Source organism: Mesoplodon mirus (assembly GCF_964341445.2).
Source record: "Mesoplodon mirus genome assembly, chromosome: X".
NCBI lineage: Eukaryota > Metazoa > Chordata > Mammalia > Artiodactyla > Ziphiidae > Mesoplodon > Mesoplodon mirus.
The window spans coordinates 1,850,348-1,922,436 of NC_138981.1; the positions used below are offsets into that span (position 1 = coordinate 1,850,348).

Sequence of the window (72,089 nt, forward strand, 5' to 3'; positions counted from 1 at the left end):
GTTATAAACATTCACCATGTGAGTTAGGAGGACAGAGAGGTTCATCCTGATTTGGGGGAATTAGCAGACATTTCAAGGAAGAGCTTGCACTAACTAAACCTCTACGGTTGGGTTTTAAATTTTCAATAACATGAGAAGGCTGGAGATTCTTCAACCTGGGACTAGAGAGGGGAGATGCAGAGGCCAGCGTGGTGGATTTGAGACCAAGCAGAGATGGAGCTGACGTGAGAAACTGGGGCTGGTTTGCAGGACATGAAAGGTCTGCTCAGATCGGGGATGCCTCTCTTTAAGGACAGGGGGTTACTGGGTGAGATGAGGGCTTTGGGTCATTTCTCTGCTGTGGAGGCTGCAGCTGATATAGAGAAGAGACCTGACCTGGTGAGGATGTGGTCCCCTGTCCTGTTTGGTCTACGGGTCCAGGTTGAAAACTGCACGTGCGCTACTTGAAAACATTGCCTTTGACGGTCATGAAACTTGCTGTCAGTTGAGGCTCGGCTGGTCGCTCATGGACGTGGCCAGAAAACTGTCTAGGTTTTGTTTGCACGTAAATCCCTGAAGAATGTGTGGAGTCAGACTCCTGCACACGCCTCGAAAGGATAAAAGATGATCAGAACTGGACAATGGAATCCTCTCACCTCTTGCCCGCTGAGTTTCGGAACCCATTAAAAAAACAACTCAAGTTCTTTGATTTGAAATATTTTGTTCAACGACCCATAACCGATGGTGAAAAGGATTCTGGTACCAAAAGCACTAGAATCTGAGTCTTTTATACCACGTGGCTGCCCTTTGGGGGATCACCCGTTAACTGTTTTCCCCATCCGTGGCATTCTACCAGCACTCTGAGACCCTGGGCTGTGGGATTTTATCGTTTTGCTCAAGCTATCTGAGAGAGCCGGGCAGGAACCGCAGTTTCTCCCTCCCCGGAATCTCAGGGGGAAGCGAATTGCAAACTGCTCCAGAAAGGAAAGAGCAAGGCCCTGGGACACATAAAAATCTGGTTCCAAAGACAAACCGATGTTAATGGTCCTCACCAGGGAGGTTAATCCTCCATGCTCTGTCCTAGATAAAAATCAGTGAAGTCGGGCAAAAATCTCTCTTGGTCCTGTTCCTTCTTTTCCTATGAAATGTAGGGGAGCCAAAAACATCTTAAATTAGCACAATATATGTGCCTCTCTGCCTTGGTGGGGTTTCAGCAGCCTGCATTCCTACTGATGCAGTGATAAGGAATTCTCTTTCCAGGATAAGAGCAAGCAGCGTGTTTGGTGAGGTCCCACAAATGAGGCCATACCAAGCATGCTTCAAAAGCTGGAAAAAAGTGCCTTTTGATATATGACTGTATTTATATTTCTTAGTAATTTTAGGCTTTTAGCTTCTTCTTTTTTTTTTTTTTTTTTGTCCCGGGCTCCAGGCATTCCTTGACTTGTTGCCACAGAGGGATTCTAAATCTCTGCCTTCATCTTCACGTGGCTTCTCCTCTCTGTCTGTGTCTCTCCTCTTCTGTGACTTAGAAGGACCCTGTCACTGGATGTAGGGTCACCCTCATCCAGGCGGACCTCATCTCAGACCCTTCACTGCACCACCTCTGCAGAGACTCTGTTTCCTGGGGCCACAATTCAACCCACTGTACTCTGGATGCTCCCTAAGGGATGTGCATACAGGCTGTCCAGTGCTTTGACAGGCTGCGAGCTTGGGGATATGAGGGCATCTTCCCAGTCACAGCTCCACCCGTTCTACAGAACTTCGCTGTTACTGAACTCTCTCCTTTGATCTTCTTCCAAGGATGTGTTTAAATGATGCGAAGTATGATTATTCCTGCTTTCTTTCCTTTTTCTCACACTGCGGAGTCTACACTACTGCCAATTCACCGAGGAGTAGGTCACACATTGTCAGAGTCAATTATATCACCATCAGCACTGGTTTTTCACCAACGCCCTTGTACTGAAACCAAACTACAAGAGCAGCAGCACAAGAAGCGATGACATGTCAGCTTTTCTTAAATCGAGATGACGTTTCCCACTTGCCAAAGTCATCCACGTACGGTCACTGCAAGGTTAGAGTAGGAGATGGGTGTCTAAGAGTCTTTAATAAAGATCTGCACCTCGGTAGCACTAGATATTGGCCCAGAGTATAAAGTAGTTCAACTGATATAGATCTAAATTTCAGAGCTGGGAAGGCCCAAATAATTGCCCGGTTCTTATAAGGAGTCCTAGCTCTTCCTAAGGTGGCAGAAGAGGGAGATGTTTTCGCCAATCCAGATGCTGCTCAGGAGAGGAATTTCCCCCAGAAAACACAGAAGCGTTCCCACGTGCTCCTCCAGCAACGCCTCTGCCTGCGGTGGGGCTGCGTAGAGCCGCGGCATGTTCCGTGAGCCCTTGTGTTTATCCATGCGTGGTCTCTGGGTGGCTGTCCATGCTCTGTGCTTAGAAATGATTCTACCCTCTATAAATTGGTGCAGCCAGTATGGAGAACAGTATGAGGTGCCTTAAAAAAATGAAAAATAGAACTACCATATGACCCAGCAATTCCACTACTGGACATATACCCTGAGAAAACCGTAATTCAAAAAGAGTCATGCACCCCTATGGTCACTGCAGCACCATTCACAATAGCCAGGTCATGGAAGCAACCTAAGTGTCCATCGACAGAGGACTGGATAAAGAAGATGTGGTACGTATATACAATGGAATATTACTCAGCCATGAAAAAGAATGAAATAATGCCATTTGTAGCAACACGGGTGGACCTAGAGATGATCATACTAAGTGAAGTCAGTCAGACAAAGACAAATACCATATGATATCGCTTATATGTGGAATCTAAAATATGACACAAATGAACTTATCTACAAAACAGAAATAGAGCTACAGATGCAGAAAACAAACTTATTATTACCAGGGGGAAGGGGTGCGGAGGGATAAATTGGGAGATTGGGGCTGACATGTACACACAACTATATATAAAATAGATAACTGATAAGGACCTACTGTGTAGCACAGGGAGCTCTGTTCAATGCTCTGTAATGACCTCTATGGGAAAAGAATCTAAGAAAGAGTGGATATATGTATATGGATAACTGATTCACTTTGCTGTACACGTGAAACTAACACAACTTTGTAAACCAACTCCAATAAAATTTTTTTTAAAAATAGTAAAAAATTAAAATAAAAAAATATGATTCTACCCTCATCCATCCCCTGGAGGACAAAAGGTCAAGGAGCCCATGTACCTTGGATGGAGCTCAGAGTTGAGATTTAGTTGATCTGGGCATGGAACTCTTTTGTGGTGTTTATCCATGTCTCTCTGAGCTGTCCAGCATGACGCTGGTGTATCTGACATGCTCCAGGAGCTCCTATAAAATGAGTCAAACCATCAGTGAACGAATGCATTTGGCATCACATAACCCAAACCCTTCAAGGCACTGCAGACCGTTCCAAACAGGGCGTTCAGTGTTCACACACGTCAACCCAATGTGTAAACGTGTTCCTTGCCAGAAAGCAAACGTGAAATTGATCACCAGGCACTCTCTCTAAGTACATCGATAGTTCCCACCCCTGAGGACAAGTCCAGATTTTACCTTTATCCTTTCCAGACCCTTCTGGCTCATCTCCACTTTGTGTTAGCTGGGCTTCTACATTGATTGTCTTTGAAAAAAAGGATGGGATTTATGCACGCCGTCTGTCAGCCACGATTCTGAAACGCCGATGATAAGAAGTGGTCCACATGTTGTTTCTGGTATAGTTTCCACTGAAGGCAGATTTTTACATTCCAGCCCGTTCCTTTTCGCTCTAACACACTGTCATTGAATGAGTTTTTGTGGAATGAATGCCGTTTTAACTAGATTCTGGGAACACACGAGGGTAGGAATTTGGTATGGCACTGCAGTGGGATCCTCCCATGTTGCCTGCTGGAAAGGCTTGGGTTTATTTTCTTTTACTTCTCTGGGCATTTGTGTGGCTGTTCTCTCTACTCTTGGGTTGAATCATAAACATCATCTGCATATACAAATTTCAAATCATCCTGTTGTACACCGAAAACTCATACAATGTTTTATGTCAATTGTATCTCAGGTTTAAAAAGAGAAATGTCATCTGCATAATGTTTTATGTCAACATATCTCAATTAAAAAAAAAACAATAAATGTTATCTGCTCCTTTCCTATAATTTTGTGTTTCTCTGCATAGGGGGTGTAGTGGGTTGAATGACGGTCCCTAAAAGGATGTTCGTCTCCTAATCCCCGGAACTCGTGAATGTGACAAAACAGTCTTTGCAGGTGTAATTAAGCTAAAGCTCTTTAGACAAACAAATCATTCTGCATTGTCCAGGTGGCTCTAAATTCAATGACAAATGTCTTTATATGACATGCACAGAGGACAAGACAGACAGGACAAGGCCATGTGGCCATGAAGGCAGATATTGGAGTGACACGGTCACAAGTCAAAAAAAATGCCAGCAGGTCTCAGAAGCTCTAGGAGGCAAAGAAGAGAGTCTACTTCTGGGGTCCCCAGGGGACAGTGCATTCCTACCCACAGCTTGATTGAAGATGTCTGGCTTCCAGAGCTGTGAGAGGATAAATTCCTGCTGTCTTACATCACCCCGTTTGTGGTCATTTGTTACAACAGCAGCAGGAAACTAACACAGGAGGTGATTGCATTCTTTAGGTTGTGCTGACGTCATGCATTCTTCTGTCTGAAACAGATGTTTGGTGAAAGTCAATCGGAATAACGTGACTGCTTCCCTCAAGCGTCATTTGTCATGATGTCGGTGCACAAAGGACCATTCTTTTCCTGTCGTGGCTATTTCACATGATATTCAGCCATGATTTAGTACAGAAATTCCGTGCATTTTATTTCTCCGCATCCCGATTCTTCAACAAATGTGACGCCTTTTGCATGCTATTAAATGCTTCTTGTAAGACTGAATGTAGACCATTAATTTGACTGTGTCACCCAATATTTATCAAGTGCCTACAGCGGCCCAGCTTGGGCACTGGAACTGTAAGGACGTGCAGACTCCACACGTCCCATGTTGGAGGTCACCATTGAGGAGAAAGAAAAACTGGGATTTCAGGCAATTCTTGTTATTTGCAGTAGTTACAAGTCCTATAAAGCTACCACCAGTGTCCTTAAGGGAAATGCAAGATTAGGTTCCTACAGCCTCTGATTACATTTTCATCAATAATCAATATCTAACTTTTTTTTTTTTTTGTCTATGGGGCTGTGGGATCTCAGTTCCCCTACCAGGGAGTGAACCCAGGCCACGGCAGTGAAAGTGCCAAGTCCTAACCACCACTGGACCGCCAGGGAACGCCCCAATACCTAACCTTGTTTGACTTGTGTTTTTATTTAAAGACAGTGTATTGAATAGATATTAGTGATTCATCCATGTTGCTTTCATGGCCAACAGTGCTAAATAATCACTCAAGCCCGAACCAAGCTTATGCAACGTGTGGATTTTCTCCGTTGGGCACATGGCAGCTTTCTTGTGCTTAGAAAAAATAGACAGCTCTTCAACACGATGCGTGGGGCAGTCTTAAACAGCAAAATCATAAACAGAAGTCACCACACTGAGAAAAACATGGCGCTCAAGAGCCCGTGAAAAGGAGACTTGTTTACAATCTAAGAGCTGAAACAAGAAGGTCGAATGTTGCCCTCTTCAACCTCAGCTGAAAATGTGTGTATCAGGAGACTCTCTCTCTCTCTCTCTCTTTTTTTTTTTTGGCTGCTCTCTGTGTGTCGACCAAGGACAGCAAAAGCACCAGGGGTGTTGATCTGGGGATTACAAATCCACTTTAACAAGTAGGTGAATTCATGAACATGGGATCTGTGAATAATAAGGATGCGTTGGGTTTAGAAAGCAACCAGAGAATAGCCGTAAAGCTCAGGTCCGTCAACTTTTATAAATACACATCATTAACTGTTTGGGCCGTTAGTCTATTCTATGCCTTTGGAGTTTTGCTGTGTTGAGCTATTTTGTGAAAAGCGTGTTGTGTGACAGCCATGGTGTTAAGCGTTTTACATGCCATTTTTTGTTTGTTTGTTTTGATTTACTCCACACAAACTCTGAAATAGTTGCTACTGTTGTTTTTTGGTTTTTAAAGATGACACCGGAAGGAATTAGGAAACTTGGCTAACCTTGAAAGCGGTTGTTCTGGGACTCGATCCCAGGTCAGACAAACACCCAGAAGTTATTATTAGGGATGAAAGGGTCCCCGACCTCCGTCTGCTTTTCTAGGTTTCCTGCTGGTTTTCCCCCAGTCTCACTTCTGCAAGCCCTCCTGGTCCATTTGCTTTTCCCATTCCCTGCCCTTTCTCTCGGACCACAGCCTCTTCTCTCGATGACCGACTCCTACAATTGGAAGTCCCAGCTTCCAAAAATCATTTTGCCCCCGAAACCTTACCAAGTTCCTCCACCCCAAATGGAACTTGTCCTCTTTCCTTCTTCCATACTCTTCACTCGCACGTTACACGGTCCTCCCCGGTCTCCCTTGTGTCAGTTACCTGTCTGCAGGTGACTCCATTGCAGAGGCAATGATTGCATTGTGTATGCTTGGATAAGCACTTCACACATCACAATATAGGTGCAGTTCCACATACTTCTTCCCTAAGACACATCACGACCTTCTCATGCTTCATGGGCACTGGGCAGGTCTTTAGTGCTATGCTTGGGGCCCACTTTAAACAGCAAAACTCACCAACAAAAAGCACCCCAAAAATGGGAGAAACATGGCACTCCATAGGCTGCAACAGGGACACTGGTTTTCAGTAAGAGAGATGACACAAGAAGACAGTGTCACCATTTAACCTCAGCTTTGGCCACAGAAGCTTTTCACTACTCAGCATGTGGCCACAAACAGCTGTGCAATCAATAAATATGGATCTGGGCATTACAAATGGATTTCAGAGAATAAGTGAACTCACAAATATGGATTTCTTTTTTACCGTAGAGCACAGGGAACAATATTCAATAGCTTGTAATAACCTATAATGGAAAATAATCTGAATATATATATATATATATATATATATATCCGAATCACTTTGCTATACACTGGAAACTAACACAACATTGTAAATCAACTACACTTCAATGAAAACAAAAGAAGGATAGCTAGTTCTAAATAGTCAATCAGGGAAATAATTGTATATTCTTTTAAATATAAACTTTTATATTTCTCTTCTTAAAATTTGCAGATATTCCTGTGAACCTCTGTGGGACTAAATAAGGTATGTTTATTTCTTAAAAAAAATAAATAAAAGAGTCTACACCAGGAATTCCCTGGCAGTCCAGTGGTTAGGATTCTGTACTCTCACTGGGGTAGACCCGGGTTCAATCCCTGGTTGGGGAACTAAGATCCCGCAAGCTGCACGGTGTGGCAAAAAAAAAAAAAAAAAAGTCTCCCCCCCCAAAAAAAAACAAAAACAAAAAACAAATATGGAATCCATGAATAATGAGGATGGACTCTGTGTGTGTGTGTGTGTGTGTGTGTGTGAGAGAGTTTTGGAGAGAACTAATAGTGAGTTTCAACTTGGACTCTCCCTCCCAAGGACTGTCTTGCCTAGTTTGGGAGTTTCCAGAGGATGATGCAGAAGAGACAGGTAAAAGTGAAGGAAGAAGGATTGAGAACCTACTTGAATTACCTACTGATCTGTCAAGACCACATTTAAATAGTCCTCCCAGTGTCCTGTGTTTCCCAAGAGAACTCGCGTAGAGAGTGCTCTCTGCACAGTGAAAAGAATCTTGACGTTGGCAGGTGTATTCATGGGATTGGTGAAGAGATTTCTATGTCTGGGTGCAGCCCCAGAGTCCTGCAAAGGGCAGGTAGACCAGTTCTATGGGAACAAAGAACTGTCCTCACTCAAAATATCAGATTCAAAGTTAAGCTTCAGGCAAGGTTGGGAGGGTTTGGACTCATAGCTATCCCCTTTCTCTGTCCAAGTGGGTGGGCTTCGGGCGTCTTCCGGGGAATAGTGGTCTTTGCAACAGAACACTTTTCTCTTCAGGATGGAGATTCCTCCTTAGAGGTCATAGCCTCCTTCATCCAGGTGACCGAACCCACAGAGGATACCACATGATATAGTTAGGGTTAGGGTTAGGGTTAGGGTTGGGGTATTACATGGTATCCCGACTCACTAAACTGAGTTTTTTGCCCGAAAGTGAATGGATTGATTGAATAATCAATTAAGGTGCCTTATTTCTAGCATACTAAACATCTGGATAAGGTAAAAACTCAAGATTTTGTTGTTAGAATGTTACCGAAAGTCGGGTCTGGCTGCTCGCCACTCCAAAGCCAATAAAAGGCCAGGTTGCAGGAAAGGAAAGGTTGCTTTATTTTGGAGGCCAGCGATTGGGGCTGGGGGGCGGCGTGGACGCCAGTCCAGAGGCCGATTCCCCCCCCTCCTCCCCGACCATCACGGGGCAAGAGCTTTTATAGGCGGACGGAGGGGGCCCCAGGCAGAAACAGCACAGTCAGCCCTGACGGTCATCTTGAAATTGGTTCTGCGGTGGTCTGATCTGCGTCATCTTGACTGTTTTTAAGTACAGTTAATCTCCAGTTCCAGGGTTGGTTTGTTTCCACTTCTTTGAGGCCAGTTCTCGGAATTGTGGCAGGTTATATCATGGCTACAGCCTGGTCATCATGTAGTTCACGTCTTCCGCCTGGTGGTGTTTCAGTGTCTAAAAGGCAGCTCACAGGATGTGGCTCAGAAGTTGATCTATAGCCCTTGAGGAGGAACTAAAGGTCCTTGACTTTGCTTAATGACTGACTAAACTATTACCATTTTGTCCTGTTGGACTGTTTTCCTTTGTTTCTGCATTTTCTCACTTCTCTGATTAAACTTTTTCTTTGGCTAAAATTTTTTCCACAGACGGAAGGCAGGCCAAGGACATGGCGGGGCAAGGACCGCAGGGTCCCGCTCTGTTTCAATAAGTATGACAGTCATACCATCTTATTAGTAAAGAAAGTACACATAAGCTGTCCCTTTCCAAACCGATCTCAGTCTGTGCAGCGTCAACACCATACAGCTGCAAACTACCTCATTTCTTTTTTATGTGCTTAACATATTTTATTGGTCTTTCCCCTTTGGCAACCACAAGTTTGTTTTCTACATCTGCGACTCTATTTCTGTCTTGTAAATAGGTTCATTTGTACCCTTTTTTTAGATGCCACATATAAGTGATACCCTACGATATTTGCCTTTGTCAGTCAGACTTACTTCACTCAGTGTGACGATCTCTAGGTCTATCCATTTCAGACCCTCTGCAGGGACATCACGGCACAGTGGACAGAGCAGAGTGTCTGCACTTGGTGTGACCTCATTTCTGATTCAAGATCTTTAGCTCACGGCTGGGCACGTTGCTCAACAATGGACCATGTCACCGACGTGGGGAGTGGCGGAGCTTAGGTGTCCCAGCTCTGACTCCAGAGGTCCAGGTTTGACCGTTAGGAGTATCACCTGGCCTCCGAAAGCCCCAATCCCCACCCGGCAAACAGGGAAATAATATCTCTTGTACCAGGCATTCCTGAGAGTCTAGAGAAAGGGTAAGCCTGGGGTTGAGCCAGCCTTGGTCCCTCGGGACACCTGAGTTACCTTCCACTGTCTTAATCTGAGGACCCTGCTTTTCCTGTGAATTATTGTAGTCGTTTTTTTAATGACCTCTGACCAAAAGCAATACATGGTGTGGCACGATCTTCTGTTGTAAATGCCCCTTATAAATTATACAATTTACAAAGGAAGAAAAACTTTACCCCTTTGTTGTCCAAAGAATATATTGATGATTTGATTTGTGGTAAAAGGTTACAGCATTTACCTAGGTTTCAAACATTTTGTTAACGTCAGCCATGTCCATGGCCATTCAAGCATCTCATTAGTCAGCTAGGTACACGGCAATCTTAGTTTCATGAAGATAACGATTTGCAGTATTTACAGGTATGATTCTGATGAAAGTTTTTGTCTGAATGATGCCGGTCTATCCCCTAATCACAGCATTCCCTTCTGTCGCTCGGAACGCACGTCTCCTTTCACCTGGGTTACTGACGTCTCCCCGTGCTCTGCTGCACGACATGTTTCTGTATCCCTGGTGTCTGTGGCTTCTGATATTATGCATCATTTAACTCTCGTAGTAAAATAAGAAAATTGTAATGGAGGGTTTTCCAAAACGTATGGCAATACTCGTTGTTCCGCCTGACCCTGCCTTTGTGCTCCCATGGGTACAGTCCCCGAAAAATAAAATAAAAATCTGCCAGACCTGCCACTGCCCACGCACATAAGTCATCCTGTTCCCTGGTCTTCTGGTGCGTTTATTGCAGGCTTGGCTTCAGCGTGATTCATCCTATAGGCATGTGGACCGAGCTTTAGTGAGCTCTTGGTAGAAGCCCAAGCTTTCCTAGGCACCACCCTTAGGACAAACGCCATTCACCAAACCTGGACGGGCCCAGCCTGCTTTATTTATCCTGGAAAATTGGTTGGCAGTTGGCTGTTTTGTTGGCACGGAGACCATATCAAGTCACTTCAACGTTTAGCCTAATGAGAATTCCATTCATTGACCATGGATGGAATTCATGGTCCTTTGGGATTCTTAAATCTGTACCTACCGGGTCTTCTCTCTTTTGCTCGTGTCCCTGGCTTGGCAAAGTAAACTTGTGATCCGCCCCCGTCCCCGCGTGTTTTCTCTTGCTGGCTTCTGTGGCTGGGAGCAGTGGCGGCAGCGGTCAGCACATCACTGCCATGGGCTGAGAGGGAAGTCTGAGCTCCAGAGCTGTCTTTGTGCGTCTGCAATTCTTTCTTGCTGACAAGAAAAGAAAGAATGGGGAGGGGGTCTGCGTCTGGGCCTCCTGGTGGAGAGCCGGTCCCACCCGCCAGCGCCATATGCAACAAATCACCCTGGGTCCTCTACATCCAGGCACACAGCTTTGCAGGCCAGCTGGGACTGTGCTCTGAGTGGATTTTACTGGGCTTTGCAGCAACTTTGGGTAGGTTTTCTGGGTTGGGTCTTTATTGCCTCCACTTGGGCCAAGTAACAAAGGCTTTAGAGGAGGCTAAGAAAGCTTTCACCAATCTCCAACCAGCAAGCACTTGGGGTTATGACGATGCAGCTTTAAATCAAAATCAAAATCTCCACTTTACCCCCTTGTATGCATCGGCCTGATGCTCCGCATTCTTACTGTGCCAGCTAGGGTTTGATTTGTGCCCCAATACCTCTACCTTCTTTCTTTTGGTATATATATATTTTAATTGAATTATACTTGATTTACAATGCTATGTTAATTACTGCTGTATAGTAAAGTGACTCAGTTGTGCATACACACACACACACACACACACATTTTTTTATATATTCTTTTCCATTATGGTTTATCATAGGATATTGAATAGAGTTCTCTGTGCTGTGCAGTAGGTCCTTGTTGTTTATCCATTCTTCTTTTGGTATCTTTAGCTCAGATCATATCAATGAGTGTCTAACAGTCAAAAACGTTAAACTTTGAAATAATGGAATAGATACATTTTTTAAAATGTAATTATTTCTGAATCTGCTGATACTGAATAGAATCTAGTTAATTTCTAATTATTTGCCAGATAACTTCAATTCACCATCTGGAAAAAAACAGCTTCACCTCTGGACTTACCCCTTCTTGCTGAAGGAGATACATTCCTGTTAGTCACTCAGATCCAACTATTTTTAGATAGGGATATTTCCTCTTTGACATGCAAGCAATCACCACATCTTAGAGAATCTTCCTGTCATATTTCACAACCACCTTTTCTCCTTTCTCTTTTTGGTCGACCCCCTTCAATCAAGCCTTCATTAATTCTTGTCTGGATTATGACAATCACCTCCCAATGAATTTTACCAGGAGCCCCATTAATTTTTCCCAATGGGAATCATGCCAATTTATCATGTCCCCATTAACTTTCTTGAAGTTTCTTAGCAGTCAAAGAATCTACGGTATGTCGTCAAAAACAAACAAAACCCCTAGAACTATTCCATATCGACTGTTCCATTCATCCTATCATGGACAGTTCGTCATAACACAGCACAACGGGCATACTCAGCTTCCTCTTATACCCTACACTCCGTGAACCTCAGCCCTAAGCTAAATCGAACCATTCACTGTTACTCAGAGACCCAGGTATGCACATCCTTGTGTCTTCCTCAATATCATTTTCTTCCAAGGATGTTTGTCTGCCATCTGTGCTTGATCAAATCGTAGCCCTCCTTGACTGATGCTTCTTCTAAGACCCTTTTCTCATCCAGTTGTATACCCTCTTTAAAACTCTTTCAACTACCCCTGTTAATGAGCATTTAGTTGGTGGTCTGTTCTGTCCTTGGGGTCACTGGGTTATCTCATTCATTTTTCTCCACCGAATTGAGAATCAATGATCAATAGTAGGTCTTCACTAAATATGAGAAGACATAAAGCAATGTCACTGATACATATGTAAGGACATGGAATTATCATATCTCTCTAAGAAGTCCATGTAAATCTGACTGCCCGTGGACCTCTATAGCTAAGAATAAAGGTTGGATCTCAAAAGGAAACTCAATTCGTAAACAAGTTGGCACGCCATTTTATCAGCTATTTTAATAGCAAACACAATAAAAATGGCACTTCTGTCACATAAAGCTAACATAAACAGCACTTGATAGGGCAAAACCTATTGCTACCTTGTACTGCTTATAAACCCAAGACACAGAGTCAGGGGGGAAAGAAACGTTTCCAAGTTCCTAAACACAGACACATGCAGAATTGGGCAGTAAGTGAGAGAATATGAAGTATTCCAAGTTATGCTTTTATTATTTTGCTTCTTTTCAAACCATGTGGAACTCATTAGATTTCTTTTCCATGCAGCACTCTGCTACACAGAGACAATAATGTATCTGGGAACCCAAAGGACCAGAACTGGTGGTAGGTTAATGTGTGAGAATTAGACCTGGGAAGCTTTGACCTGGAGAATCTTTCAAGAAACATGGTGGGTTCTGAGGATCTCCTGTGGAGTCCACTCTAAATGCTCTATCCCGTCCTTTGATCTCAGATCTCTCCCATATGAGTGAATCTTTATTATTCAATTTTGAGGCTTGGATTGCATACTGAGGCGGGTTCTGTTTATTGTGGTAAGCTGTTTTTTAAAAAGTGGTCTCTCTGCATTTGATGTAGGGAATTCCAGTCAGAAAAGAATTGTTTATATATTTATGAAGTCCAGAGTCCTGGTGAGTAACTCGGTCAAAGCCGAGGCGTCATGTCCTCGGGGAACACTTGGGAGCTCAGGTTTGTCGAGATACCTGCTTTACAAACTCTGATCGCGTCCTGTTCTTCTTTATGAGATGTATCACGACTGTGTTTATCCATGGATTACTGTGTAGTTATTCATTAAATTTTTGCCTCCATTTTTGACATTTTTATTATGCTCTTTTCACCTTGTTTGGCACATAAGATATGCTCAAAATATGCATTTAATGAATGCATGAAGGAGATAAGCTATGTAATAAGTGGTATGTGAAGTGGACTGTCTTTCAAACACATGCACTCAGATTTGTAGAGCTTGACAATTTCCATGGTGTAAATACTCCACTAGAGTTGAGGCCAAGCTATCCATGGTTGACCAGATGGCTCTCAGAATTCCTGGATGTTTGACTTGGCTTCTTAGAGCCAAGGTGAGGCACTGCATACACAGTTCATCCACAGTGTGTGAGAAAGGTCTTTGGGGCATGGAAACACCCCTTCTCAACAAAAGAATATGGTTAGTAACTCAGGGTCAGAAGGATTCTTCTTGATTTAATTTTTTTATTGAAGTATAGTAGATTTACAATGTTGTGTTAATTTCTGCTATATAGCAAGGGGATTCAGGTATACATATATAAGCACTCTTTTTAAAAATATTCTTTTCCATTATGGTTTATCACAGGATATTGAATATAGTTCCCTGTGCTCTACAGTAGGACCTTGTTGTTTATCCATCCTATATATAATTTGCATCTGCTAACCCCAAACTCCCAATCCATCCCTCCCTCCCCCCTCCCCCTTGGCAACCACAAGTCTGTTCTCTATGTCTTTTCTTTCTTTCTTTTTTTTTTTTGCGGTATGCGGGCCTCCCACTGCTGTGGCCTCTCCCGTTGCGGAGCACAGGCTCTGGACACGCAGGCCCAGCGGCCATAGCTCACGGGCCCAGCTGCTCCGCGGCACGTGGGATCTTCCCGGACCAGGGGCACGAACCCGTGTCCCCTGCATCGGCAAGCGGACTCTCAACCACTGTGCCACCAGCGAAGCCCCTGTTCTCTATGTCTTTGAGTCTGTTTCTCTTTCGTAGATCAGTTCATTTGTGTCATATTTTAGATTCCACGTAGTTATATAATATGATATTTATCTTTCTCTTTCTGACTTACTTCACTCAATATGATAATCTCTAGTTGCATCATGTTGCTGCAAATGACATGATTTCATTCATTTTTATGACTGAGTAATATTCCATTATCTATATATATATAGATATAGATATATAGATATATAGATATCTCTCTATATATATATCTCACATGTTCTTTATCCATTTATCTGTCGATGGACATTTATGTGGTTTCCATGTCTTGGCTATTGTAAATAATCCTGCTATGAAAATAGGGGTGCATTTATCTTTTTGAATTAGTGTTTTGTCTGGATATATGCCCAGGAGTGGGATTGCTGGATTATATGGTAGTTATATTTTTAGTTTTTTGAGGACCCTTCATACTGTTCTCCACCAACTTACATTCCCACCAACAGTGTAGGAGGGTTCCATTTTATCCACATCCTCTCCAGCATTTATTATTTGTAGACTTTTTAATCATGGCCATTCTGACCGGTGTGAGGTGATACCTCATTGTGGTTTTGATTTGCATTTCTCTAGTAATTAGTGATGTTGAGCATCTTTTCATGCGCCTATTGGCCATTTGTATTTCTAGAAAGATTCTTCTTAGATAAATATTTGCTTTGTGTTGCCTGATGCAGATTTTCTTAAGTAGAAAAGCCCTTGTTTCTTTTTTAGAGCATCTGTCAGAACCAGAGTTTTGAGCTTTACCTAAGAAATGCTGCTCCAGACACATTGTCCTTCTGTTAACAATCAGAAATGTTGTCAACCGGTGGCTTTGGGATGTATAGTCAATAGAACAGAACAAGAAACATAAATAAGAGATCTAACAATTGGGGAGGAGAATAAGCTATATTTTTTCACAATGTGATCAATTAAGTAGCTCTGCTGAAAATGATGTATGTAAAAAAGACCTCCATGAGATTTAGCAAAAGTATTCAAGACTTCCATGAAAAAAAGATCACAGCTTTTCTGGTGGATATATAAAGCAGCTTATTAATAGGAACAATTCATGTCCTTGTGTGGGAAGACTCAATCCCATAAAATACAAATATTGCAAAACTACTTCATATTTTTAAAAAATTCCAATTGAAATGTCGATGACTTTTTGTTATAAAATCTTGGAACATAAAATTTATCTCAAGGCAAAATTGGGCCAGAATGCAGATGGCAATATGGGAAATACTAAGAAACTAGCCCTGTCATGTTAAAATATGATATAGAATACCCTGCAATAAGCCAGAGAACCAAAACCCACAGGGGTTTTTAATGTGAGGGAAACTTCTGATTACTGGGAAAATAACACATCAATACATGATATTAGAAAAATTGGCTTAATGAGTCAAAAAAGTTAGTTTTTTTCGTCTCATACCATAGAGCCAAGTGAGTTACAAATGTTTTGAGTTTTGATATTTAAAAATGAGAAATATTTTAACAGTATGTAGGAGAATACGTAATCTCAGAATGAAGAAGGACTTTCTAAACATACAAAAAGATTAAAAAAAAGGGGGGGCGGTTTCCCTGGTGGCGCAGTGGTTGAGAGTCTGCCTGCTGATGCAGGGGACATGGGTTCGTGCCCCAGTCCAGGAAGATCCCACATGCCACGGAGCGGCTGGGCCCGTGAGCCATGGCTGCTGAGCCTGCGCGTCCGGAGCCTGTGCTCCGCAACGGGAGAGGCCACAACAGTGAGAGGCCCGCATACCGCAAAAAAAAAAAGTATGAAAGACAGAAAATACAGAGCCACCTTTGAGTATAAAATTAGGAATTGTTAAAGTGAGAGCAGTTCTGAGGCATTAAGGGTGGAAAGATAGCATCCTTACATGCCAGTACGGTGGCCATGGGAAGTGGAAAGACTTTTTTTTTTTTTTTTTGTGGTACACGGGCCTCTCACTGCTATGGCCTCTCCCGCTGCGGAGCACAGGCTCCGGACGTGCAGGCTCAGCGGCTACGGCTCACGGGCCCAGCCGCTCCGCGGCATGTGGGATCTTCCCAGACCGGGGCACGAACCCGTGTCCCCTGCATCGGCAGGCGGGCTCTCAACCACTGCGCCACCAGGGAAGCCCGTGGAAAGCCTTTTAAGGTTTTCAACAGCACTTCCAAAACGGTTTGCAAGAGCCTTAAAAATGTTCACACCCTTCACTGTTGCAATGATATATCTCAGAATTCAGAGATTTATGGGACCGTATTTGCAGAGACAGCCAAAAATGAAAAACAATGTAGATATCCACCAAGATAGGATTAAATACTTAATGGCACATCCATTGAATGGGGTATTCGCCTGACTAATGACATGGGGAGATGCAAATCATATTGTTACGTGGAAAATAAATGGACTTAAAACCATATAGTTTGGCTTATAAATAGAATATATATATATAGAATATATATATATATATTTTTTTTTCACAAAATCTGAACATGTTCAGAGTTTATCCTTGGGTAATGGGATTGTGAATTTCTGTGTATGAATAATTTCCATTTGTTCCTATATTTCTATATTATTTTTAGTTATTTATAAAATTTATACTATAAAATAAGGGTTTAAATCTCAGTAGAGTACAAGCTTGCTATGTGACAACATTAGAAACTTGGTCTTTTCCTCCCAAAAGGCCCCCAACTCCCAGATCCACCTTCTTTCTGGCCAATTCTTACTGTCCCGTCAGCAACCTGGCCTCATGGTGGGTGGCCTTGTGTGCACTTTTCTGGTTTCTGCTGGAAAGATGTCAGGAAAGATTATTTTCCTCCATTTTGAAACGTACTCAATGTGGTATTTTCTGCAGGAAAAATCTCAGTGGTTATTTTTTTTTAATTAGTAGCTTAAATCCTAGTTTTGACAAAATGTCTCATTTTCCAGAATCAACAATAAGAAAATGAAAAAGCAGTGGATACTAATCCATTTCTCTGAAAATTGTGTTTTTAATCTCTTCCTTTAACTATTGATTTAAAATAGACCTCCAGCTCCTGCCATCATTCAGAAAGAAAAATAGAAAGAGAGCTTCTATACAGAATCTATTTTTATAACCATTCAGAGCCAAGGAAGTCCATAAACTCCAATTCTTCATCCAGACCCAGAAAATGTATCAGTGAATTATTTTGACGTATTTCATAGATGCTATACAACACAAAATAGTAAAAAGAGACTGCATGAACCTTCATGGTACACATGAATTCTCTTAGATGTGCTTGTTTGTGTTTTTTTTCATTGTTTTTCAATGCACGTTGCCAGACATTAATGGAAAATTGCCTTGTTTTTTCCTTCCAAAAGCAGCATGTCCACATTTTTTTTTTTTTTTTTTTTTGCGGTACGTGAGCCTCTTGCTGTTGTGGCCTCTCCCGTTGCGGAGCACAGGCTCCGGATGCACAGGCTCAGCGACCACGGCTCACGGGCCCAGCCGCTCCGCGGCATGTAGGATCTTCCCGGACCCGGGCACGAACCCGTGTCCCCTGCATCGGCAGGCAGACTCTCAACCACTGCGCCACTAGGGAAGCCCAGGACCAAGATTTTTAAAATTCATTTTTGGGGGTTGAAAATGTCTCCTAAGTTATGTGTTCCCTCCTCTGTGTGACTTTTTGGATTATCCAACTCTACAGTTGGAATCCCATCTGTTTACTTCTCCATGTGTCACTACAGACACTCCAAAGACAAAGAGAAAAGACATTTAAAATAAGAAATAACTTAAGATGATGTTACGACATGTGAAAGGACCTGGATACTATGAAGGATTGTGGCATTCTCTTCTATGGATGGAAGAGTTTTTGTAAACAGATGAGAAGCTGTAGCTGGGACAAATGGATCCTGTATGATATTTTTACGGTGTGTGGACCAGGCCCAGGTGGGCAGTGGTGAGCAGAGTGTGAGATTTATGTGAATATTTTGTGTAGTAAACAATTCGGCCGGTAATTTAAAATTGATTGTATAGCATGCTTAAATGTGAGTCCTTGACTCTTGAATTCCAATACATATTAACATATACAATTTTATATTAATTTGTATATACTGTATACATTTATATATTATATACTATACCTGTCTACCTATATCTATCTATTTATCTGTCACCTATCTATCAATGTATCTATCTGTGTCTATGTATGTATGTATGTATGTGTCTGTGTAACTATCTCTATCTATGTATCTATCGTCTATTATCAATCTATCAATGTAACTATCATCTATTTATCATCTCTCTCTCTCTCTCTCTCTCTATTCTGATTTCCTGTTTGTGTCCTCACTACTTTGCCCTCTATCTCAACTTCCTTCTGACAGTCCAGCCATGAGAAACTTTTTACATAATCTAAAAGTGTCCTAGCGAGTTTTCTAAAACAAAAACATATCTTTCCGATGATTTATGCTATCCTACTTGGGGGGGGCATAGCTGTGGGATTTTTTAAAAATATGACTTTTGATCTTTGTTCCACCATACGTATGTTATCTCAGTGGTTTTCCCAGTAATCCTATAAATTGAGTGGTATCACTGCCATCAGACACATACAGAAATGGAAGTTCATGGAGATGACATGAACTTCCCACAGCTGTTAAGGGACAGAACCTAAATTCCAGCCCACTTCTCAGCTACTCAAGGCTTCGTTGGTTCTGCCATAAACTTCTAATCAGCCTCATGGTTGAGCAGAGCCCAGCACAGTACACAGGTTGGTTCTGATTCTGATTCTGGTTCTGCAACATGGCTTTGGATGGACAAGTCACAGCCAATGTCGCATGGTGTAGGATCGAACCATATCATCTCTATGAACCTTTCCCCAGAAATCAACTCTTCCAAGAGCAGTGGTGAAGTTTCACTGGAATACAGTGTGAAAGTGTTCTGGAAACCATAGCTATATATTTTAAACCCTGGAGAAAGATAGCAAGCATCATGGAAATAGCAATGCATACTAAGAACAGGCAATGGATCGGGCTGTGTTCTAAGCACCTCATTCTCTATCTTCACAATGACCCTGTGAGGTGGCTGTGCAGTAATTCATCTTTCTCAGAAGTCTGGAAACAGAAGCATAGAGAGCTTAAGCAACACACACCAAGCTTCTGATTTCTGGATGGAGAGGGGTCCTACAGTATGGTGGAAATGAGCACATTAGAATGTCCCATGGAGCATTCAACCATGAAGAAATGCAGTGGATCCTGGTACAGATTTGCCAAACCATTGCCAGGATCCCAGCACTAAAACCTCCACACGTTCATCTCAGCCTCGATGAACATATATTATCGCTGGGGCTTCTCTCTCAAAGATTCTGGTCTAGTTAGTGGGGTGAACAGTGGACTCCCAAAAGATATGTCCACATCCTAATCCCTGGAAACTGAATAGGATTTTACTTTGGAAAAGGATTTTTGCAGATGTAATTAACTTAAGGATCTTGAGATGAGGTCCTCCTGGATGAGGGTGGCCCTGAATCCAATGACAGGGTCCTTCTAAGAGACAGAAGAGGAGAGACACAGACACAGAGGAGAAGCCCTGTGAAGACAGAGGCAGAGACAGGAAGGATGTGGCCACAAGCCCAGGGATGCCTGGAGCCCCCAGAAGCTGGAAGAGGTGGGAAGGACCCTCCCCTGGAGTCTCCAGAGGGAGTATGGACCTGGGACACCTTGACCTCAGATGTCTGGTCTCCAGGATGGGGGAGGATGAATTTCAATGGTTTTGAGCCACCTGGTTTGTGGTCATTTGTTCCAGGAGCTGCAGGAAATGAACATACCAGGGCATGAGAAATTTTTAATGTCCTTAGGTGGTTATAACAGGAAGCCAAGGAGAACCACTAGCTTGCCACGTCATAACAAGATTAACGTACAGTAGAGTCTCTTAGGAAGGAGGCTGAATAGCCAGACGCTCAGGATGGAGCTAAAAGGACCTTTGGGCTCCCCCCACCCCCCGACATACCCCCCATAACCTCAGGTCCTCTTGGGATTCAGGAACTCACCACACTACCCATCCTCAGTCTGGTCTTACACGGTTAAAAGTGCAGAAAAATCTCCTGCAGCGCTCGGCATCTTGCAGTGTGAATTCCGTAGCAGGTCACCCCTCACCAGGACTCAAGTCCTGTCCAGATTCTTCGGAATGAGAGCTGCATTTGCAATTACACACCAAATCTTTTTTTTTTTTTTTTTTTTTTTTTTGCGGTATGCGGGCCTCTCACTGTTGTGGCCTCTCCCGTTGCGGAGCACAGGCTCCGGATGCGCAGGCCCAGCGGCCATGGCTCACGGGCCCAGCCGCTCCGCGGCATATGGGATCCTCCCAGACCGGGGCATGAACCCGTATCCCCTGCATCGGCAGGCGGACTCTCAACCACTGCGCCACCAGGGAGGCCCTACACACCAAATCTTAAAAGAGTGGGTTTAAACGCCTGGTTTGGGTTTTGTTTTTCACTGAGGACCTGGGAACAGTCGAAGAGTGACCATTGACTGCTAACCGAGGATTTGTGCATGTGCACACAGATTTACAAGCACATATACCAGATGTGAGAAGTCGGTCATGTGGGAGGAAAAAAAACCCCTTTTAGTTAGTATATTATTTACACATCACAACAGAACCATATGTGATTGCAATGAATGATCTCAAACCACATACACCTCCATTCTGAGCAAACTATTTAAAAAGACTCTTAGGATGACTAAATCTCAAAGTACTGGAGTACCTCTCATTGTGACTGTCTCTACTAGAAAAATTTAAAGATTTGTGTTTGTTTCTCACGGATGCTATAACCAATAATATCAAACAGGTTGTCTTAAAACAAAAGGGATTCATCCTCTCTCAGTCCTGGAGACCAAAAGTCTAAGATCAAGGAGTCATCAGGGTCAGTTCCTTCTGGAGGCTCCAGGGGAGGGTCCTTCCCATCTCTTCCAGCTTCTGGGGGCTCCAGGCATCCCTGGGCTTGTGGCCTCATCCCTCCCATCTCTGCCTGTGTCTTCACAGGGCTTCTCCTCTGTGTGTGTGTCTCTCCTCTTCTGTGTCTTATAAGGACCCTGTCATTGGATGTAGGGCCACCCTCACCCAGGAGGACCTCATCTCAGACCCTTCACTTCATCATGTCTGCAAAGACCCTATTTCCATGTAAGGTCTCATTCTGACATTCCAGGTAGACATTGATTTTTGGAGAACATTATTCAACCAACTACGATATCATAGCATTTTCAACCAAAAAGGAAACACTTATTTAAACTCTAGTCCAAATATGCCTATTACTTTTTACCTGTTGCTCAACCCGAGGTCACCTTGCTGGAGGCTGGAACTTTCTTCGAAATGTTTTTGCTGCAGGGGGAGCACTCCTTCCCTTCTATGTATGTTACCCTGCCCAGACATCCCTCTTTCTTAGCCCAGTAAAAATGGCTTCTCCATCAAGTAAATATCCCTTAGACTTCCATATGACGTGGCCTTTGAGTCCCCTGGGACAGAAACACCCCCTAGAACCACCATTAATGCTTCTGAGTGTCTCAGCCTTGTAGCAACCTGACTTGTAGTCTTATGTCTTTTGAGAAGATGGAGAGTGTAGACCACCATATACCTCTCCATGTCATGCTACCTCGCCTACATCAGGACAAGGCAAGTCCTTAAGAATGTATGTTGAAGAAATACCTGGCAGTCCAGTGGTTAGGACTTCGTGCTTCCACCGCAGGGGGCACAGGTTCCATCCCTGGTCGAGGAACTAAGATCTTGCCAGCCACACAGCGCGGCCAAAAAAAAAAAAGAAGAAGAATGTATGTTGAGTTCACCCACAGAAGTTTAACACCAGTTCTTAACCTTATGTGAACCCAGAATGATGGGACAATGAGATGCTTTACCATTTTTTTTTCTAGGTGATGTGTAGGTAGCAGCCTATGCCTTGGTTGCTGTACCATCCTGGGTCTCATTTTCTGAGGCAGTCAGTCCACATGAATCTGTTTCTAAAATTCCTTGCTGCATTTATTTCTCTAGCACAGTGGTTTCCAACCAGGAGTGATTCTGCAACTCAGAGGGCACGTGGCAACATTTGGAGACATTTTTGGCGGTCCATCTCGGGGAGAGGAGGGTGGAACGTGATACTGGTACCTAGTGGGTGGAGCCCAGGGATGCTGTTCACAGCCCACAGTGAAGGACAGTCCCCATCATGGAGGATGACTCAGTCCCAGAGAGCAAGAGTGATGAGGTTTGGAGACTGCCTTAGTATGAGAGACTCAATCTGTTGGTCTCTCTCTCTGTCTCTCTCTACGCACCTATCCATCCATCCATTTGTCATCTATCTTCCCTATCTATATATCTATCATCTATCTAATCTATCATCACCACCATCATCTAGCTATTATCTATCTACTGATGTATCAGTCACCTATCTACCTATCATCAATCTATGTATCATGTATGTCATGTATCTATCTACAATCTATCTTCATCATCTAGCTATTATCTATCTACTATATATTTACATATCAATCATCCATCCATCCATATATATATCTCTATCATCTCATGTATCTTATCATCTATCTATTGTCTACCTATCAATCATATCTATCATCTATATTTATGTATGTATCTATCAATCATCTATCCATCCATCCACACACCTATTTATCTCATCTATCTATCGTTTATGTCTTATCTACCTATTTTCTTCCTATCAATCATCTATCTATCTATCTATCGGTCAAATTGTATCTAGATCTACGATGGTGGTTCTCAACTAAGGGTGATGAGGAGGACATTGAAAATATCCTGAGCCAGTCTTTGATTGTCAGCCCTGGAGGGGAGGATGCTAGTGGCATCTCGTGGATACAGCCTACAGATGCCACGAAAAACCCTACAGTGCACAGGACAGCCCTCACCCCAGAAAATGATCCAGCCCCAAATGTCCGTAGCGCTAGTGTTGAGAAACCCTGTCCTGGATGAAGGGTTTGTCTACAGAGGATGAACTCTTCAAGCAGGATGTGTTTCCTATACATCAGGGTACCCTGGTGCCCGTCCTGGTACCTGGCACACCCCAAGGGGCTCTGTGGTTATCCTTAAGCAAAGAAGTGGATTCATGAGAGAGACAGTGTCCGTGCTTCCCACAGTCCTGAAAAGCCAAAAGCTCTCTTTCATTTCAATGACTGCCATCCTTTCCAGATTGGCAGCACGGTCAAAAGTCACATTCTTCCCAAATATTTATCTTGAGTTTTCTCTTTTCCTTCCTCTCGGGGGATGCCAAAGAATGCATATTTGAGGAATACTGCTACAGGCACCCAAGAGGTTTCTTCCCTAGAGAAAACTGGCTGCAGGATTGCTGTGGCACCCTTTCTTCAGCCTCAAATTATCCTGCTTCATACTGGAGCTGGTCCCACCTTACCTTCCTGTCAAAGGCTCTGCTGGAGTGGCCACCTTGGATTTAAGTTTCCTTGCTGGTGAAATACTCACAGAGAATAGAATAATTCCAATGTGGTGGATCAAAGCAGTTTTTCAACCAATCTGATCTAAGCGCAAACTCACTTGAAGTGCCTTTGCCCTTGAAAATATCACTGTCATGATCGCCTGGTTCTTTGGAAAATATTATTTTATTAGCCAATGTACATTATTTTGACCTTAAAAATACAGTAAAGCAGTCATGGAAATAACAGATCTATTTTTCGTGGACACAAACTGACAGGAGGAAAGATATTTCTGGGCTTCTCTGGAAGGCTCTGGGTTTATTCTGTGCGGTCACAACTTAGCTTTTTCCTCCCACTCCTGTCGTCTCCCCGGTCCCGCACCACTCTCTCCGGATAAATTTTATCATCAACAAGGAAATCCAATATCTCAGCATCCCCTACCGGAGGGTCGCTGGGAAAGGTACTATAACAGTGGTTTATGAATTTGAAGGAAGTCGGGAAGGAAACTGGTTTTAATTGCATTTCCGTGCCTGCTCTAATGTATACAAGCCTTGTAAAGACCAATAATTTATTATTTTTAATGAGACAGAAAGTATGTCTTTCTCTTTCTACTCTCATCGTCTGATTAGAAAGAAAAAAAATATATATATATAAAACACTATATAAAAAGTGAGTTCCAGGGAGAAAGCATTCTTTCCTATAAAATGGGAGCTGTACTGTAGGACACTTGTACACGAAACACAAACAAACAATCCCTCTGGTTCTCAGCCCTTGTCGGGCAAACTGGAGTTCTGAAGTGACAGAAGACAACGGAAAGACGGATACTCATTCTAGAGCGTTCTATCATGTTAAAACGGCAGCGGGTTAACTAGGTAATGCATCTTCCGCGGGGGTAGCAAGGCACTGTGAATCTCTACAGCTTCTCTGCAGTGAATGCTCCTTAGATATCCTACAGACGCCCGTTCAAGCATCAGGATGGTGCCAGCAACACAGAATTTGTAATTTGCGCCCAAGTCCTGTGAAATGCAAGGCAAGCACATATGGCATCCTGTAAACATGAAAGGAAGTCCCCCAGAGAGGCGGACACCGGCTTCCCGTGTCTGCGTTGCTTCCTTTCGTCAACAAGCATAGGTCAAGGTCGACGTGAGCCTCAAACCCAAAGCCGGAGGGGGTCACCGTGCCCCGGGACAAATCCTTTTAGAGCCCTGACTCTCCGGCCCCAGCTGTGAACCCAAAGGAGGCTTTGTTCTAACTTCCGAAGCAGCGGCCGTGGAGTCCACGGTGTCCTCCCGGGATTTCAGTAGACGTGGACGTAGGTTGTTTTTGAGTCACGGCCCAGGAGGTTTTTGGCGGTGCACTTGTAAAAGCCCGCGTCCCTCTGGGTGGCCTGCTGGATGATTAACGACCCCTGTGGGTGAAGAAACCTGTTCCCGTAGAGACGGGGCTGCGTCCCCGCAGTCAGATGCGATTTGTCTGGCAGCTCCCAGCTGACCTCGGCTTTGGGAATGCCCATGGCCATGCAGTTCATCTTCACGGTGCTCCCGGGCCGGGTGTAGATGACAGGCGTGGGTTCACTGGTGATCCGGGGAGGGTAGGCAATGACGATCACCGGGACATTCACGACGGAAGGTCCGTACTCCGTGTCCGCCTTGCACACGTAGGTGCCCCTGTCGAAGACGGATGCGTCTCGCACGGTGAGGGTACCGTTTTCCTGAAGGGTGAAGCGTCCCCGGACCTGGGGACCCTCCAACACCATGCCATTGGGCAGCGTCCAGGAGAGGCGGGTCTGCCGGGCCCCCGGAAGGATGCAGGACAGCTGCAGGGTCTCCCCGTTGATGATGCTGACCAGGTTGTGGTACTGGTTGTTTGTCTCGGGTTTCAGCCCCACCTTCAGAGACACCAGCCTCTCCGTGTAGCCCGCCGAGTTCCTGGCCACGCAGCGGTATGCCCCGGCGTCCACGGAGGAAAGGCCGCTGATGTGTAGCATCCCGTCGCCCTTGTGGTAGAACCTCTGCAGCTGGTGGCCACTCTGCAGCTCTGTCCCGTTGGGAAGGACCCACAGCAGCGTGGGCGTCGGGGTCCCGGCTGCCGAGCAGTTGAGACTGATGGTGTGGCCGGCCATGGCAGTGATCTTCTCGTTGACCGGGTCGTGGAAGACGGGCTTCTCCGTGGGCTCCAAGACCGTAAGTTGGACAATGAGTCTGGCTTCCCCACCTTCGTTACGTCCAATGCATGCCAGATGGACAGAGTCGCTCTTCCTCAGACTCTTGATGTCCAGGGTACCATTGCGATGGATGGTGATGCGGTTGCCATAGTAAGGGGCCGGCAGGACCACGCCCTCGGGAAAGGCCCACAGCACTCTTGGCGTGGGGACGCCTTCCGCCTTGCAGTCGATGAGTTTGCGACTCCCTCCTGGGGCAATCTCCCGCACCGTGGTGATGGCATTGGGGTGCCCGTTGATCTTGGGCGACTGGACGTTGACGTGAATCCAGACCATCTTCCTGTCCTCCCCGGCGCTGTTCCTGACCACGCAAGTGTAGTTGCCGCTGTCTGAGCGCTGGGCTTTCTGGATAAGGAGAGTGCCGTCCTGATATATCTGGTACTTGTCAGAGGAGGTGGGGATCAGCCTGTTGGCTGGAGAAAGCCAGGTCACCCTGGGCGTGGGTTCCCCTTTGGCCTCACAAGCCACGGTGACCACATCCCCGTAGGGGACCTGGACCATGGAGTACGTCTTATTCCGGATGACAGCGGGCTCGGTCACTACCTTGACACGCACCCTCATCTCGTCCTTGCCGACCTGATTTTCGGCAAAGCAGGTGTAGTCACCTTCCTCTCGCAACCCGACCTCGTTGAAGTAGAGGGTTCCGTTGTTGAAAACGACGTAGCGCTTGGTCCGTCCACCGCTGTCGTCGGACTGCATGAAAGAGTTGACCAGGCTGCCGTCCGGGAGGCCCCAGGAGATCTCGGGGTTGGGGAGCCCGGTGGCCATGCAGTCCACTTTGAGGTCGCCCCCGTAAAAGACCCTGTGGTCATTCTCCTCCTTGCGCTCGATCTTGGCTGGTTTCATGACCACATTTACCTTGAGCATGACGAAGTCATCGCCAACCTTATTCCGGGCGACGCACAGGTAATCGCCCGCATCTCTGTCCGTGACGGATTTCACCACCAGGGTCCCGTTGGCAAATGCCTTGATCCTGGTGTCAAAGCTGACCGAGAGAAAGAAAACAGAATAAGATGTCAGTCTCCCGAACGCGCTCTCTCCCGGCTTGAGGTCTCACCAGAACGAAGCAAAAATTTGTGGTTCTCAGAACAATCGGTGCACAGGGCTGCTGCTCAAAAATGTTAGATGGATTCTGCAGCCCGGAGGGGACGGCCATCCAAATGCAGAAGTGATTTATTTACCACAATTAAGAACTCCCCAGTGGAGCCTGACCTCTGGCTGGCCTGGCCACTGATTCGAAGATGTGAAATGCACTCTAAGACGTCAGCCCAGTTTGTGTGGGTGTGCGTGGATCAAATATTTGCCTGGTTGTCAGTGTGGAGCTTGTTGTAATGAAAAAATCAGATAAAATTCTAGAGTCCTGGACAGAATGAATATGCATTAACCTTAGGAAGAGGTGAAGTTTTTCCTAAAAGTTTTATACACGGTTTTTACACTTGACAATTTTGATGATGTTGGTCCCATTACGAGGCAAACAGGCAGCAAAGTAGCTACAGTATGGATCACATAGCTGTGGTTATACCCAGAGTTCTGATGCTACAATTGGGTTCTTCAGAACTGGGTGCGATTGGTGTGAACGCTTCTTCCCTAGAATCTGTAACGAAAGCTTCATGACCCTCACCAGCTCGTACCCTCCTGCTGACATTCCATTTCTCCACGTGGTAGACCTAGACTCACACACTGCTGAGTTAATATTCGAGAAAGGTTTTTCAGTTTAAGAAGGCAACATGGAAAGAGAGACAGAAATATGTTCACTAGGCGTGTGACATTTTTATCAATATATATCAGTATGGCCTCCAGCAACGCAGAACTAATGTTTTGAACAACAGGGCAAAGAGATGTGGGAGGTTCCTACTTTAAGCGTGTCCAGATTGAAAATCTCAATTACTTATAAATTATAATTCTGGCATCTGCAGGGAGAGCTTGACTATTATCCTTAAATATTTCCTGCACACTGTGTCAGTCTAACAGCACGTCTGGAACTGTGCCACTGATGTAAAAAAAAGAAGTGTCTGCCTCTGATGGAATTCAACCTGATTATTGTTCATCAAAGCACCCACTAGCAAGGACCACGTAACGTGTTCTGTTGGCCATGAGTGAGCATCAAGTCAACCTGAATTAGTAGGTCATTCGATAGGCGTGGAGCAGACCGAGGTATTTTAACGAGCCTTGGAGTTAGAATCCAAAAATGTATATAGTAGCACGTCTGTAAACATTTAGAAACTTCTATAGCAGCAAATCCTAACCTTGATCATTATCTGAATCAACAGAGCAACTCTGAAAAAGATGCGTGGCTACACATTACAGGAGACTTAGCTTCGAGACATGAAAGTCCAGCCTCTCTGTTTTAAAACAGTCCCAGTGTGTAGGCAGGGCAAACAGCCCGTTCTTTTAAAAAACTCACATGGGCTGTTTAATTACACTTTTCTAAGAATGTAATTAGCCAGAATCTAGGAATAATGAAGCTATAGAGACTGTGGCTTATGATTTATAGCAAGATACTAGTAAAATGGCCACCCCAATTCACACTGGAACTACATTCTTTCACTTCAGTGTTCAGTCAGCACTGTGTCAGCCTCGCCAATGTCAATGGAAAACAATCCTCTGCATGGCAGGACACTGGCTCGGCTGGAAGATACTGTGGGGAAAATTGGGTATGTGGTATTCTGGATCGATTGTGCAGGGTTCACTTGGCACCACCCAGCCATCTGAAGTTAAAATACGGGCTGTGAGAAGGCGACTTGGCCCTTTTCCTGCATTGGAGGGAGACTGGGCAGACCAGACATAGCTGCGCAGAGCCTTGGATGCTGCTTTTGATCACAGCCCGGGGAGGAACCTGTGCGGAGGTGGGTTCCTGTCTGAGCTGCCAGGCTGTGTGGGCTGAAGACACACCATCAGCCAGGGGGTTTCCAACATGGCGCCACTGATGTGTCTTTGCTTCCATGTTGCCAATCATTGTCTCTTTCCTCTGCATCTTGAAACACTTATTAAAGAGACAATGGCTTTTTGGGAATCTACCTCAGGGTTTCTCAGCCTCGGCACTTCTGATCTCAGGGGCTGGATGACTCTCTGTGGGGAGGCATCCTGTGCATGGTGGGGTTTTGAGCAGCATCCCGGGTCTCCACTAATTAAAGAGTAGCAACCGTTCCCCACGAGTTGTGACAACTAAAAATATGTCCAGACATTGATGAGTGCCCCCTGGTAGACAGGACTGTCTAGTTGAGAACCACTTCCATAGGTAGACAGGTGATAGACAGAGGATTAGAGATAGATAAAGATAGATCATAGAATAGATAAATGACCGATGATATACAGATACAGAGAATACATGATAGAGACAAATGGAAAGATACTATATAGATAAATAATACATATCAGATAGGTGATGACAGATAAAAGTAAATGATAGATAGATAGACACAGATGACAGAGAGAGAGAGGTAAGGTGGATGGATAGGTAGGTAGATAGAGCTGGAGATAGATGAAGATCGATGATAAGATAGATAAATGACACATGATATATATAGATACATAGAATAGATGACAGGCAGATGGAAAGATACTAGATAAACGATAGATATCAGATAGGTGATGTTAGATATAGAAAAATAGATGATTGGTAAATAGGTAAAGAGTTTCAGCTAGATATAGAAAGGTGAGGGATGACAGATAGATACACAGAATAGAGGATAGATAGGCAGATGGAAAGATACTAGATAGATGAGTGATATCAGATAGGTGATGATAGACAGATAAAAATAAATGATAGATAGATAAATAGATAGATAGATAGTTTTCCTTGCTAAGACAGTATCTTGCAGCCTCAGCACTACTGATATGTGGGGCTAGACGACTCACTGACGTGGGGCTGTGCTGTGCACCGTGGGGTGTTGAGCAGCGTCTCTGGTCTGTACACACCACATGCCAGGAGCATCCCCTCCTCATTCCCCAAGTCTCATCAACCAAAAATGTCTCCGAAATCTGCTCAATGTCCCCTGGGGACAAAATACCGCTTGGCTGAGACCCACTGCTCTAGATTCATACATCTACGAATTGAAGACGGGGCAAGGCAAGCTGCTTTTTTTCCTAGCCTAGATGAACTTTTAGAATTGCAGATGTGCTACCTTTGTGTTGCCACATGCCTTTCATTTTTTTGTTTTACCTCCTTTCCTTCTATTGCTAACACATTTTAAGATACGATCTGCAGCTCCTATGTGTTTTCTTGAGATTAGAATGAGAAGACAAGAAATTGTTTTATCTAATTATTTAAATACAGTTAAAACTACGAGCATGAACATAAAAGCTATTGCTTTATCTTTCTTTGGAGGCGGGGAATAGAGAAGCAGGGCCAAGGGGCGAGGTGTTTGCTCTGCATCTCAATTGATAAAGACAAGATTGGGACTGCCCTGGCGGTCCAGTGGTCAACACTCTGCGCCCCCAGTGCCAGGGGCAAGGGTTCGATCCCTGGGCGGGGAACGAAGATCCCACATGCCGCCCGGGCGGGGCGGGAAACAAAGAAAAAAGACAAGATTTCATCGAGTGACAAAGAAATGCCCCCCACCCGGCCCACACAGGAAGCAACGTCTGTGCGTCAGCACTGCCAACAAGGAGTCATTCCTTTTTCTGCTCGACCCCATGAGGAGGTTTCCCCAGCACCCAGAGTGGAGACAGGCTCAGGAGCCCCGGGACCGCTGGCGAGGCGGGAGCGCCACGTACCTGAAGAGTGCGTCTATCATCCTCTTGGACGGCAGTCTCCAGAGGATGCGCGGCCAGGGGTCTCCGGAGGCGCTGCAGTCCAGCTGGAGGGTCCCCCCGTAGCGGACGTCGGTCCTGTGCGGGGAGGTGCCGGTGATGCGCGCGTTGGCGGTGGCGCGCTGCACGGTGAGCTGCACGGTCCTGCGCGCCGAGCCCACCAGGTTGGCGGCTACGCACTCGTAGCGTCCGCTGTCCTTGGGCGCCAGGTTGCGGATGTAGAGGGTCCCGTTGGGGAAGACGAAGAGGTTGTCGTGGATGAACTGCGACGGGCGGATCTGCGTGCCGTCCCAGAGCGCCCAGCGCACGCTGGGCAGGGGCGCGGCCTTGGCGGTGCAGTGGATGTGGATGCTGAGGCCAGGGGGCAGCGAGATGTTCTCCAGCTTCTCCTGGTGGATGACCGGTGGGAGGGCCGCCACGTGCAGGCGGATGGCCAGGCTGTCGGCGCCGGCTGCGTTGCTGGCCACGCACTTGTACACGCCTCTGTCTGAGAAGGACGCCTCCTTGATGGACAGGGTCCGGTTTTCGTGCAGCGTGATCCTGCCCTCGACGGGGGAGACGGTCTGCCACACCCTCCTGTCGGGGAAGATCCAGGAGATCTGGGGAGCTGGGGTCCCCTTAGCCAGACACTCCATGGCGATGGTGTCGCCCAGGTAGACGGTGACGTCCTTGTAGTGGGCGGCTAGGATCTGAGGCTGCTGCACCATGACTGAGAGCAGGACCACCATCCTGTCTGCCCCGTGCAGGTTTTTGGCTGTGCACAGGTACTGGCCGCGGTCCTGCACCTGTACGTTTCGGATGATGAAGGTGCCGTTCTTCAGGACTTCAAACCGCTGTACTCTGGTGTTGGGGGTCATGAGAGCCCCTGGAAACCAAAAACAGGCACCATCAGGTTCAGTGTAAACACGGTCTTTCCAAAGGGACAAAACAAGGATTATGAGTTCATCTGATTCTCCTCTTTATGTCCAGACAGTGAAAGCAAAACACCCACCACCCAGGTCCTTTGATATTCTGCTTGACTCTTACACTAATCCCCAAATCAGGGCATATGCCACCTTCAGGCCAAGACAGCAGGTATGGGTTTCAGAGAGGGTTCTGGAAGCCGTCATGAACCCCAGGGTCTCCCAGGGTGGCCTCTTCATTTACTTTAGGTACTGGAGAGGCAGCCCCAGTTTGCTCAGCCTCTGCCTAGTTGCGTGGAGGCTGTGCTCCTGAGGTCCCCAGGTCGGCTGCAGGGATGCCCCAGGTTCGCAGTCACTGTCCGCCTCTGTCCGGCCAGGCTCCTGAGAGCAACATGGGGCTGGTGATTCTGTGCCCTGTCTGGTTGAGTTGCGCTCTGACTCAGGCTTCGTGACGATGCCTGAGAGCCCCACCTCTACAGTCAGGGGACACACACCCGTCCTTCTCCCCACTGTCTATACTCCCTGTATTTTATAGCCCATCTCTCAGGACGCTGCCACAGTCAGGGTCTGTAATAATCAAGTGTTTCTGATGCTTTGACATGTTGGGGTCTTGCTGACCTTCCAGAGATGGCCAATTCCTAGAGGTAGCAAAGGACCCACCTTCCAAATGCAAACTGACCCATCCAGAGCCTACCCCCCACTCCCTGCTCTGAGAGGCTCCCATACTCTGGGCCACCATCCACCTGCCCTCATCCCCCCAGGACAGGGGGCAGCCCTTGCACCCAGGACCTGCTGGAATTATTCACACCAGCCCGTCCTAACCCCGCTCACCCTGGCTCACCTCTTCCTTCCTGCGAAAATCACAACAAAGGCTCTTGTCTGGTTTTCCCCCCTCCCTCTGCCTCCTGACCGACCCTGGTGCTTCCCCGTGTAACCCTGCATGGTGTGCTGTGCCCCCTCCTCTTGGCAACCGTGAGTGACCAAGTGTCTTTTCGATGGCAGTCATCTCCTGACCCGTTAGCCTTGCCATACCTGAATAATAACAAATCCTATATTGAAAAACTGCAAAGCCCCAGAAAACCCTGACTTTCAGTCCTCCCACCCTATCCCATGCTGCTTGGTTCCTGGGTCCATGCGCCCGTCAACGGGCTATTCATTCTAGTCTTGACAAACTCCTCCGCTTCTTTTCCTAATAATTGTCTCTAAGCTGGGAGTCCCGCCTTTGCATGGAACCTTGGAACCCTGGACGCTGTCCCCAGCCCCAGTGCTGAGGATTCATGTCCTCGACCTCTTAAGTGACCTGAAACTTCCCACGACAAGGCTTTCCGCCATGCATGGGGTATTGCAGGTGAGTCTTCCCAGCCCACCTGGTCATAGGGAAACAGGTGTTGGTTGATGACAGTATAACCTCCCTGCCTTTGAGGTGATGCAGGTCCTCCTGCTCCGGGTCCAAGCCCTCCTGAATGACAGGTGACGGTGGGCGTGGAAAGCCTCCTGCTGGCCCTTAACCACTTCCCCATTGAGGGATTTTATGATGCAGAGATCCAAAAGTGCTTGTCTATTTCACTGGGTTTCAGGTGGGAGGGAAGGCCCATGAAAACCTCCTGCAGACCACGATGGGCAGGTACAAGGTGGCCTCCTATTAGCACTCAATGAGATGATTTCGTTTACTGGGTAGAAAAGGTTCAATAAAATAAGAGCCGTCGTGCAGCTCCAGGACCACAGAAAACAACGCTGGCTGGATGGGAGACTGTCTGGTTTGGGCATGAAATGAGGAAGAACTTTCTAAAAACTGGAGCTAGCTAACAAAGGAGAAGCCAGCAGTAGAAGCAGATTCCTGGTCAGGTAGAGGAAGGTGCCTGAATGTCTAGGGAGGGGGCGTGGTCCAGGGATGCTCTAAAATGGCACAAGGTATAGAAGACCCTAAGGATGAATGCAAATGGGATCTCCCAGGGGAGGAATGTGCCTTCCTTCAAAGGCAAAGTCCTAGAATGAAACCCCCGTGGTGTTCCCCATTTGCTATTTCAAGCAAGTTCCTTATTAGATCATTACGAAAGCGTTTGCTGTCAAATGCTGAGCTGATCAAAGATGTTGGTAATTTCCCTACGCTCAGCGCTCTCTGCTCACCACTGGGACACAACCAACATGTGTGAGATGAGCAGAGAATGTACAGCTCGCTCTAGTGATATCAGCACTTGTCATTTCCTGGATTATCTAAATGGCAACTGAAAAAAATCCAACCCTCTGAACAGGATGCGAGCCTGAAGGACACAGCCATGTTGAGAGAGAAGGGAAGAGAAAGGGGAAAAGGGAGGTCCATTTGTGGAGGTTGGAGGCTCTCCACTATTACTTTCTTCCGTCACCTAGAATCTGTTTCACCATCGGGAAAGCCGATGGTCATTTTATGAAGCAAAGTGGTCTCTGGGCATCCCAGCCTGCCAAGTAGAGACCACCGTACAGAGCCGTGTTACGGACTGAATTGTGTTCCCACGACAATTCATATGTTCACGCCCTGACCCCCAGGACCTCAGAATGCGGATGTATTTGGAGTTGGGGATCTTTAAAGAGGGGATGAAGGTAAAATGAGGTCATTAGGGTGGGTCCTGATCCCATCGGACTGCTGTCCTTATAAGAAGACGGGATTAGGACACAGACACACACAGAGGGAGGACCCTGTGAGGACACAGGGAGGAGATGGCTGTCTACACACCCAGGAGAATGGCCTCAGGAGGAACCAGCCTCGGTGACACCTGGATCTTGGACTTCAACCTCCCCAAACTGAAAGAAAATAAATTTGCGGTTCCAGCCGCACCATCTGTTCCGGTGCTTTGCGACGGCAGCCCGAGCGGACTCATACGATTGTATCTCTAGGTTCAAGTCAAAGCAATGCCTGATGAGCTCCCGCCAAGCTGCACCGACCTTTCAAGCCAGTGCGAGGACCAGAGGGATTTGCACAATTCCCCTCACGCCCCTCTGCACTCCGACATGGCTTGTGGCTGACTTCTGTACTGGACCTCGCTGGGAAGAGGCAAGAGTGGGACAGTCCTGAGCCTCGGTTAGGAATCCAAAGAACCTCGTACGTGTTTCCATGACTCCATTAAAACCTGACACCCATTTTAATTCCTTACTTCCTGTCCCCGTAAAGGAATACACCTGTCGGTCGTTAGATTCTCAGATGTCCTTTCCCATCCCATTTACCTGTCCCTCTGCCCAAAATCTCTGGTTCTGCCTGCACTCAGATACTCCAGTAAGCCCCTCCCCTACACAAGCCCTGGTTAAAATACAGATGTTTAAACACCCTACCTGTGGACAGCTTTGTCCAAGTCACGAAAGGCTTGGGTTTCCCCATAGCCTCACACGGGAACATGACATCTGTCTCGGCAGTGACAGACACGGTCTGGGGCGATTTGGTGATAATTTGGGGCTTTTCCCCAAGTGTCCAGAATTTGGATGCAGGTGGTCCTCCGGAAGAGAAGAGCTTTGAGCCGCTCTGATGGAAGCTTCTGGAAGGCTGGGCAGAAGGTGTTATGAAAGGGATGGAGCTCCGGGTGGAGTAGACCAGAGGGATGTTTCTTAAGTTTGTTGAGGGTGGCGCTGTGGTCCGGGGAAGGTGCAGTACAGGAGGCGCTGGGGGACCCAAGTCCACATGGACGATGCTCTGAGAATGTATCCTATCGTAGGGACCTGGGTTGACTTTTCTCCCTCTCATCCCTGGGGCAGGAGAGGTGGGGACCTGAGTCTTCGGAATAACTGCCAACTGTGGAAAAGAGAGGGTCCTGTTGAAAAAGAAAGGGAATCTTCCATCGGGATAATGAGGAACTCTCGAATTTGGAAGCTTGCCACCTGGGTCTCTTGGATCAGGGATGTTATTGTCTCCAAACAATTTGGAGCTGCCGTTGAATGGGTCAGTTCCCTGGTCAGTCGACTTACTAGGAATGCTAGGTTTGGACCTAGGCAATGGAACCACAGGAGCTGTTGAACTTGGTAATTTTGGAGTCGTAAAGTGCTTATTCTCTGGCGGATGCCTCGATGGATATGCAGTGATTTCCAGTTTGCTGGTCAGGTGGGGCTGGAGAGTGACAACGTATCTAAAGGAGCTTTCTGTGGCCGTGTGTGGTGGCCTCATGGTTCCTCTCGGGGGGACCGGTGTGGCACCAACTCTGGCTGGTTGGTGGAAACCTTGGACCCTCCCAGCCTCGTGGTGACTATGTGGACCCCTTGGAAGGCTGTTTTTGGTTGGACCATCAAAGGCTTCCTTTCGCAACTCCTGCTTTGGAGGGAAGGTAAATTTGTCCTGGTGGGAAGAGGGAGTGGATAATTCGTTTGGCCTCGATACATGCTGAATTCCTTTGTTATTCACTGAAGGTGCTCTGGTTGCTGGGGTCCCCCCAGCATAATGGAAGAAAATGTTTTGTTTGGAAGCGTTTGACGTTGGCAGTGTTTCTGACGTAAGAGGTGTGGGCTTTGTGGTGGTTTCTGCCAGAGACACACGAGTTGTCGGTGGGAATGGGGTTGCTGGCTCCCCAACCAGGGCACGTGTGGAGACTTCATTCTGGTGTCTAATTGCAGAACGGATAACGGCTGAAGTGGTTTCACGATGACTCTGACCACTGAGGGTGGTTTCTGCCTGACTTGAAGATGCCTCTACTTGTATGATGGCGAGAGTAGTTGAAGGGACCACTTCTTCCTGTTGCGAGAGCATAGAGACTGCAGCAGAAGGTGAAAACTCAGAAGGAAAACCTAGGTCCTCCAACTCTTTTAAAAAGGGTGAGTCTGTAAGAGCTTCTGAAGAGCTGGTAACAGGTGGGTCTGTCTGTAGCCGCTCAGGCTGGGCTGCCCTTGGAGGAGTCCACCTTGCACTTCCTGGAAAGCCAGAAGGAGGGGATGCCTCCTTAAATACTCCCACAGTGGAGACCTCAGCCCCAGAAGGTGATGCCACATGAGTGACTGACTTGCCAGGGACTAGACGGTCGGTTTTATAGTCCTTGATGTTTGTGACCTCGTAATCCTTAATTTCCTTTCCATCTGATACAGGCTCGTATGTGACTGGAATTGTCTCTTGGAATTTATCAGGAGATAAATGTGTTTTGGTGGTGGTTGTCCTATAATCTTCCACTCTGGTTATCTCACGTGGGTCTCCAGTTGTGAGAGAAACGGTGGTAGGTGAGAGTACAACTTCTGAACTGGGGGTAACAGTGTTTTTATATTTATTTTCTGGGGAAGGGCTAGGCTTGGACACAGATGCTATAGAGCTCACGGTAGAGGTAATGTATCGAAGTTTCTTTGGCCTCTTCCCATGTTTCCTGCGTGGGGTTCCCTTGGATACTGGTTCTGCATGCTTCTCCATGTCCATCTGCTCTGGAGTACCAACCGTGTTATCAACCCAAGATGTAGGAACCAGCAAGCTTTCCGCTTGGCTTGGAGTCTTCACTTCAGGTACCTGAGTCAGTGGTGTCAAAAAAGTGGCCGCTGGGGCAAAAGTCGTGGGCGGGGTTTGTTTATGCCGGTGCCGGAATCGATGGGGGCGTAATCGCCTCCTCCCGTTGGGTCTCCTTCGGGAAGGATGAGTGGTCAGTGCTGATGGGGAAGCGGCCTTTTGGGTTGGCATCATCATTGCTACCGTGCTGGTGTCCTTGTCAAGCAGAATGCCAAGTGTGGTTTCCTTGGGATGCTTCAAGGCAGTGATGCTCGTCATGGCTTCCAGTGCTAAGTCAAGCAGAGTGGTAGATTCGATGCCTTGCCTCTTACTCTCAGGACTTCCGGAGCTTTTGGGGTCTCTCTCTAGCAGACCTCCTTCCTGTAGCGTCTGAGCATTCTCCTCTGTGCCCTTGGGAATCAGTGGGTGGCTCTGAGTGCTGAAACCACTTTTCACAAGCTTCGGGCTCTCTGTTTGCTCTTGTAGAGCTCTTTGTGCTGGGACTTTGGGGTCCCCTAAAATGGGATCTGCAAATGGCTCAGAGGTCCTGGCGTTAGCAGCCCACAGGGCAGGCACCGCAGTAACGTGTGTGGAGGTCTGTTCTTTCGTCGTATTTTCACCTGGTTGTGAATTTGTCTCCAGATCTTGGTAAAAGTATGGCAGGGTCTCAGACTCAGCCAACGAGATGGCATCCAGTGGAGACTCATACTCACTGGATGTAGACCCTGGCATGGATCCAGCATCTAGTGTAGACCAGCCCTCTGTGGCTATGTTTTTGTTAGTGGGCTCTGCGCGGACCCTCTCCAGGGTCTGTAGAGCTGAAGATTCATAAGGCACAGGTAGCAGTGTCGTGGCTGTAGCCCAATTCGAGTCAACTACAGTGGGAGCTGCAGCCTTGGTCTTCTCAGAGAACTCAGCATCCATCAGTTCTTCCAGGTGGGTGCTTGTCACTTTGGGGTCAGCAAGAATTACTCCATCGTGGCCAGATTGGACCAGAACCATCCTGGTTGAGGAAACCGTGCTAGAAACCTGCTCTTCCTCGCCAAATAAAGACACATCTCCTGAGGCTTCTTCTGCACTGGTTGTGGTCTGCACAGGTGATACTGAGCGGGGAGGAACAGCAGGCAAAAGGGGTGTCACGTCTAGACTCTCCGATGGAGGAGTGTTGGTTTTAATGACCTGCGGTACTTCTGTTCCCTTAGGTAGATTTCTCCCACGTACTCTGGCTAAAATATCTGCCCAGTGCTCTGGATTGATCTGTTTGTTTGCCATGTTGATCCTGCGTCTGGACTCAAACACTCTGCGACCTTCTGCGATGTTTGTCTCTGGTTCCTTTTCGGAAGTCTTCCAGTGTTTCAGTTTTCGGCGTCCTTTCTTGGTTTTCTGACCTCCAGGGATGGCATAGTCCTTTGCTTTGATGAACATCTCCTGGTCCTTTGGATGGAGAACTCTCCTCATTGTGTTACCTTCATCTCCTATGCCAGATCCCCCCCCTTCATCCTCCACGACATCTCCTCTTCCTCTGGAAAGGGTCTTCCCACCTGGGCGTCTGCCTCTTTTCGATGACCTGGCAGATCCCTTCTTACTCACTGTGATCCCCACCGTAAAATGATCTGCCCCTTGCTGGTTGACAGCCACGCATGTGTAGTAACCACTGTCGCTACCTTGGACCTTTGGGATGGAAAGAGTTCCATCGGCCAACATGTATGTGTGTGACGTGTTAGCCATATCATTAATTAGCCTTCTGTTTGGAAGGATCCAGCTAATCTCGGCTTCAGGTACGGCCAGTGCCTTGCAAGGCAGCGTCACCGGCTCCCCTGGGCTCTTGTGAATGGTCACTGTGTGTCCATCAGGGGGCTGAGTGACAGGTGGTTGCACAAGGACCCTATAGACCATTCGATCCATTTCATCCCTCACCCGAGCGATGCACTGGTACAAACCAGCGTCTGACTGCTCCGTGGATTTGATCTTCAGCCAGCCGCTGGTGAGGATGGAGAATCTACCGTCCTTGTCTTCCATTGGTGCTTTCAGGACAGAGCCATCTGGGAGCACCCAGGAGATGGATGGGCTCTCAGAAGCCTTCACGTTGCAGCTCAGCTGGCACGGACTCCCTTCCAAGACAGTCTGGGCTCTCTGCACTGCTCTGCTAGGCTCAATCATTACCCAGCTTCTGCTCCGAGACGGCCTCCCGTCTTTGGCAGACACGGTGAGAGCATGTTGAGAGGAATAAGACAGCAGCACTGTTTTGGCCGTACTCTGACGCCGATCGAGTTGGAGGTCTATGGACGGCTGCGTGACCCACTCTGGCTCTGCCAGGATGTGGGCTCTGACGCCCGTGTAGTAGAGGGTCTCATCGTCGGCGTGTTGCCTGTACTGGTAGCCGAGTCTGGGGTCTTTGCTGAGCGTGAGTTCTCGGTGTAGCCTCACAGGGACCTCGCTGTAATAGGCAATCAGCTTCCAGAGTTTCTCATAGTTTTCTCGAGTCATCGGACACTCAAAATCCAAGACGACTGTGGCATTTACCTCTATCTCTTGAGGGTCTGTTTGGTTCAAGTGTAGCTGGTACACGTGCATGGGCTTCTTGATGTCACAGACCAAGTTCACTGTATTCCCGTGCTCGTCGCTCATATTCAGAGAGACGTTCCATACAGGATACTGGAAGCCCTGCAGGGAGAACGGGTTGTCACCATCCTCCTCTTGACCCTGATCTTCCTCGCTACTCCAGCTCCTGTTCTGTCTCAGAGGGGACTCGATAGAAGGCTTCTCACAAGTGACGTCCTTCAGCTTCTGAATCTCTTGTTTGTGCAGCTTCCTGGGACTGAAGCACACGGAGCACAGCTGACCCCCTTCATAGGCTTTGTCCTTCTTACACTTCAGAATCCCTGAAACATGCAATCAAACAAACATGCTATAAGTCAATGACCCAAAGAATGGTCAGAGGGTAAAGCCTTTGTTTGCATCTTTATCACCTGGATGCACTTCCACAATGATTTAAGACCTCACCCCCCTTGCCTCTGTGACGTCACCTCTGACTTTAAGTCAGTTTAGCACAGTGCATGGTAACTAACCAGGGTTTTGGAACTTCTGGACGGTGAGTAATGAGTACTTTTTAAAAAGGTATTTTTAAGTTAAAAAAGAATGTCTATTCATACGTATTATACAAGTCACCTTTTATGAGGGTCCAGGAGAATCTACGTTAAGTCACTGCTACCCATGAATATATTTCCAGGTTATAGGATCAACAGTGGGCATGAATCGTATCATGTCTACCTTTTATAATTATGTTTTCTCTTGCTAGAATTATTCATTTCAGGCAGTGTTTACTTTTTGGATTCACATTCTACTCTTGGCTTCCCGGACATTAAATTCTCCAGAATTTTCTCCTTCTCTGGCCAACACTGACTCTTTCACTGTTTCCTCCTTCTCTGCCCAACTCATTATGGATGATGTGTTCCTTGAGTCGGTCTTGGCCCTTTCCCTTCCTCCTCTGAGGTCGTAGATGGCCTCGCCCACGTGCATGGTTTCAGTTACCGTTCACTCGCCAGTGATGAATTCCATCTGTGCTTCTCCAGCCCAAACTCATTCTTATGAGTCCCACACCCAATGCTCTACTTGACACGTCTATTAAATGGCACAAAATTTCCTTGAACTGACACCTATAGAACCAAATTGTGTTTTCTCCCTGCTAGACGTCTCGTGGCTTTTATGTATTCATAACTGGGGAGACTAGAAAACTAGGATGCTTTTTGACAGTCTTCTCGGCATGTGTCCACTTCTTTCCATTCGCGCTGGGAATAAAACAGCCAAACTGCCATCACCTGGAGTATTACAAACCTTCCAACCAATGTCACTATGTCTACTTTTGCATCTCTGAATGCAGTTTTCTATTCGAGTTTCAAAGTAAAAATCTCAAGATGCAAATAGGATGGTTTCACATACCTCTCCAAACACACATGCACACAAATACAAGACATACCACACATACGCACAGACACACATATGGACACACACAAACATATACAGACATAATGCATACATAGGAGCACACTAAGGCACAGGCATGTATCTCCAGAATGGCTGCGGTGGCTCTCTACCCACAAAAGCTTCATGATTCCACCACCATCGTGTAGTGTTTCTGCTGGGAAATGACGGTTTTCAGCCTGTCTTGGACCCACTGGGGTTTGGGCATTGAAATACGAACAGAGGTGACATGTGTCTTTTCTGATTAAGAAAATTAAGAGGTCAGTATACCTGTCCTTCCTCATCCTTTGCCTGATTTAGCAAATCTGATGCCAAATGTAAAGTGGAGCCATCGATGAAAGAACCTGAATCTCACCGTCTCCATGGAGGAAAGACACCTGGCCACTGCAAGTGCCTACATTAAACTGTGGCAAACCAAGTCAAACCAAAACTGCAATGAGGTACCAACTCACACCAGTCAGAATGGCCATCATTAAAAAGTCTAAAAACAGGGCTTCCCTGGTGGCACAGTGGTTGAGAGTCCGCCTGCCAATGTAGGGGACACGGGTTCGTGCCCCGGTCCGGGAAGATCCCACATGCCGCAGAGCGGCTGGGCCTGTGAGCCATGGCCGCTGAGCCTGCGCGTCCAGAGCCTGTGCTCCGCAATGGGAGAGGCCACAACAGTGAGAGGCCCGCATACCACCAAAAAAAAAAAAGTCTACAAACAATAAATGCTGGAGAGAGTATAGAGAAAAGGGAACCCTCCTGCACTGTTGGTGGGAATGTAAGTTGATACAGCTACTATGGAGAACAGTATGGAGGTTCCTTAAAAAACTAAAACTAGAGCTACCATATGACCCAGCAATCCTGCTTCTGGGCATATATCTGGAGAAAACCATAATCCGAAAAGATACCTGCACCCCAATGTTCACAGCAGCACTATTTACAATAGCCAAGACATGGATACAACCCAAATGCCTATCAACAGATGAATGGATAAAGAAGATGTGACACATGTATACAATGGAATATTAGCCATAAAGAAGAATGAAATAATGCCATTTGCAGCAACATGGATGGACCTACAGATGACCACACTAAGTGAAGTAAGTCAGAAAGAGAAAGAGAAATATCATATGATATCGCTTGTATATGGAGTCTAAACAAATGATACAAAAGAACTTATTTATAAAACAGAAACAGACTCACAGACATAGAAAACAAACTTACGGTTACCAAAGGGGGGAGAGGGTACATTAGGAGTTTGGGATTAACAGATGCACAGGACTATATATAAACTAGATAAACAGCAAGGACCTACTGTATAGCACAGGGAACTATACTCAATAAATAACCTACAATGGAAAAGAATCTGAAAAAGAATATATATATGTGAAAACAAAATTGTGACATGTATAAATGAAAACAAAATTGTGACAAGGTGTGTGGGCTGGAAGTTCCTCGATGGCCACAGGCTGAGAGGCTAAGCCGAAATTAATGATAGCAAGACCTCTCAGAGGAGGAGAGCTTTCAGTGAAGATGTGAACGCTGAAAAGAAGCCAGACCCTTGAACATCTAGCAGAAGAGTGTTCTTGGTAGATGATGACGCTGAGCTACAAATAGGTTCAGACGGTGCACGGAACAGAAAGCAGCACGGTGTGGCTACAGCAGAGTGAGCACAGGGGACGGTGGGGCCAGCCCATTGCAGGAGGTAGGCAGTGAGTGGGAGCACCACTATAGGAACTATGGTAAGAAGTGTGGGCTTTATCCTAAGAGCAGCAGGAGACCAGTGGAGATGGACGCAGCGGTGAGGCATGAGCAGGTGTTTGCTCTGAAAACCTGTCTGACAACTGCTCTGTGGGAAGTTGATTGAAACAGGGTAACCAACCAAGGCTGCAGAAAGGCCTACTCAGGACTTCCCTGGTGGCGCAGTGGTTAAGAATCCGCCTGACAATGCAGGGAACACGGGTTCAAGCCCTGGTCTGGGAAGATCCCACATGCCGCAGAGCCACTAAGCCCATGTGCCACAACTACTGAGCCTGCGCTCTAGAGCCTGCGAGCCACAGCTACTGAGCCCACGTGCCACAACTACTGAAGCCCGTGCACCTAGAGCCCATGCTCCGCAACAAGAGAAGCTCCTGCAATGAGAAGCCCGAGCACCGCAACGAAGAGTAGCCCCTGCTCATCGCAACTAGAGAAAAGCCCACGCTCAGCAACAAAGACCCAAAGCAGCCAAACATAAATAAATAAATTAAAAATAATAATAAGAAGAAATGTTCTTAAAAAAAGACAATAAAAAGACCTACTCAGAGCACTCCATTGGCCTCCTTAGAGACAGCGGAAAGGAGTTAGACCCAGGCTGGGGGCTGTAAGGATGGAGATGAGCTAAGAGACTCAGGTAGGATACGCTCAACGGGCTCTGAGGGTGGGTTCCAACGTGGGGCTTGGGGAAGGGGGTGTGAAAGAAAAAGGAAAAAAATCTTTCTTATTTTGATGCAAAATCTACTTTCTTGCAACTTCTACCAATCAATCCTGGTTTCCCCCCGCCCCCCCGGTTCAATACAGAACACCTGTATCCCCCATCACAAAAGAATAATCACATAGCCAGCCCAGTGTTCTCTTTTCCGAGCATCCTTGAATACTTCCTGTAGGACGAGGATGCACGGAAAATCCAACCTTTAGCTGCAACCCAAGGTCGAAAAGAATCCTCCAAACATCCATGCTATGGCAACCAGAGTCAACTGTCTATAACTGATTAAATGATAATTCCTCTACATTTCAATAAAGGATACATGCATTCGAATTATGCCATGGAGATGTCTTGACATTTAAGTTATATCATGTCCTGCCTCACTGGTTTGAGGATGTGATTTCACCCGACCTAAGATGAAGCAACGGTGCAGAAAGTAATTTGTCCAGAGAGGTAAAGGTTGGGCAGCTAAGAGTCATGCAGCCGCTCTCCTGTCCTTACCTCTGGATTTTGCATCCCATTCCAGAAACCACTTCATCTCACAACCACAGGACCACGGATTCCCATGCAGGTAAAGATTCTCCAGAAGTGGCATGTTCTGGAGCATGCCGGTGGGAAGGGTTCTAATCATGTTCTCGGCTAAGTAGAGGTGTCTTACGGTGGAGAGTCTGAAATAATCCAGAAACGTGAACGTGGAGAACGTGGCGGGGTGTAGCTGGTGAAGCATGTTTCCCTCTAAGTGGAGGAGCCTTAGGGACGTTAAGCCACTGAACGCGTGTGGGTGGATAAATTCGATCTTGTTGTGGTCCATGTGGAGTCTTATTAAGCTCCAGAGCCCCCGCAGGGTCTCTCCTGTGATCACTCGCAGCTTATTGTAGCTGAACTTGAAAACCTACAAAGACAGGGAGGATGGAAAATCCTGTTTAAGATTAAATAAAAAACCAAAAGACAAACCAACCCACAACCAGGAACAGAAACCAGAACAAAGGGCAGTAAAGTAATGACATTAAGTTCGTTTCTTTTCTTTAAAAAAATGGCCATTTTAATCATCGTTAGGGAGCGCTCTCTAGTTTCCCCTCTTCACGACTGGTCCTAGAGGCTGCTATGCATATGCTGTTCATAAATGCCCGGGTTCACCTGGAGAGAAATGAGGTCTCTCAAAGCCCCGTCGGGGATGCTGGGGATGTCATTGCCGTGAATCATAAGTAGCTCCAACTTGGTCAGTCCCGCAAACGAGGTTTCCGACAAAGCCTGTATGCTATTAAACCTAGAAAATAAATAACTGGAATGAGGAACAGTGAAGTTAAATCCCATCTGGGGAGGATGTCCCAGCCCACCCAGGGGCAACTTAGCAAAATGTTGATTCTAAGGTTGTACCAGTGTCATTCCCAAAGCATAATCCTCTCTCTCTGTGCCCTTGTCTATTTCTAAGGTTGCAAAGAAACCGACACACGTTTATTAGCCTTCATTCAGTGAAGGCACGATCACTGGGAATTCTGACTTGGAGTACACTTATGTGGTCACAGGCTATTTTGGGAGATACATAAGATTGAGACCTTTAAACGCAGCTGGTCAAAAGGGCCCCTCATTGGAAATCATAACAAAGACACGTGGCCAGCATGAATGGAAACCAAAAAACCAAAAACCAAAAAGACAGCTTTGGAAGTGGCTTTGCCTATAGTAAGACAAGGACATTCTCCGAACTAAAGGACCAAATGAAACAGACACCCTTATTTCGCAAAGACAAGCTCCCATTTCTGATGGGTGATGGAAGTGATCTGTAAACATTCTGGTGTGTTTGGGGTGTTGTTTTTGCATAGAGATTGGTAAAGACGCTTCCTTGACCGGTCTGGGAATTCCTCACTGCTCTGTTGTGACACCCGGGAATCCCCAAAGTGAATCCCTGGAGAACCAATTATAAGATGAACAGAGACTCCTGTACCTTGCTGTGTTGTAGGGCAGGAACCCGGGGTCAGGGCTTCTGCGGAAATCAAACACATCTATCCTGACATTATTTCTGTATTTTCCCTTGTCACCTGAACAAAAGGAAATGCATCTCTAGAGAAGGCCGGTAGAGAGCTCAGAGCTAACCCAGCAGATGATATAGCCAGGCCCAGATTTCTCCAGAAACACGTACGTGCCCCACACCTTGGTGATCACAGCCTCTAGGGAGGTGAGGTCCACCCCGTCGCTCAACTTCCTGCAGTGCACAGGCCAGCCCCGATGACGAGGAACCATGGTATCCAAAACGGTAAGAGGGCCCCAAACGTCAAACGTGCTGAAGTGGAGAGTCCCTGCCTTAACCCAGGGTGGACAGTATGGGGGGCTGATGTGCTACCTCATGTGCTCATCATTACTCAGGATTCTACCAAGAAATCTGCCTGGGATGAACACCCAAGAGGGGATGAATATCAACCTGTAAACTCTTTTCCATTCCTTGCTGCCTGAGGCTCGTCTGGAAACAGTTAGTGGGAGACTAGCATCAGGGGAAGTAGGTGAGGCTGGCAGGGACCAGGTGATCTCAGAATTGGGAGGATGTAGAAAGGAAAGCGCTTCCTTTGTTCCAAGTCCACCAGGAAGTCACTAGAGGGCTTTCAGGAAGGCTGTGACATGAAGAAGGTGACGTGGTAAAACCACAAAGCTCCACTCCGCGCAGAATGGGTCAGAGACAGACAAGAGCGGGATGAGGAGACCACGTGAATCCCGGTGAGGGGACACTGGTGTCCGCGGGCAGGGCGGGAGCCGTGGAGATAAACGTACGTGGGAAGTTTCCAGACGCGCTTAGAGGAAGAGGCCACAGGCGTGGCTGAGGGATGGAATTGCAAATAAGGAAAAGCCTGCAGGGGCAACCCTTCCAAGTTATATCTGCCATGGGATGCAGAAGAGGCTAGTCAGACGCCACGGCGAGGGTGGGACTCAGGAGGCACATCAAGACCTGAGATGTGCACGTGCAGGAAGCATTCCTGAACGGACACGTGGACTAAGGACTTGGGAGGAGGTGAGACCACCTGCGAAGGCCCCAGAGGTAAAGAAGAGTAGAGAGGCCCGAGGGAAGAGACAGGTCTTGACTCGGAGGCAACGGTGGGGCGAGTCAAAGGCTCCGTCTCTCAGACGGGTCAGAAAGAGCGTGATGTTTCGCAGCACGTTTGCGTTCAAGGCTGTGCTAGGCTCGCCAGTGTTTCCTCTCCTGGCATTTTTGTGTCTCCCCAAAGCCTCACTTCCAACTTGACGTCCAGCTACAACGGTGGATGCCGCGGCGGTGAGAAGATGAAGGAGAGGAAGATGCCCGGGTGCCGAGGATCACCATTGTCTGGATTCTCTCCCCACCCGAGTAAATCCCCTCAAAGTCCTGGATGGGGGGCGTGTCAGCTCAGGAATCCTCCTTCCTGCATCACCTTCCTGGTGCTTGCTTTTAAGAGAGTGACAGATGCAGGTACTGCTGGTGTCAAGGTTACGAAGGCGGGGGGTGGGGGGGTGGGGGGATATTTCCGGGACAGACAAGAGACAAGGGAATCACCTGAACGGCCAGTGCAGGAAGCATGGTATTCTCTCTGCACACCCAAGGGGTGTGGGTGAATTCTCTCTGCATCTGTCTAAAAGCCAGCAGAGAGACGGGGAAACTCACGTGGCAGTCAGGAAAAGAATCTGACCGGCAGACTGAAATGACTTGGTGTAGAGTCCCATTCTTTAACTGATCAGCTACCCAGCCTTCTCCCCAAAGTATCTTCCTCACCTGTTGACGGGCAATAACTGACTACATAACCAGCTAAATGGAATGATTTTTTATATCAGAAACATAGGATCGCTTTGCAATATATACACATATCAAATCATTATGTGGCACACCTGAAACTCATATCATGGTGTCAATGATATCGCAATCAAAAAGAAAGAAAAACAAATATATGTGAAATTGCTTCACGGATACCCGTTAGGATCCCAAAGCAAAGTTTAAAATGAAAAAGAGCAGTATGGGCATTGGAAAAATTTCAGAAAGATGTCATCAAAACTCACCTTTTAATCAAAGGGGGAAAAATCTTTAAAGGTCTATAAATCAGACATTTAACTGGATGATATTTTCTTACTCAGAAATATTTGGAAAGTGATTTCTGAAAAAGCTTTGGGGCTGTCCAAACAGGAAACAGCAGATCTTCCTTTCAGTGCTGAGTGAGAACCCTAAAAACATCTGTGTGGGAATGAAAATTTTTCATGACTGCTCTGCCAATAATCCCATTCCTTGAGAGTTTTAAACCCTTTCCAGACCGCTAATAGAAAACTCAGACCCTGAGTTCTATCTGTATTAGACATTGCTATTGTTTTTTGGGTTTTTATCCCCCAAGAAAAGGCACAATACCAGCCTCGTTATCTGCTTTGAGACTGGTTTCCAGAAATAGTGCTGTGATATTATGAGTGATTTTTAAAATGTGGCACATTGAATAATGTTACAAATTAAGCCAGATGGAAGTAATATATGTGGGTGCAGTGAAGCTATTCCTTACTTTTTTTTTCCTTTATCTTTAATATCACACAAAACCATCTCAAGATCTTATTGGAGACGGTAGGAAAAAGAATCATTTTGATATCTGTCTTTCATTCTAGTGGCAAAGCCTTTAGGACACTGCAATTCATCGTCTTCACCATTAATTGTTTAAAACGAAACCACCAAGAACTATGTTCTCATTGAGATGGGACATAGGTTCCACGCTTACAAAACACGTCATTTTAAAGACGGGTGGAAGAAAACCATCCTGGAAACTGTGACTGAGATGCAAACAGCTCCACACACACACAAAAATAGTTTATAGGTCTTGCAAGTCTCAAGCTATCACACAGCTAACTTTTGGGGGAGGATACATGCAGTTTCTTCCCCAAACCCCTAGCCAACCTGACAGCCCAGACCCTCAACACACAACAGGTGAGGCATTCGGGGATCCTACACAGGAAGCACAGCAGAAAACAGTCCCCCTGTGCCTTCAATCCCACACTGTCTAGGGGGCTCCCCTAAGGCCTAACGGTAGCCCCGATTCTGTGCCCTGACAAGGGGTCAGCCTTGAGGGGTTAGGTAGTTAACCCAGCAAGAGGGACACTATGCTGAAAATGGCTCATGAAAGGAGCGATCCCTAGACAGAGCTATTTTGCACCCCAGGAGGTGTAAGAAAGAAGAGAAATCAGAGATAAGCTCTATTTTCCTTTCTACAAACTAGCACAGCCCATCCTACCCTGACTCAAAGCAGCTCCAGTTCCTCTTCTGAATGAATTGTAAGATTGTGAAAAGGAAACTGGTTTTAAAATTGTAAAATGATTTAAAGATGGTAACAAGGAAACTGTTACTATTCTCTCTCCTGGCAAAGCCAAATTGTTTTCCCCATGGAACAGTCATCATTGTGGTTAGATTTTTCAGAGCATCAAATCGTAAAGTTTGCCAAGCTTTTTTGGAGGAAGCTATTTAATGGTCTATTGCTATGGATTCACAAAGTGTTTTTCTTATTGTCTTAACTTCCCGTCCTTTTATTCTACTACTGGACTTTATAATCAATAAATGCAAGAATGGTTGAAGCTCTGTACTCAGAGACGTCCAGGCATGTTTACAATTTTTTGTTCGTTGCCTCAGGTTAGGCCATTTCATCCTATTAAAATGTCCCCACAGTGGCTATTCATCAAACCCTAAATAATTTTGTTGTTTTATGGGTGGTAGAAAGTAGCTAATATGTTTTGTTGAAGAAGTCCAAATGATTGTTTACTATTGAAGTTGTACATTGTTTAATAAGAAAATTGTACATGAGTACCTGTAATTCATAGCAATGTACACTAATTATAGAAAGCATATATGGGTATAAAAGGAAACTAAAAATATAAAAATTCTACCTTGAAATGCTGCATTAAAATATCTGTTTAAAAGATATTAATATTTTAAATAGGCAAAATCTGAAAGAACTCTTATTTCCTCAGTCACAACTGCGTCATGCAGATAACTTACAAAATGTCACAGATGTCTCACTTATTCTTTTTATTATTCTGTAATAGTTCCCGAAGTCTACTTAGAATACTATATTTATGTGTGTGTCATATGCTTTCATATCTGCAATATATTAAAGAACTGTTTTCAAAGGAGCCTTATCAAGGAACTGAAGCTGTCCGAGATGGTTCGTTATTAAGCCTTGTGATAGAAGCTTCCGGCGATGGATCAATTCAGATAACAGCCCCAAAGGACCACATTTAGTATAGTTACAAATGCCCCCTCGATTCAGCCCGTATAGGAGCACATAACGCAAGACACAGTGACACATAAAGGAATATATATTCGCAGTTACATAAACGCACACACACATAACGAACCACCAAATCAACATGCATGCAAGGAGGCCGAGATTGCTCACAAAGAACGTGGTACAAACCCCAGATTGATTCTTTCCACATGTTTCGAAATCCCAGCGGGCACGGAAGCCAAGGAGCGAAACGTGCAGTGGACCTCGCTGGGAACATAACAGGCGCAAGGATACGGACAGGCCAGCGCGGCGCGCGGGTGTCCCCAGAGCAGAATCAGCACCACGGAGAGTGCTTGCCACTGCGCCCGCGTTGGCATCTTGTCGGGGTGGGTCATCCCAGGACACCTGTCGTGGAACCACAAAACCAGAGGTCAGGTAGCGCTTCCGTATTTCCAGCGGATTTTACTTGAATTGTGCGCCATGGGGGTAAGCTTCTCAAGACATCACACGGTATATTTTAGTGACACAAAACACGTGCATCAAGAAACACAAAATTGATTTTTTAAAATCTTTCTTTGTTCACTTGAATCGTTACTATAGAATATAACCTTCCCTCCTGACTTTGAGATGACTTGGAAATCTCACTATGCTGTGAAGGAGGGTACAGAATACACATGCCCACATAGACGCCCATAAATATCCTTACATACACATGTGCGTGTATAAATGTATACATACACACGTATATATTTGTATAAATGTGTATATATATTTGTCCTTATAGATACAGAGAGAGGATACATTCATGTTTCTATAATAAAATAAATAATAAAAGTAAATGTTATGCGTCCACCTCCAACGTTGTTGCCAAGCCATTACTTAGTGTATATATCTGAATAAAAAGCTTCTCAGGAAGGCCATTATTATCAGAAGGGTTTCCTTCTTTTAATGACATTCCTTAAAGCTTTAATTATATCTTCTTCAAGTGCTTACAGAGGCATTCACTAAAGCGAAATATGTTCCATTATATGTGGTTTTGTTTATGATCCTTAATTTTCTTTTTCCTTGGAAAAGCCAAAATATTGAGATGGTGCAGCATCATAGTTTACCGGAGAGGAAATTTGGGGCAAACCTCTGAAAAATCTGCCATTAGAGAAAGAGGAAAGAAATTATTTCCTGATGAAGAATCTTGAGGCAAACAAAAAAGATCAGTAAGACAAAAGAAAAAAAAAGGAAGAAGGAGAAAGAGAGAAGAAGGAAGGAAGCAAGGAAGGGAGGGAGGGAAGGAAAGAAACGGTCAGATAAATATTAGGTTGCGGGCTTCCCTGGTGGCGCAGTGGTTGAGAGTCCGCCTGCCGATACAGGAGACACGGGTTCGTGCCCCGGTCCGGGAAAATCCCACATGCCGCGGAGAGGCTGGGCCCATGAGCCATGGCGGCTGGACCTACGCGTCCGGAGCCTGTGCTGCGCAGCGGGAGAGGCCACAACAGTGAGAGGCCCGCGTACCGCAAAAAACGAAAAAATTAGGTTGCATCCGCTACCTCATTGAGAATGTCCGTGATTATTTTTCATGCATCGGTCATGCCTTCCTTCATCGACTCATATTTCTGTCAACTCTTGCATGAAGTTTATTTGCAAATAAGTAACACACATGGAAAGTAAAGAGCACATAAGAGAAGCGCTCCTGTCGGTTCGCCCCTGATCTGGGCAAGCCCTCACTTCTGATCATAAACTCTCCCTCCGCTGACACGCGGTAGGGACACTCCGAGGCCGCAGCTCTTCCATCCGTTACAGGACCTCCAGAGAGACGCTCTCTAAAATCCGGACGCGTCTCGCCTTTCAGCTGCCCCTCCAGAGCTGACGGTGCAGGCGGCCGCGCAATAGCCAAGCGCAGCTTCCTCCGCTGCGCCCTGGAACGAACGGGCTCGTGCAGCTTTGCGGAGGGCAGCCAGCTGGCTCCGCCGAGCCCAGGCCTCCCCCGCTCCCGCCCGCGCCCTTGACCTCCGCCCTGGCGTTCTGCCAACGGCCTCCCGATGCCCCTCCCCAGCCGCGCCCCGCGTCCTGCCTTCCAGCCGGCTCCCCCCGGAGGACCGCAGGAACGCTCCCCAGGGAACCCCCATCCCGAGGTCTCGAGGGAAAGCTCCCTGAGCCTGCAGGACCTCCCGGCACGCCCGGAGAACCCCGGGAGGCTGGCCTCGGGACACCAGGCGGCGGACAACCTGGAGGGGCCGGGCGCGCGGCCCTGCGCCCCTGGCCGGCTTCCAGCGCCCGCGCTCACGCGCCGGGCAGGCGGCGCGGTGAACGCCGAGCTTGGCTCGGGTGGCCCCGCGGGTCTCCGAGTCCTGGCACCCGGGCAGCAAAGACCGTCTCTCCCAGACGGTGACTTCCCCAGCTCCCGCGCGGCTCAGCCCCCGGCTGAGGGGGGCTTCGCGTCTCCCCCTTTCCAGGGGAAGACGAGGGGGTTGGAGGACGAGAGTCTTAGCCCCCGGAGCCGGAGGATTTGCGAGGCGGCCCTGCAGCTGCGGTTTCCCCCGGCAACGCAAGAGCGCAATCGCTTACGCTGGGGGATCCCCTAGGTGGCTCCCTGGAAACCAGGGAGGGATGGGTGAGAGGTCGCGAGGGGGAGGGAGGAGAAGAGAAAGGCTCGGGGGTTCCTTAGACCTGCTCAGCGCATCTTCCCGGAGGATTCCATCAGCCTCTCGCCTGGACGGAAGCCGGCCCCTCGGCCCCTGCACTGCAGTGCCAGGAAACCGTCCAACACGTCTGCTTGCCCTCGGCCCCCGCGACACAGGTCCGTCCCGCACTCTCGTCAACCGCCCCCCCACCATTGGCAGACAGAGCCGGCTCCCCGCCGCGCGCCCCGGCCACCCTCGGGCCTCACCTGTCCTTCGGAAGCCGCGGCATACGGGAGCGCTGCGCCCAGAGCATCCGCGGGGCCGGCGCGCGCGCGTCACCGCCGGGGGTCCGCCGGGGCCATGCCCTTCCCGGGGCCGGGGGCGAGGCGGCGCGGCTTCCCAGCGCGGCGCGGCGAGCCGGCGCCCTTTTATGCGCGTCGCGCAGAGACTTCCCCGAGTGCACGCCTCGGCCCACCCCCGCCCTGCCCCACCCCGGGGAGACGGGGCGCGGGCCCCGGCGCAGGGACCCTGGCCGCGCCGCTCTGCGCTCAGCCCTCCTCTCGGCTGTTCATGGCGCCGCGTCCCGAGTGGGCACGCCTCGTCCACGCCGCCGGGAGGAACGGCAGGGGCCAAGCGCACACGGCTTTGGGAAGGAGGGCGGCGGGTCCGAGACGAGCTCCGGGGACCCGAGGGAGCGGCAGAGGCCCGGAGCGCGGTGCGAGCTGCAGCCCGAAGTCCGCACCCGGAGCGCCCTTCCCAGCGGAGTTGGAGAGGGTCTCCTGCTTTCCGCGGAGGAGAGAGGGAACAGGGTTTGCACTCCCGCGGGCGGGCCGGAGTGTCCTCTGGCCGCGCCTCCGAACCCGGGGACTGGCAAGAGACGGCTGCGCCCGCCGGCATCCCCCCCCCCCACCCACGAGGGGCAGGCGCGGCGGCCACGTGAGCCCCGCGGCCACGCCCTCCCGCCTCTGCTGTGGCTCCTGGCCTCCAGCCTCCCTCCCCCTGCCAGAATCCTCCTGCCAAAAAGGTGGAATGCTCTCGTCCCGTTTGGAGAGCCCGGGGCCGGCATTCTGGGGAGCCCGGTGGTACTTGCTGGGGCAAGTGAGAACCGCCTGTGGACAGGGCGAAATAACGGAGGTTGGAGAGGACCGGGCGTCCGCAACGCAGAAGGGGAAGGGAGACAAGGAGGTATCCTGGTTCCCAGGAGGAATCAGATCTGGAGAAAGGGACCAAGGGATCACGTGAGGACTGTCATCAGCACAGCCCCCCTGGGCAGAGCTGGGACAAGAGCACCCACTGTGAAGAGAAGAAAACAGGGGTGTCCCAGGGCCGGCATCCAGGAGGGGAACATTCCAGCTGTCCTGAGTGAGCCTGCTGCATGCCTGGTACCTGTCCAAGAGCTGCTAGGAGGTGTCCAGAAATGAACCTTAAGATGAGTTGCTTCTGATGCACCGAGTATGGACTGGCTTAGTTTCTCCTGAAAAGTGTGTAGGAGGGACTTCCCTGGTGGCACAGTGAATAAGACTCTGTGGTCCCAGTGCAAGGGGCCTGGGTTGGATTCCACATGCATGCCGCAACTAAGACCCACTGCAACCAAAAACAACAACAAAAAAGTGTCTAGGAATTCCTCACTGCCCCTTGCCCAAGGTGGCGGGCATCCACCAGGTAGATCAGGGGCCAGTTCATAAGTGGGTCCATTCACTGCGTCCATAGCAATAATGTGTGTTGACATATTTCCAGGGACTGGTTTTAGGGATCCTCTTTCTTGAAATGCCCCAAACCCTTTAATTACATTTATTAAAAACCTGTCCCCAGAACATCTCCTTAGCTTTCTTTCATGGCTTTGCCATCCACCTAGTCAGCTAAACTGGAAACTCAAGTCACGGTCCCCATGTGCCTCTCCTCTAAGACCTTGAAGTCAACTGGTGGCCAAGTCTAGTGGATTGTGACTCCTAAGAATTGCTGAGCCCAACGGCCTTTCCCCCTCGGTACTGTAGTCTGGTGCTCAAGTCTGAGCTCCTGCCTGCCTCTTCCTGCATCAATTGTTTCTTTGTCCCACCACCAGCGGGTCACCCAAACCTGGAGGGCTGCCCCACGCTCAAAACAAGTTCTGAAGTTGTCCACGGTGACACGTGACATGGCAGGGTCTTGCCAGCCTGTCCAGGGACCTTGTATCTGCTGATGTTCCGGCTTTGAAGAAATGGTAGCAGACCCCTCCTTTTTTCTTCTTCTTCTCCTCCTCCTCTTCCTTCTTATGTCCACGCATGTTCTCATCTTGAGGTACGTATTTCAGTCCCTTCCCTGCCGCTGTTTGATGATCTCTTCCTCAGCCTCCATCTCATAGCACTTTCCAGCATTCCTGCCCATCCATGTGGCCCTTTGCTTGTCTTATGGCCAATTGCTTGCCCTTGTCTAATTATATGGTTACGTTTCGAAACCCGGAAACTAGCACAGAGCTTAGCACACACTAGGTGCTCAATCAAATGCATGAATAAGTGAGTGAGGAGATGAATGAGGTTCAATCCTACTAAGAAATGTATGGATTTAAAAAGTCACAGCACATAACGGATATGACAAATCCATGAATATAGCGTTACGGATTCTCCATGATTCCATAATTTTTTTAAAAAAATCAATAGTTTGGTGTATTTATTCCTTTTGTTTTGACATTTGTTCTGCTCCCTCGGTGGTTAGCTCCAGAAGCCATGTTTGATTTACTGTGGGATCCCCAGAAGTGCCAACAAAATTCCTTGAATACAGAGGGCTTTAAATACATGTTGGTTGAATTAAATTTACCTGTTTCCCCACAGTTCCACAAGGTGGAGGCTGAGGAGGGTTGAGGGGATAAGGGACAGGTCAGTAAGTTAGGACAGCGCGTAACGTGCTTTCTGAGGGAAGGAGTGATTTGACCTCCACAGTGACAAGAGGTTGGAGTCCTCCAGAGTAACCAAACACCATGTGATTTGGTGGATGGCAGCTCCTTGCATGGTGCACCCAACGATTTTATCAGCAATTGCTTCTCCATCTTTCTAATTTTAGCAGCATCTGTCTTCTTGAAGAATTTTGTCTGCATCACCATAAGAGCCCTCCCATCCACTCTTCTCATTGGACCCCCTTAACAGCAGAGCCATTGGTAAAGAGTACAGACAGCTGGGCTTACGCCCCCCTGCTTTCCTCCTTCCCATTCTTTCTTGGCTCGGCAGAAACCTTCCCTAAAATCAGCTTCCCCAAATGTAACATAAAGACAATGATGCCCATCTTTCAGGGCTGTTGTGATCACAGCATGCAATCCTGTAGACAAAGACCTGAACACAGTACCTGTGTCGTACCTGTGGTTAATACACAGCATCTGTGGAACCTACACTCCTTTATTTTTTACTCCTTTCTTGTATCTTTCATCCTCTTACTTGATTTCTCCCCAAGACAGGATCTCTGGGGATATAGTGGCTGTTTCTTGCTTGAGCTGGAGCTCTGAATCTTGAATGGGTGAGTTTCATGTTCCAGGGGAGGCTGTGCATGACCACGGGATTATATGGTTTTTTGCTTAACAGGGATTGTAAAAGTAAATCCTGCATCACCGGCTGCTACCCAGCCTCCATAATCAGATGAAGGACTGACCCTGAATATTCTAGGATGACTGGAAAGAAAGGGGAAAAAAAAGTCTGCACAGGAAATGTCTACTCGCATGACTGGGAAATCCCAGGGGTGGACTAATAGCTAGTGGGGATGTATCTTTACTTGAGCAGAAACAGACTTTCAGGAATGTTGCATGTGAAACTTGCCCCCGGTCTGTCTAGGGTAAGCCTTAAATGAGAATACAAGCTACTGGCAACCTCTCTGAAAATGACGGGGTATTTTTGTTTTGCTTCGTTCCTTCATACCACAGTCAGTGGAAGTCTCCCATTCTGCTGCATTTACTAAAATGCTTCCAGATTTTTCTCAACAGCAAATTTTTAAACAGAACAAAAAATAAGAAGTACACATCAGAGGAACTCCCCAGATCTCCCAAGCACAGTTGGATTATATCTGCAAAATGGGCTGGAGCGAATTTTGCTCAGCGGGGAGGGTAGACATCTACAGAAAAAGCATCAGGTACAGTCGTGAACTCAGTCCGACCCACCATGGGGGACGCGCTGATGGGGATTGCTCAGCAAACTGGAAGCTATTTCTCCATCCCTCCTCCTTATCTGAGCCAGAGGCATCTTGGACAAGTCACAGACACAGGCTCTTCCACTCTGGGTCTCCAAAGTCTGCTGGGTAGGAAACCAAGTGCAGGGGGATAAGATAATGGAATTTCAGCTGTCTCCTCCATACCACGGGATAACATGCAGACGGGTAAGCAGCCCACGCCAAGGCAGCCATTCAAAGACCTCAGCTCTGGATGGCAACGTGTCAGAAACCAAGATCGGTCTTCCTTTTCGAAATAAAAGTTACCAGCGGTCTCTACCTCAATGTGAAATTATTCACTTCAGAGAGATGTCCTGTGATGGTGACTATTCAACGTTCTATGGAGTGTCAAGACTTGTGGGTTTTGGTGTGGGTTTTTTTTTTTTTTTGACAAAGCATTTTGACCTGCATTTATGCTGATTTTACGTCCTGCCTCTAGGAATACAAATCAAGTAGCTTCTACGGGATTTCATACGGTAGGTGCACGAAAGGCTGGAATGAAAGATCATTAAAAGCTACTTCTGGGACTTCCCTGGCGATCCAGTGGTTAAGACTCCGTGCTTCCACTGCAGGGGGCGAGGGTTTGATCCCTGGCCCTTCCGTGGGTCTCATAAGGATAGACCCCAGGGTATTTCTGTCACCTGTGGATGCATTCAAGACACTGGGCAAGGTCCCTTATGCTTTGGGAACATGCCTCTTTCACGAATTGGGATGGGCAGCCTCAGTTATGGACAACAGATGACTTATGCAGAGAATTTAAGTCATTCTGAAAACAGACAAGCGGGAAGACATTCTTGTGTCTGGCGACCGTCAGTTCTCCCAGCACATCATGGAAGAGAAACACAGATTTGCCGAATTGTCAGTGGCATGGGCACTGCCAACACACAGGCAGGTGTTGTAAGCAGAATAGCTTAGACAGGCACCCAAACGCAAAATGAGTTCAAAGAAGTATCAACAGGCTGTGGGACATGGTCTTTAAAGATGCAAAGAGAATTTACTTAGGAATAAAGTGGAAGGAACACATGACTCAAAACAATTAGAAAGTGTGGAGCAGAAAATGATGTGCCTGGATGTTCTGTTCATGGTTTTCCAAAGAAGAAAAAGGCAAAGAAAATACTTAGTTGAAACGGAAGCATGGTGTGGTTATGACTCCTAATTAGCCTTCAAACTTGGATCGTACCTATATGAGTTTTCAGTGGCTGCTGTAATGAACTACCATAAATTTTGTGGTTTAAAACAACAGAAATCTGACGGCTCTCCGCTCTGAAGACCAGACGTTTGAGGTCAAGGTATCTCAGGGCCACGCTCCCTCCAGAGCCTCCAGGGGAGGGTCCTTCCCACCTCTTCCAGCTTCTGGGGGCTCCAGGCGTCCCTGGGCTTGTGGCCACATCCCTCCCGTCTCTGCCTCTGTCTTCCCGGGGCTTCTCCTCTGTGTCTGGGTCTCTCCTCTTCTGTGTCTTAGAAGGACCCTGTCATTGGATGTAGGGCCACCCTCCTCCAGGAGGACCTCATCTCAGACCCTTCACTGCATCACGTCTGCAAAGACCCTGTTTGCAAATAAGGTCCCATTCTGAGATCACAGTTGGACGTGAAGTTTGAGGGGCTACTGTTTGCCTTACGGCACTACCTGTTTGCACTGTAAGAGGGTAAAATGTGTCACATTGACATCGACCATAGAAGCAATAAATCAGCCCCTAACAACCTTAAAATGTCATGTTTTTAAAGTAATGATAGAAATATTGCAATAGAGGAATAGATAGGGTTCTATTGAACCCTATCATGTTGCCTACCTAAAAATGTAGGTCCCTGGTATGGGGTACGTTGATATAGGATGGATTTTTTTTTTCTTGTTCTAGCATCCAGAACCTCCAGACCCAGCAAAAACACAGTCCTTCTTGGCATTGTTCGTCTCTGAGTCCTAAACTGAGTTCAAGTGGGATTGGCCAGGTTCAGGTCATCCTACAATGCTGGGCCATGACTGGCTGGCACCAAGGTGAGCCATCTCTGATGGACCTTCTGCACCAATCAAAATGCCTGGCTCCTGGATACAAATGATTAGTGCATGGGTGAGCACATGACCCAGGCCAGGCCAGTCATGATCCATGCCTAGAATTTCTCAGAGAGGGAGATGCAGTTTCAGATGATGCCCAGTGGGCAGGTGTGAAGCCCCATAGCCGCCATATTTCTTGTCATGGTGAGGAAGGCTGTTCACGAAAGTGAGGTCAACATTTTGGAGAAGCAGAAAGGGGAGATGGAGTAGAAAGCACTTGCCTCCTTTTTTTTTTTTCCTTTCTTTTTTGGCCTCGGTGTGCAGCTTGGGGGGGTCTTACTTTCTCGACCAGGGATTGAACCCGCAGCCTCGGCAGTGAGAACGCAGAGTACTAATCACTGGACCACCAGGGACTTCCCACCTTTGCTTCCTTCTCAAGGTTCGTGTGGGTTCCGGTAACCTCCCTGTCTTGCCTGAGTGGGTTCAGCTGAGTTGATAGCTTTTCCTGTTATGGATCAAAGCAGAAATGCCCACTGGATGGTGTTCCACCCCAAGCCCCATAAAGACAGATGTTCTGCCCTCAGATGTGTTGGTTTGTTGCGGGGAACTACAGATTAACTATCACAAAAGATGCTGCCTCAGGACCTTTGCACTGACTGTGTCTGCTACCTGGAATGCTCTTTCCCCAGATTCCCCCATGCCTTCCTCTGGACCTTCTCCTGGTCTTTGCTCAGGGGGTCCCTTTCAGCAAGTCCTTCTCTGACCACTCCCCCTATACTTTTTTTGTGTGTGTGTGTGGTAGGCGGGCCTCTCACTGTTGTGGCCTCTCCCGTTGCGGAGCACAGGCTCCGGACGCGCAGGCTCAGCGGCCACGGCTCACGGGCCCAGCCGCTCCGCGGTATGTGGGATCTTCCCGGACCGGGGCATGAACCCGTATCCCCTGCCTCGGCAGGCGGACTCTCAAGCACTGTGCCACCGGGAAGCCCTGCTTGAAATTTTTGAGTCTGACGATTTCTTCTTAAATAAAATAATAATAAACTGCATTCCACATTAAAAAAAAAAAGAGATCCTGCTTTCAATTCTTTTGAATATATACCCAGAAGTGGAATTGTTGGATCATATGGTGCTTTTATGTTTAATTTTTTGTGAAACTTCCATAATGTGTTCTCTACCAACTGTGCTGTTTTACATTCCCACCGACAATTCTGATTTTTCAACATCTTCACCAACACTTGTCGTTTTCTGTTTGTGTGATTGTATTTTTTTGTTTGTTTGTTCGTTTTTATAGTAGGCACCCTAATGAGTGTGAGGTGCTACCCTCATTGTAGTTTTGATTTGCATTTCCCTGATGACTGGCGATGTTGAGCCAGTCATGTGCCTCTTGGCCATCTGTATGTCTTCTTTGGAGAAATGTCTATTCAAGTCCTTGGCTTGTTTGTTAATTGGGTATTTTGAGTCAAAATCACCAATTTGGAGTCCTCTGCCATTGTTTTGTTGCTGTTGTTGAGTTTTAGAAGTTTGATATATACTATGGATATGCATCCCTTATCAAGTATTTAATTTGAAAATGTTTTCTCCCATGGTGAGAGTTGCCTTTTTATCTGTTGATATTGTCTTTTGATGCACAAAATTTCTTAATTTTCATGAGGTCCACTCTATGTTTCCTTTTGTTGCCTGTGCCTCTGGTATGCTGTCCAAGAAATCATTGCTAAATCTAGTGTTGTAAAGCTTTGCCCTCTACTTGCTTCTCCCCCTATAATTTAATTACACCAACTTATCAACCCTGGTGATGACTTACCACCTGGATACTCTTCTAACCTAAGGATCACACTGTCAAGAGGACAACATAAATCTAATGATCCTAGTTTCCCAAGTTTCCCCTCAAACCTTCTTTCTTTAAAAATGCTTACTGAGCCACGCACTGCAAATTAGATTCGATCATTGAATCGTTAAACGCGACATGAATTTAAGAACATCCTTTGAGTTCCTCCTTCAGCAGGTCCTGGAAACAAGTGCTAAACGCGTGTGAATTGGAATCTTGAAATAGGAGGTCTGCGTTCTAAATGGACCACCCACCTTCTCCCCACGCGTCACGCAAGGTATCTGAGAGAAGCTGCTTTTGTTTACTTAGCCAAATATCCTGTATCCTTAAGTGACACATGTCATGCACGGACATTATATAACAGTGCTTCCAAGAGAGACTAAACATTTCATGACTGTTAAGGAAGGAAGAAGCAAGTAACATGTTCATACGTAAAGTTCAACCCTGGGGCCAACACATCTATTAAACACCTGGAAAATTATTTATATAAATATATATATATAAATATATATTTATATATATACTGTATATACTGCATATATATATATATATTGAAGGAATAGATACAGTTTACCTGCTTTCCACGTATGGAAATGATAGTCTGTGTATATAATCTAGGGAGCTAAGTTAATTGCAAAGGAATACACTGCTGCAATACCAAGTACAATCTTGACTGGGGCGGGAAATGGGTTCAGATCCGGAGGAAGTCATGACCTAGATCCTTCTTTAATTTTAGTGGTTAGGAGACCTATAAAGAGAGGGAAATAATAGCCCATGGACTTAACTCAGGATACCTGTTTCAGAAAAAAGTGAGAGAACAGATAAGTGTACTTCAAAAGGAAAAACTTCAACGGAGGGCAGTTTCCTATTTGTTTATATAGTTCCCATCTGATTTTATCACCCCATTAATGGCTAAAGTAATTCCATACCATCCTTGCCAAGCTCCTAAATGAGCTGACTGCCTCCAATGATGGGGGCTTGATTCTTTTAGAGGCATGCCAAAATCTATCACATTCAGCCCCAAATCCATCTCTTTGTAACTTTTATGGGTCACAGGTATGCCCCAAGTGGACATGTAAGATATCTGGGGTACTTCATCTCCATGGCAGCCCTTTAAAAGTTAAAAAAAAAAAAATCCCTGTGCTTCCCGTGTTTTATTTCCTTTAGAATACATACATGTTCGTGCACGTCCTGGTTAAAAGCCCTTATACCAGGCTTCGCTTTTCTATATTCTTTCAAAATAAGAGTACTCTTCACTCATGCGTATCCAGGTGGGGCTAGGTAGGGACAAGGGCTGTATCTACACTTCAGCTGATGGAGCTGAGTGTCATAGTATGGTGTTGGCCAAAAAGTTCATTCGGGTTTTTCTGTAACGTCTTATGGAAAAACCCAAACTTTTTGGCCAACCCAAAATACATCATCTGATCTGGGAAGGTGTTTCTTATGACCAATTCTCATTGAATCCATTGTAGATTTTTGTAAAAGCTTTCAGAGGCATTTAGAAATCTTGATACCGAGCAGGGCGCTGTGGGGCTCTTGGGCACAAAAGCCTTTCTGTGTCCCCCGTTTCTTGATTATAGGAAGTAGGCTTCCTTTGAGTTCCAAAGGGCAGGTTCAGACAGATGCTAATCAGGGAAGAGAGGGGATGCAGAGACAAGGGAGGAACCGTGAAGAAACAACAGTGCAGCCTGGGGACAGGGTCCTGGTTCCCCCTCCAGGGATACAGAGAACAATATCTTTGAGCTGTTTTGCAGATACTGAAACCTCCACGGGGCAGGAGAGGTTAACTGCATGCTGCCCACTAGCACGCAGACCTCAGACGCTTGGAACCAGGTTGATGATGCCGACTCCCACTTACCTCCCCACCCACCAATCAGAAGAAGGTCCGCGAGCTGACCACGCCCCCTTTGAACCATGACTGTAAAACCCCTCCCTAACCCCCTCCAAGTCAGGGCACAAAGTTTTGAGGGTATGAGCCCACGGTGGCCCCCTTTGCCTGGCAAAACAAGGAAGCTATTCTCTTCTGCTTCACCCCAAAGGTCTGTCTCCGAGAATTAATTCAGTGTCGGGGTAACAGAGGCTGGATTCAGCTTCAGTCTCTGCCCATCGGGTGTGGCGATAACAAGTGCTGCTGTGCAGATCGGAAGCACGTGTCTTCGCCACGTGGGCCCTACGTCATCACAGGGGTCCTTGGAAAAGGGAGGCCAGAGGCTCAAAGCTTGAAAAGGACATGTGATCTGAGAAACAGGTTGGATTGATGTGACGAAGGGGCCGTGAGCCAAGGAATTCAGACAGAGTTTTTTTGTTTTTTTGTGTTTTTTTGGCCGCGCGGCATGTGGGATCTCAGTTCCTCGACCAGATATCGACCCTGTGTCCCCTGCATTGGAAGCGCAGTCTTAACAGCCGGACCAGCTGGGAAATCCCTGGACAGAATTTACAAGCTGGAAAGATAAGAAACAGGTTCTCTCTTGGTGCCTCCAAAATGAACCAACCCTGCCCACACTTTGATTTCAAAACTTTGGTGTCCAGAACGCTAAGAGAATACATCTGTGTTGTTTTGAGCTGCTAAGTGGTGGCAGTTTGTTACAGCAGTTCTAGGAGACAATAGACTTAAATCCTGTCCGGTCAAGCTACAGCACAAGATAGATCCCTGTCAGGCCCTTTAAACCTACTGGAAGCCTCTTTCTCCAAATGCTGAATAGTTTATTAAGATACCGTCTCTTCAAAGTGGCTCTCCTGCTTCCCTTTGTTCCAGAATAAGCTTCCCCCCTCCCTGTGGCCTGATGGACTTTTGGAAACAGTCGTAAATACTTGGATGTGGTATTTATTGCATCGTCTCTAATCGCTCCTCCTGGAACATGAGGTCAACGGGATCGTCAGCATTCTCACTGCATTTTTCTAAGAAAGTGCCTGGAACCATCAGTATATATTGGAGGAAGAAATGGGCGTGCCCAGGTTTAGGGGGTGGTGTGCTGAATGAGTACAAAGTATCGTCTCAGGAAGGAGGGAAAAGACATTAGGTTTAATCACGGATTGAGAGAGCCATGGGGTTTCTTACAAAGGGAACAGAAGCACATCTACTGGAAACCAGAATCAGAGGACACCCACGTACCAGATGTGTCGCCTTGGTTCTGAGACCCTGGCTGTAGGGTGAAGCTCCTTCAAGGCATGGTTCTCAGACTCAGCTGCACAGGGAAATCACCATGAGCTTCAGAAAATACCCATGTCTGTGGTCCTTCCCAGAGATTCTGACTTAGTTGTTCGTGACTGTGGGATGGTAGATGTATCCAGGTGATTGGAACATCCCATGTATGGATGGGGTGATACCCAGATCCCAAGAGAAAAACAAAATTACGGGGATGTTAGCTTGGCTCAGGATGTAGGAGGGGGCACCACAAGGAATCAGGGAAGAAGAGAAATCCTGAAAAATTAGATCTTTAATATCAAGGTGGTTGGGACCTCCCAAGTGGCGCAGGGGTTAAGCATCCGCCTGCCAATGCAGGGGACACGGGTTCAAGCCCTGGTCCGGGAAGATCCCACATGCCGTGGAGCAACTAAGCCCATGCGCCACAACTACTGAGCCTGCACTCTAGAGCCCGTGAGCCACAGCTACTGAAGCCCATGCACCTAGAGCCCGTGCTCCTCAACAAGACAAGCCACTGCAATGAGAAGCCCATGCACTGCAGCGAAGAGTAGCTCCCGCTCACCACAACTAGAGAAAGCCCATGCGCAGCAACAAAGACCCAACGCAGCCAATAAATAAATTAATTAATTTTAAAAAATCAAGGTGGTCGTATTTTCCTTCTACAGGGTAAAAAGAACTCAATTTTTAACCTGAGTTAGAGTGTGTGTGCATGTGTGTGCATGTGTGTGTGTTTATCCCTTAAGGACTTGAATCATTATACTATCAATTTATATTTCTGAAATTGTTTTATTTCACAGTGTTTTATACCCAGTGCCCTAGAGGAAAAAAGGTAATTTTCTCTGATTTGAAGCCAATCCCATTTTTTGGCTTTGGTTCAGACATAAGGGGGACTGACAGAATTTTAATTGTCTGAGATTGTGGGAACGCACGTAAATTGAAATTTATAAAGGGAAACAGTGTGTAGGCAGTGTTTGCCTATTAGCTCCCAAAGGGACAGTAAATCTTTTTTTTTCCATGTAATTCCATCCTAAGGAATGCCTTGTGTCATTCCCAGAAGCCACCTAGAAAATCAGGGTACACCCAAAGAGATGCCAGCAAGAGTTTTGACCCCAAACAGAGGAAGCTAGTGTCTCCACCCGATGACCTACACCATTCAAGGACAGAGAAGTAATACTGTATGAAGGGAGAGCTACCATATGACCCAGCAATCCCACTACTGGGCATATATCTGGAGAAGGACATGTACCCCAAAGTTCATAGCAGCACTATATACAATAGCCAGGACATGGAAGCAACCTAAATGTCCACTGACAGAGGAATGGATGAAGAAGATGTGGTTCATATATACAATGGAATATGACTCAGCCATGCAAAGAATGAAATAATGCCATTTGCAGCAACATGGATGGACCTAGAGATGATCAATACTAAATGAAGTAAGTCAGACAGAGAAAGACAAATACCCTATGACATTGCTTATATGTGGAATCTAAAATATAACACAAATGAACCTATCTACAAAACAGAAACAGACTCACAGACACAGAGAACAGAGCAGTGATTGCCAAGGGGGAGGAGGGCGGGGTAGGGAAGGATTGGGAGATTGGGATTGACATATACACACTATTATATTTAAAACAGATAACTAATAAGGACCTACTGTAGAGCACAGGGAACTCTGCTCAGTGTTCTCTAATAACCTAAATGGGAATAGAATCTGAAAAAGAATAGATACATGTATATGCATAACCAAATCTTTTTGCTGTGCACCTGAAAACTAACACAACATTGTAAATCAACTATACTCCAATATAAAATAAAAATTTTTTAAATTATCCATTGTTGATCTGAAACTCACCTTTCACTGGAATCCTCTAAACCTGGCAACCCTATCACTGGCGATTTGGAATTTGAGAAATAAAAGATAAGTGGCTTGATATTAGACCAAATATTGGACCCTTTGGCATCAATAGAGTAGTAATAATTATTATTACTATTCTATGCATCAGTATTATGTACAGAATAATTACTATAAGTAACTTTTATAGAGGAATTATTCTATAAAAATTATTATTCTATTGATTGCTTATAATACATAAAGCAATATATCAATAACAATAATAATTATTATTATTTTATTGTTGTCTTTCGGTGGAAGAATTTCTCCGTTTGCCTCAAATCCCGCTGTGTTAGGAATTGTCCTAATGCCCATCCAAAGGCAAACCTGTGTGCTGACTCTTGTTTGCCATTTCTTCTCACATCTCCGGGTCAGGATACTAAGAGGCAGAGACAAATCATTAAGCCCACAGGAAACGGAGGCTTTTCTTTGAAAGTAGAAATGCGGACCGAATGTATTTTATTTTATTATTTTATTTTGTATGTATTTTTTATTTTTATTTTATTTTTTTAAAAGAAGATGTTGGGGGTAGGAGTTTATTAATTAATTAATTTATTTTTGCTGTGTTGTGTCTTCGTTTCTGTGCGAGGGCTTTCTCTAGTTGTGGCAAGCGGGGGCCACTCTTCATCGCGGTGCGCGGGCCTCTCACTATCGCGGCCTTTCTTGTTGCGGAGCACAGGCTTCAGACGCGCGCAGGCTCAGTAGTTGTGGCACGCGGGCCTAGTTGCTCCGTGGCATGTGGGATCCTCCCAGACCAGGGCTCGAACCCGTGTTCCCTGCATTAGCAGGCAGATTCTCAACCACTGCGCCACCAGGGAAGCCCCTATTTTTAAATTTTTTTTTAACTTTTTATTTATTTATTTATTTTAACTAACCCGAATGTGTTTTAAAAATTCATCTCCATATGTGATACTAACGTATTCATCCTATCCTTCTTTGATCATTTTCAGCCACCTGCCTTCTGGGTGTTTTTAAAGGATGTCCTTTGCGGTTGCCAATGGTTACAGGACTAGCATTTGGAAATAAAAGTGAAATCAGTTCAAAACACTGGAACGTCTTCATTTTGACCCTGGAGTCAGGGGTAACCTTTGATGATCTATAAACCCTTGGAAACTTTAATTCAACTACATGCAAAAGGGGGAAAATGGGCATTTTTAGACATTTTTATTTGAACAGTTCTTTTTTTTTTTTTTTTTTTTTGCAGTACACGGGCCTCTCACTGCTGTGGCCTCTCCCATTGCGGAGCACAGGCTCTGGACGCGCAGGCTCAGCAGCCATGGCTCAAGGGCCCAGCCGCTCCGCGGCATGTGGGATTCTCCCGGACCAGGGCACGAACCCGTGTCCCCTGCACCGGCAGGCAGACTCTCAACCACTGCGCCACCAGGGAAGCCCCGAACAGTTCTTAAAGAGACCTCAGCAAAGAAAAAATCTGCCATGATTTTACTCTACGAGAATATGTCACAAATGCAAAACATAACATATCTTCACTAAATAATGCATATGGTGAATATTCATTACAAGCAAAAGACAGATTAATAGAATAGACCATGATCTATAGCATGTCAGTGTCTAAAGAAAAAAATTTTAAACTTAATAAAGCAACTGAATCTCCTTTTACGATTTTGGCAAAGACCTTGAAAATTGCAGCTTTTTAGAGCCAATGCACATTTTCACGGTCACTAAGCAGGTAGATGTAAAGAAAGGAAAAGTGGTGGTCAAAAAAAATAATAATATGATCAGAGGAGTACTAAATTGAATAAAGCAGATGGCAAGTGGCCATCCGTTAAGTCGCTCCACATCTTGGAAGACAAATTCAAAAAGGAAGCCAATTTCCAAATTAAAAAATAAAGCCATTGCTGAAAGAACGGTTCCTTTTTTCAAGCTTTTCTTTATTCTTTGTAAGTTGTGCCTACCTTCCCAGTTACCGGTCATCTGGGACTTTGTGGTCACAAATTGTTAACATATAACTTGTTTCTAAGAGTCCACATGGTGCCCTGGAATTGGAGTCGATGCTCTTTGGGGGTTTAGCTTTGGTTTAGAAAAAAAATGATGAGCCATCAAAAGATTCTTTCTCAATATTGTTTACTTTGAAAGAGATTTAAGGTTCCTTTCTGGCTCTTAATTTATCCTGCTTTAAATTAAAGGGTTGTGAGGACAGGCATCTATTAAAGCAATGTAAAAATAAAAATGCAGATGTAATATCTATAAAACATGTGAAGAGGGTGCTGGGGGAATGTGTTTCATGGGTGGACTGCCTGTTAAGAGCTTCTTAAAATACAGTCAGTGCTTCCTAAGTTTAGGAGATACAGTATCATGTGTAACGCTTTGCAAGAAGAAAACCCCATAACGTATGGATCTGAGAAATCTTCCTAGACCTGTGCTTCTAAAGTTTTAATGTGCTTGTGAATCACCCAGGGATCTTGTTATAATGCAGATTCTGGTTTGGTACATCGGGAGTTGGGGCCCCAAATTCTGCATTTCAGACTCTCCCAGGTGATGCTGATGCTATGGGTCCATGGACCACATCTTGAGTAGCGGATCCATTAGAGCAGAATCTCGTGGCCCAGAACCTAGCACTGGATTTCTTCTTCAAATCCCCAGGTCACATTAATATGCGGTCAGGATCGAAAAACCCAGATTGACCCCGACTCCTTGGTTTTCCAGAAGAGGAAACATAAGACCTAGTGTTCTTATGACTTGGCCGTGTTCCCATGACAACAAGGAGGAATCATGGCAACCACAGCCCACTTCCCTGATTCCCAGGTGTTGGCATCTATTCTGTACCACCTTAGCATCCCTGATCTGAAGAACTTTGATGGATGAGAACACAAAGCATGTACTCATGTCTCAAAGGCTACAGCTAAGAGATTGGAGGAAAAAATTCAGTCACAAACATTTTCTTTCCTTCTTTGGTGGTGTTCTCACTTGCCAGTTGGGATGGGGTCAATCCCCATCCTTGATGAAAGTAGTTGGATGAGATAGGATGGGGAGACAGGTGGCAATAGGGACAATAAGGGAGAGGAAAAGGAAGATATACAGATGGTGGCAACAGAAGCCTTTGGTCAGGGCTGCCCTGGGCTCACGCCTACATAAGAGACACCTCTGCAGAGTCGTAGTTTCCATGGGGACGTTGCACCCATTCCTGGTCCACCCATCTGCATTCCCTGACATACCCCCTTGCATCATCTGAAACACATCATTACTACCTAGTGCTAGATAATTTTTTTTCAAAAGAAATTTCCTGAAGAGCTGCTAGAGCCAACCATGCCTGAAGTCCAGCTGTCACCAACCACACAATGAGAACGGCCTGAACACGTCTTGCTGGTGAGGGTGATTTCAAGAGGCAGACAGTTTCTCCCAGCTCAGAGTTATGGAAATGTGAAACAAACAGGGGTAAAGAGCAGGGAATACAGAGCTTCAGCCGGTCTTATCCATTTGCAGCTAAACGGAGCAGGGGAAAAGGCAGGGCCGTCCACAAGTCTGTACTTCTTGAAAGAGATGATTTCTTTTTCACAGCTACGAGGGCTTCAGGGGAACATAAGAAACAGATTGGCACAGATTCTCTTGTTGAGAGAGTTCACATTGAGAAATATCCTTTGGCACCTCCTAGAAACCACAAGGGAAGCACACCTGCAGATTCAAAACCAAGGAGGGTGGTTAGGCATGGTTTCTCCTATGGCCTCACTCCTGGTTTATGTTGGAACAAAACTGCAAGTCTTGTCCGTATCGTCTCCCCCATCATAAGCTATTCTTACTTGAATCACCATTTTTTTCCTTTAGTTACAGTCTTCTGCTTGGAGGGAGATGAAATAGGAAAAGCAAAGAAAAAAAAAAGAATTTCTAGCAAAAAGTTTCTGTTTCACAGACACCCAAAATCCACATTTATTTGTGTGTTGAAAGAACTCCAAGGTCCTGATGTGAAAAGGAAAAAAAACCCCACATATAATGATTATGCTGAACTCTGAAATGCTCTGTTGTGTAGACTCGTGGTTAAGAACTCAGAGACAGAAGCCAAACCCTGAGTTCAGATTCCAGCTCCCACTTGGATAATAAGTGTCCTGACTCACAAAGATAATGTCTGTGAAGCCATTAGCCCAGGACCAAGCGCACACAGAGGCCATTCAGTTGATAGTATCATGATGATGATTCTATAACACTTTCAGAAGTCGGTTCACCGCGGTCTTCATTTATCACCAATCCTACAATTAGCTCTTTCTTTGCTTCTTTCTCTTCCAGACATGCTATGGACTGACAAGATGCTGAGGTAATATAAGATTTGTGTGCTGAGGAGATGGGCCATTAGGATGTGAAAACATCCCTGGAGAATTACAGAATAACACATGCAAAAAAAAAAAAATGACCAGCAATAGGAAGCGTAGAAAATAATGATTTATTAGAGTCCATGACTCTGGCCAAAAATGATCTCAGTGAGCAACCCTTTAGGTAAGTAATGCGTGGGAGGTTCTTAATCACATATATCCAGTGTATCTATTGGGTTCCAGAAGGCAAATTCGTGGCATGGATGCCATTTCTCTTAGACAACAGAGCTGTCCCCGGGCTTTGTGGTCGAGGAGCTCTGGTCGACAGGGCCAGCCTACTCTGTGTGCATGAGGAGAGCAGAACTCAGTGTCTAGGCATGAAGATAATCTTCTGATTAGACCCAAGCATGGCGTCTTTGTAGGGATGCCAGCTGCAAACGTAAGCCACCAGATGCCGTCTGCCATAGCTCACCTCCAGTAGACACAGGAAAAATAACTTAGAATGGCTTCTTTTGAAGCCAGGAACATTATTCCATTGCAGGGATATTTCATATGCCTCATCAGTCTTTGAGGATTGTGTGTGTGTGTGTGTGTGTGTGATCTTATTTGCCAGCTCTGTTGTTCTAGCCCTATTAAACACTTCACCATCTACTGGTGTTGGGTGTATTGGACAAAAATGCAAACCTACTCAGGGCTTGACCTCAGTTGATTTTGTATTTTATTACGATGCTCTAAAAATACCAATTCATCCACGTGCAGTTTTCCTTGTGTTTCACAACATGTTGGTGACGTATGAATTTCCTCAACCCTAATCAAGGGAGTCAACTTTCCCGTTGCAACTCTCTGAGTTACTCTTGCATCTTTGAACGGACTGGACATTTGCTATGACTAAGAATTTCTTCAATCAATATTTCTCACACATTACTAATGAATGGCAGCCTTTATTGTTAGTGGGAAGAGAGATAAGCAAAATATATTAATCCCTAAAAGTTGAAACTCATTGCCACAAACACGTTGTGTGAAACTCTCAAAACTCCATGACCCATATTGTTTTAAAATAAGCCTTGAGATGATTTAAAGATAATGAATCTAAGTTGAAAATGGAAAAAAAAGAACCAACCATGAACCAAATACCTTGAGGTAAGCAGCCGTGGTTCTCATCAGCACTGTAAACGCCTGGGGAGAGAGAAACAGTATCCAGTTCAGGTATGCAGACCACCTGGACAGGTATGGCCAGTGCATGGGTGCATTCATGTCCTGTGGATGCCATAGCATAGTGCCATGGATGGGGTGGGTTAAACAACAGACATTTATTGTCTCCCGTCCTGGAGACTGGAAATTCAAAATCAAGGTGTCTGCAGGGCTGGTTCCTCCCGAGGCCTCTCTCCTGGGCGTGTAGACGGCCATCTCCTCCCTGTGTCCTCAACAGGGTCGTCCCTCTGCGTGTGTCTGTGTCCTGATCTCCTCTTCTTATAAGGACACCAGTCCTATGGGATCAGGTCCCCCCTAATGACCTCATTTTACTTTCGTCTCCTATTTAAAGACCCCATCTCCAAATCCAACCACATTCTGAAGTCCTGGGGGCTAGGATTTCAACATATGAATTGGGGGCAGGGGGGGAGGATGCAATTCAGCCCATAACAGAACTGCTGGGTCATATAGCAATTCTTTGATTAACATTTTTTTAAATTTTATTTATTTTATTTATTACTTTTGGCTGTGTTGGGTCTTCGTTGCTGTGTGCGGGCTTTCTCTACTTGCGGTGAACGGGGGCTACTCTTTGTTGTGGTGCACGGGCTTCTCATTGCGGTGGCTTCTCTTGTGGAGCATGGGCTCTAGGCACGTGGGTTTCAGTAGTTGTGGCACGTGGGCTCAGTAGTTGTGGCACACGGGCTCTAGAGCGCAGGCTCAGTAGTTGTGGTGCATGGGCTTAGCTACTCCACAGCATGTGGGATCTTCCTGGACCAGGGCTTGAACCCGTGTCCCCTGCATTGGCAGGCAGATTTTTAACCACTGCGCCACTGGGAAAGCCCTTTGATGAACATTTTGAAGAACCTGCACCGTTCACTTTTTTACTTCCATGTAGCCTTAACCATGAACCAGAAACTGTGCACGACTGTATCCTTATAATAAAAGGAACTTAGGACACATACAGAGGGATGACCAAGTGAGGACACAGGGAGGAGAGGGCCGTCTACACACCAAGCAGAGAGGCCTCAGGAGGGACCAGCCCTGCTGACACCTGGATCCCAGATTCCAGCCTCTAGGGCTGGAGACAATATATGTCTGTTGTTTAAGCTCCCCAGTCTATGGTGCTTCATTATGGCAGCTCTAGAGAACAAATACACACATGGAATTTGGAGTTCAGAGTCGTGTCCTAGAGCACTAAGATCCGTTGGGCATAGAGTTAAGCTCCCCGCACAATGCCTGTTGCTCTATCTGGGTTCGTCACTTAACCTTCACCACCCTTTACTGACCTGCAGAAACATACATACACATCTCATGGTAAAACCCTGTCCAACACTTGTCAGCATCACATGAAGCCAGCTGTGGGTCTGGGAGAATTTGAGGACTGCCTTCCAGGCTTGCTAAAAAGCTTCTCCAGATCG

The 72,089-nt window shown here is 46.5% G+C and overlaps 1 protein-coding gene and 1 long non-coding RNA gene across 2 annotated transcripts; both read right to left on the reverse strand.

Moving 5' to 3' along the window:
• Nucleotides 1-2,044: 2,044 nt before the first annotated feature.
• On the reverse strand, nucleotides 2,045-3,777 carry LOC309796586. The gene is made up of 3 exons (XR_014292479.1): nucleotides 3,575-3,777; nucleotides 3,227-3,349; nucleotides 2,045-2,481 (listed from the first exon to the last, which is right to left on the reverse strand). It is a non-coding gene; the product is annotated as an uncharacterized lncRNA (long non-coding RNA).
• Nucleotides 3,778-23,828: 20,051 nt separating this feature from the next.
• MXRA5 (matrix remodeling associated 5) lies at nucleotides 23,829-52,609 on the reverse strand. The gene is made up of 7 exons (XM_082608997.1): nucleotides 52,470-52,609; nucleotides 49,778-49,993; nucleotides 44,520-44,649; nucleotides 43,884-44,274; nucleotides 34,840-39,834; nucleotides 30,599-31,499; nucleotides 23,829-26,867 (listed from the first exon to the last, which is right to left on the reverse strand). Exons 1-7 carry the CDS (start codon nucleotides 52,514-52,516, stop codon nucleotides 24,959-24,961), a joined length of 8,589 nt encoding a protein of 2,862 aa, XP_082465123.1. The 5' UTR covers nucleotides 52,517-52,609; the 3' UTR covers nucleotides 23,829-24,958.
• Nucleotides 52,610-72,089: the final 19,480 nt, after the last annotated feature.

Excerpts from the sequence above, each read along its gene's own strand:
- MXRA5 (XM_082608997.1), bottom strand. The coding sequence starts at position 52,516 with ATGCTCTGGGCGCAGCGCTCCCGTATGCCGCGGCTTCCGAAGGACAG. Across the intron at positions 49,994-52,469 it reads CCGCGGCTTCCGAAGGACAG|GTGTCCTGGGATGACCCACC; the intron begins GTGAGGCCCGAG and ends GTTCCACGACAG. Across the intron at positions 39,835-43,883 it reads ATGGGATGCAAAATCCAGAG|GGATTCTGAAGTGTAAGAAG; the intron begins GTAAGGACAGGA and ends TGCATGTTTCAG.